General features: G+C 30.1%; 7 protein-coding genes across 13 annotated transcripts in view; 5 read left to right on the forward strand and 2 right to left on the reverse strand.

Annotated features, from left to right (window-relative positions):
* The window catches only part of LOC114178455 (methyl-CpG-binding domain-containing protein 11-like), a 4,865-nt gene extending 3,601 nt beyond the window's left edge, over positions 1–1,264 (forward strand). The window contains exon 3 of the mRNA XM_028064373.1: positions 82–1,264. Within this exon, the coding sequence (XP_027920174.1) occupies positions 82–951 (870 nt within the window). The 3' untranslated portion in view covers positions 952–1,264. The remainder of the gene's footprint in view (positions 1–81) is intronic.
* A 317-nt stretch (positions 1,265–1,581) lies between these two features.
* Positions 1,582–3,737, reverse strand: LOC114178456 (thylakoid lumenal 16.5 kDa protein, chloroplastic). Its single transcript, XM_028064375.1, has 4 exons — positions 3,281–3,737; positions 2,595–2,734; positions 2,167–2,239; positions 1,582–2,027 (listed from the first exon to the last, which is right to left on the reverse strand). Exons 1-4 carry the CDS (start codon positions 3,627–3,629, stop codon positions 1,918–1,920), a joined length of 672 nt encoding a protein of 223 aa, XP_027920176.1. The 5' UTR covers positions 3,630–3,737; the 3' UTR covers positions 1,582–1,917.
* A 13,312-nt stretch (positions 3,738–17,049) lies between these two features.
* On the forward strand, positions 17,050–20,438 carry LOC114178079 (glucan endo-1,3-beta-glucosidase 14-like). Of its 2 annotated transcripts, none has more exons than XM_028063776.1 (3): positions 17,050–17,519; positions 18,132–19,159; positions 20,064–20,438. In XM_028063776.1, the coding sequence occupies exons 1-3, from the start codon at positions 17,465–17,467 to the stop codon at positions 20,145–20,147; spliced, it is 1,167 nt and encodes a 388-aa protein (XP_027919577.1). In that variant the 5' UTR covers positions 17,050–17,464; the 3' UTR covers positions 20,148–20,438. The 2 variants fall into 2 exon arrangements, with proteins under 2 accessions (XP_027919577.1, XP_027919578.1); XM_028063777.1 differs by lacking the exon at positions 20,064–20,438 and adding an exon at positions 19,504–20,050.
* Positions 20,439–24,343: 3,905 nt separating this feature from the next.
* Positions 24,344–25,322, forward strand: LOC114177307 (mavicyanin-like). Of its 5 annotated transcripts, none has more exons than XM_028062593.1 (3): positions 24,344–24,696; positions 24,830–25,149; positions 25,226–25,322. In XM_028062593.1, the coding sequence occupies exons 1-3, from the start codon at positions 24,516–24,518 to the stop codon at positions 25,232–25,234; spliced, it is 510 nt and encodes a 169-aa protein (XP_027918394.1). In that variant the 5' UTR covers positions 24,344–24,515; the 3' UTR covers positions 25,235–25,322. The 5 variants fall into 5 exon arrangements, with proteins under 5 accessions (XP_027918394.1, XP_027918391.1, XP_027918395.1 ...); XM_028062592.1 differs by having other exon boundaries at positions 24,355–24,696; positions 24,783–25,149; XM_028062590.1 differs by having other exon boundaries at positions 24,346–24,696; positions 24,830–25,322.
* A 3,591-nt stretch (positions 25,323–28,913) lies between these two features.
* LOC114179391 (stellacyanin-like) lies at positions 28,914–30,015 on the forward strand. Its single transcript, XM_028065717.1, has 2 exons — positions 28,914–29,252; positions 29,339–30,015. Exons 1-2 carry the CDS (start codon positions 29,066–29,068, stop codon positions 29,782–29,784), a joined length of 633 nt encoding a protein of 210 aa, XP_027921518.1. The 5' UTR covers positions 28,914–29,065; the 3' UTR covers positions 29,785–30,015.
* Positions 30,016–36,923: 6,908 nt separating this feature from the next.
* LOC114179685 (blue copper protein-like) lies at positions 36,924–38,488 on the forward strand. The gene is made up of 3 exons (XM_028066097.1): positions 36,924–37,192; positions 37,290–37,760; positions 37,860–38,488. Exons 1-3 carry the CDS (start codon positions 37,018–37,020, stop codon positions 38,252–38,254), a joined length of 1,041 nt encoding a protein of 346 aa, XP_027921898.1. The 5' UTR covers positions 36,924–37,017; the 3' UTR covers positions 38,255–38,488.
* A 10,164-nt stretch (positions 38,489–48,652) lies between these two features.
* LOC114174987 lies at positions 48,653–52,678 on the reverse strand. 2 transcript variants are annotated; one of them, XM_028059729.1, is made up of 5 exons: positions 52,155–52,678; positions 51,930–52,044; positions 51,714–51,828; positions 50,687–51,559; positions 48,653–48,812 (listed from the first exon to the last, which is right to left on the reverse strand). In XM_028059729.1, the coding sequence occupies exons 1-5, from the start codon at positions 52,253–52,255 to the stop codon at positions 48,781–48,783; spliced, it is 1,236 nt and encodes a 411-aa protein (XP_027915530.1). In that variant the 5' UTR covers positions 52,256–52,678; the 3' UTR covers positions 48,653–48,780. The 2 variants fall into 2 exon arrangements, with proteins under 2 accessions (XP_027915530.1, XP_027915531.1); XM_028059730.1 differs by having other exon boundaries at positions 48,657–48,809.
* Positions 52,679–65,595: the final 12,917 nt, after the last annotated feature.

Here is a 65,595-nt window from a genome sequence, read left to right on the forward strand (position 1 = left end):
AAAGTTGCTATGTATTACTGCTGTTAATTTGTTGTGTGTTTAAGCATATAAGATTATTCATAAATCATATTTCCTTTGCAGTTCTTTCCGAAAAAGTATGGAACCCCAAAGAAAAATGAGATTGTATTCACTGCTCCAACTGGAGAGGAGATCCACAATCGGAAGCAACTGGAGCAGTATTTGAAAGCACACCCTGGTGGCCCAGCTGTATCTGAATTTGATTGGGGAACTGGTGAAACCCCAAGAAGATCAGCAAGAATCAGTGAGAAGGCGAAGACTACTCCTCCCCCAGAATATGAGCCCCCAAAGAAACGTGGCAAGAAATCGCCAGCTTTGAAAAAAGAAGCTTCTCAGGAAGATGAAAAAGATGAAACAAAAGAAGTGCAAATGGAAGAAGCTGATGAAACTAAGGATCATAAAGATTTAGAGCAGGAAAAAAATGTTGTGGAGGAAAACCAAGATGAGAAGAGAGTAGAGGATACAGATGGCAACGAATCCACTCATCATGGAGAAAATACTGATAAACCTAAGGATGATGAAAATTTCAAGATTGCTGAGGCAGAGGTACATACCTCAAAAGAGAAACTCGAGGACAAAGTAGTTGAGGGCTCTGAAGTTGTTCAGAGTAAAGATGAAGAAAAGATTGAACAGCCACTGGAGGAGACAAAGAAAGATGATGGAACTGATGAGAAAAAGGTTGAACTGGAAGGAGAGAATAAGGAGGAACATAGTAAAGGTACTCAAGTATCTCAAGTGAATGATGAAGAAAAGGTTGGACAGCCACTCGAGGAGTCAAAGAAAGATGATGGAACTAATGAGAAGAAGGTTGAACTGGAAGGGGAGAATAAGGTGGAACATAACAAAGGCACTCAAGTGAATGATGAAGCACATTTTAAGGTTCATGATATAAATAAGAAGGCTGAATCAGAGTTGACCGAGAATGGAAGCTGAACTGGTTAGGTGAAACACCCAAATAAGGAATAATAAACTTGGGTTCTCTTTCTCTTTCTGACCCCATTAGATCGGGTATGACCGTAGTTTTGTTGTGATGTTATTTATCTGATTGTTTATTGAAACTATAGACAATTATAGAGTAGTTCTATAATGTACCATCCTTCTATGTGTTGTAGAGACGTGTAGCTTCTAGTTCCCTTCGTAAAGTTATGTTGTAAGATACCTGTATGTGATGTGGACCTGTAATCGTGTACGATCGTGAACCCAAATATTTCATTTCTAAATTGTTATCTCAGGATTTATAACGTAATTTGCTGTTTACTGCCATTTGTGCGGGCTGAAAGATCGGTCCAATTTACGCTGCAGGTATTATATTTGCATTATATTACTAAACCAACACATCATGAGAGTGTATTTATATAATCACAAGAGTTGTGTAAATTATTTAAAGGAAAAGGCTCTGCTTGTTCGTGTAAGAGTACGTATGGTTTCAAAAAAAGAGCAATAGTTGTAACAATTAGCCGCGAATATGTGTAGTGTTGCTCATGACCCTCGGCGTATTTTTCTGCTCTTTTAGTGACCAGAGAAGGGGTGGTAAAAGTAAAGATGGTGCAGTGAATAACAAAATAATCAAAGAATGATTTTTTATTTGACCCAAACCACAATTTAATTTTGGTCTTCCTACATCAACTTGAAAGCCTTTTATTTGTGCCGTCTGTTGAACAAGAAAAAAACATTTAAGTTAAATTCTCGTCAACATCAAAATTGCAATTTTGCGCAAGACTATTCACACTCAAGCCCAGAGATTTTGAGCAACGAATGATGAGTACGTTGGAATTTTGTAGTGGTGATGGATAAAGCTGAAATGAGACTGCACCAAGACACCAATTAGGTGACCCAGACGAGAAGTTAATGTATTTAACAAATTTTGAGATGAGATAAACTGTGTTGTAGTAGCTTCCATCAAAGCCCTTTAAGCTGAACAATCAGCCCTGTCAAGGAGGTCCACTTCTCAAAAGCACTGGCCGAAGACACAAAGGCAATTTTGGACGACTCAACATCATTCTTAGCAACTGCCACAAAATAAAAAATACAAATAAGAGTTAGCTTAAGGCAAAGGATCTCGTACCCACCATTTTTAGTGCGCCCTGACTCTTAATTACATAAACCTGAATAAAAAAAATTACTTGTGTTGTGTATGAAAGTTGATACCTGATGAAATCAATGAAGCTATGGAGGAATTGAATGTGTCAACCTCAGTCTTTTCTTCAGGACTGGCACTCAACTGTTAAAAAGATTACCCAGAAACTGTAAGATATCCACTTAACAATATTTGAATAAATAAGTACAAAAGTTCAAACTTTTAAATGGAGATTAAAGAGTATATTCCAATATTCAACTTCATTGTACCTCACACACAAGGAGGAAAAACTACTGCAGATTAAGTGATTGACAAAGAAAATAGATGATTGATGTTATCATAGCAAAGTACACCATCTACGAACTTCTGATAGGATCACACTAGTATGGTGATAATAGTGGTATAACTGCAACTGATTAGTAACTGACACGTTTTGCAAAGGAAAATTTCATACAAAAGTGTTCATAAGGACTTCAACTACTTGAAAAATCAAACTAACCTTATTCAAAGCTATATTAGCTTTCTGGACCCAATCAGTATCAGTGCCACTCCCAAAGACAGAAGCGGCTTTAGGTAGATCATTGTTTTCAATTGCTTTACCAACTTCACTCAGTTTATATACCAGATCCTGAAGATACCCTGCAAACATTTTTCAATTTTTGAGTTGCTAAGTCACTGAGGGAAATTGAGCTGGCTGAATTTAACAGTTTAGTGAAAAAGAAGGCAGCCTAAACATTTTCTTTTAGTACTACCCCTAAAAGACTGCTGTTTTTGGTACCATGAATGGAACTTGAGCACATAAGTACAAGAACAAATCAATAGAAGTTCATCATGTAAGAGAAATAAGAGTTCTATCTCACACTCTTACGTGGTCTCTTCAATGTGTGCACTTTTGAGAGATTTTTGTTCGTTCACACCCTCAAGAATTAGGCTCAAGTACTTCACTGCTATAGTTTGCAAACTCTAAACTTAACAATATAACATTTATTTGCATTCCAGAGAGAACAGAGTCAATCAATGAAAGGAAAGAGCCATGAAAATGAATTTCAGGTTCAGGAAACACATAATAGGGCAAACCAATAATGTAAATTAGTGGTCATCTTTAGGTAAATTTGAAAGTACATCCACATTCACCCGATAATGTGATCTAGGGAGAAGTAAGATGTGAATTTTGCAGGATCAGACCTGTTTCTTTGGTGGAGGATTTGATCACACCTTGTCTTTCAAGTCTCTTTTTCCTGTCCCTCTTCACTTTTTCCAAGAGCTCCTCATCATCATCTGCTTCAAGTATAGCTGCATGAGAACCCTCACCAGCAAATGAAAGCACAAAAGTGGTGAGAAAACTGATGGATAAGCCTCTTTTGGTCAGAATTGGGGGATGCACTGATGGCTGATTAACTGCTCTGCAAAGTGTTAATTGCCTTTTCACACTACAATTGATGGAGCGGTAAACTTGTGATTGTGTTGCCAATGACAAAGAAGGTGATGATGGTAGACAGAAGGGGTGTGCAGTTGGGAGAAAATGTAATGCCATTTTTCCCTTTCTTTTTTTGCCTCTCTACCCTTTTTTCTTTTCCTTATTTTTCTGTATTTTTTGGCCTGAAAATGCAGAAGGCATTGCAAGTTGGAACCTTTGAGGATAAGGTTGTTGGATTCTGTAATCAGATCCAGTCATTTTTTAGATTCCGAAGGGTACTATGGTAATTGAAAAGTATCCACATAATCGACTACCATTCATGATGGCATGGTATCTTCCAAATTTCAAGTGGGTGAAATTTCAAGGTTGGAACTTTGACTGTGAAAAGTTGGCTAGTATGCATCTTGTTCCATCAATTATTAATTCATTACCTTAACCATATGAAAAAAAAAAAGGATTTAGCTTAAAGCTTCATCAAAATCAAGTATAAACAGTAATGAACCGTACGAGAATGGGGCATGTTCTAGAAAGTTCTTTATCCATGCTGGTTTCTCAAGCATGTATTGTAGTTAGTAACTTCCATGGTAATTTGGTTTTTGAATATTTTTTACAGGGTCTGAAGATAAAGCACTGCCCCACAGAAAAGTGTGCTTCGCTAATCGTTAGCACCTTTTGAAATGAATAATATTGAGAGAATACGTAAAAAGCAGATTCTCCCTTACGTGGGATGAGAACAATCGTAGAGCCTAAAAGCTACTTTGGTTGCATTTTTGCGTTATTAAACGAAACAATGGAGTTCCTAGACAGCTCTAAAGGAAGTCATTGTGAATGTTATCTTCATCACATCACTTTTTCACACTGTCCTTACTCATTAAGTGAAAGGGGAGCCATAACACTGTTAAACCTCTTTCTCTACTTCGTTTTAAACACCACTTTTATGCTCATCATTCCTCGCATTCTAATATTTTAAACTCACTCCACCTTCTTAAATACTCTTAGTTTTTTCTTCATCTTTTCTGTTGATCATTTGTAATTATAGTATATGCATAATTATAGTGTGCATGTCAATATATATGTATAATGTTTTAGCTTTGTACATCGTTCTTTTTAGCTTTAATCTAAAGTGCTAAAATGTATCCCCAATCAAATTGTTTCAATAAATTGTACGGAGAAAAGAAGTAGGTACAGGTGGGATCACACATTGGATAGAAATTTAAGGCTTTTAAGTCTTGACTTTCCAGAAAAGCTAAAATAGCTAACATTAATTTCACACCATTAGACGTTCTTAACACTTTCAAGTTCTTAACCTAACAGGTTTATGAGTTTTATTTATTTATATATTGATATTTTATTTATTTTTAATATAAGAATTTTAGCTCATCTTAAATTTTTAATTGTTTTTTTTCAAGAATAAGTCTCTTTATATTATATAATATCTCCTTTGAAGCATGATAAACTATATCTCCCTTATAAGATTGGGTTTTTTAGAGAAAAAAAAAATATTCAAATAGAGCGTGAGTAAGTCTATATAAAAAGTCAAATAAACATTTTCAGTTCAAAATTTTAAAATAATAACTTTATGATTTTTTTTGTTATATATTAATTATCTTACTTATTTTTATCTTATATAAATTTACAACTCAATCTTAATTTTGTAACGCTGTGTTCGGTCATAAGCGAGTACAGTCCATTGGAAAAAGTTGCACTTTCACTGATTTCTTTAGTATTAAATGTTGTTTTATGTGTACAATCTGACTCGAGTAAAGAAAATAAGACACGTAATAATCAATAAAGATGCGATCAACAAGTATTGCTGATCCATGACACCAATAAGAACGTACGTGGTGTTAATGTTGTTATCTTTTTCTTTTCTTTTCTCTTTTAATCGTTGCCCCAGAAACTTAGAAGAAAAAAATGTCAAGAATGCTTTTAGGCAGTGACAACACTTTGGTTCTTTAGAGTAACTGTTCACTAAAAAGGTTGATGAACACAAATGACAAATGATTTTCATGTTATTATTATAATAATTACATGAAAAATGAGCACTCAAGTCATGTACCTTCCTTTCTCCCAAGTTGGCTTGCTGGCTAAGTTCTTGACAATTTATTTATCAAATGCCAAAAATTGATCTTCACATATGACCTCCTTTCATGAAATTAAATAAATAATAATATCTTCAAATTTTATATCCTAAAAGTGTAGAACTAAAATAATAAGAAAACTAAATTAAAATATTTAACTAAAAATCATAGTAGATTTAACTATAAGTTTTGAAGAGTTGCACACAGACATATATTATTGCTATTTAATTACAATGAAACAAATTCTTTTACTGCATCAATAATACTTTGTTGCATAAGCCTTAAATTTTATGATCTCTTACGTTTTGTGTGATTGCCGATTTTAAACATTCTCTGAAACATTTTTGGAAAAAACAAACATCCACTAAATAATTTATTCTAATAATATAATATTATATATTAATAGTGTAAATAAAAATGTTAAATTTTAAATTATCAAAACATATTTTTATTAAATGTCAAATATCCTAAATAAATCTTATTTCAAGCAAAAAATCACACCAAGAAGAGTATCAAAGAAGTACTTTTTGATTTGATGCCAGGAGTTGGGACGTCCTAGTCTGGAAACAATAATATAATAGTATACAAATAGCTCTAAATAGTTATATTTTACTGTCACAAACTTTTATTAAACATCATAAAAGAAATTCTATCATCTTTTTATTTATGTTTTTACTAAAGAATATTTTTCTTTTCATACAAAATAACAATAATAATTTATAATTATATATAAAAAAATTTACTCTTTTATATTTATAACTATTTATTTTTAAATTATTTTGTGTAATATAATTATTTTTTTTAAAGACTAATAATTACTTTTACATCTTTTTCATAAAATTACTTTAACAGTTATTTTTTCTTTTCATTATTTTTATTTTTCTATTTATTTATTTTAAATGTAATTTATTTTATATATTAATTTAATAATATTATAATATTATTATCTACTTATATTATATAATATAATATAATATATTTAAAAATCCGGGCACACAAATACAATAACACTGTGTTAAGCTGGTGTTAATAATAGCTTTTCAAAATTTTCTTTTAAGGAATACACATAATAGAAACTAGAATTTAAAATAAGAACAAAAAAAACTGATGAAGATGGAGTGGAGTATCGGGCATCAGAGTGTGTTTTATTTTCTTAACATCTGGCATCATATTCATTGATTCAGAGTTGGATTGTCACGTGATTTTACAATGTTAACTGGGAGAGGTCACGTGATTTTGTTTCTGACAGAAAATGGAGTTTACCAAGTTACCCACAGAGCGAGTGACAGTAGCCAAGGCTAATAATAGGCTATATAACGCGTTTGCATCACTATCACACCGTCACCAGTCCACACCGTTGATCAACTTTCACTCGCGCTCTCTTATTGAGTTAACACGCGCTCAAATGAAATAAATAAACTTATTTTTATTTTTTTCATACGAAGGAGAAAGGAACAAATAAAATTATATTATATTAATTAAAAGATTGTATTGTGTGAAGCATTATTTTGTGAAAAGGATTAACATTGATACAAATAATGACCATTTTTCTTATATCCTAATATTTAGATTGAATTGGAGTTTTTTTTATTTTATATTTTCTAATTTAATCTGATTTAAATTTATGATTCATTTCCATACATCTTAAGTAATTAAATAAAATACTATTTTTTTTTTTAATTTTTAACTAAACAAGCCTCAAAACTAATATTTTTATTATTACTTTTGAGTTAGGAATAGTAATTAAAATATAAATATCAATAAGATGAGATAAAAAATGAGAAATCCATCTAATATGAAATATTTCCTTGTAATATTCATATCACAACATTCATAGGTTTAATTACGATATTTTATTTTATTATCTTAAACTATTAAATAAATAATAATTTTATTATTTATTTATTATATAAGAGGATTATATTCGATTAAAATTATTTATTTAAAATTTGAAAATTTATTATTGACTTAATTTTATTAATTCAAACCTTTAAGGTTGGTCAGAATAAGTTTACGATTCTATCAAAAAAATATATAATTATTTATGAATTTGAATCTTCAAAAGACACAAACAAAAATAAATTAATGAAGAATGCATAAATAAAACAAAGATAGACACACCACAATTTAGCATATTAATTAAGCATTGAAGATTCGGTACAAAGATCGTAATATTTTATAAGAACCAGAGTTCTATAACAAGAGCCAAGAAAATCATCTCTTAAATGAAAACTAATTCATATAATGACTAATCAAAGGTGTCTACATATGGATGTATTTGGTGTCACACAAATGTTTAAGCAACCTAAGAAACAATAAAAGGAAAATCCAAAGACATCGGGTTCAAAAATAACTTAAAAAATTCATCTACAATACTTGTGCTAACCATTAACCTTGGTTGGCATTGGTTCTTGTTTTCACAGCTCCCATTGCAACTATGCTCTCAGCTTTACTGACTTATGCTAATGTAATGGTGGCAAGAATCATTGAGTGGAATGACATAAATTCTAAACTCAGAAGGCCACACAAGCATGACGTACAATTATTATCCATGGACAAATCCAATACTCTTAGATGCTCCACATGTGAAGGTTATGGACTTAGAGCTTATCAATGTCCTAATGGGAATGCAAGTCCCATGACTTGGGAAGATCTCCTAAATTACATTAACTACTTGCAGGAGGTAGAAGGGAAATCAAAATAAGAATTCCAAATGTTAAAAGAAGTAAGCCAAGTGAAAAAATTGAAGAGAGAACAATAGAAGAAAGAGTTCAAAGAAAGAAAAGAGAAAGAGCTATGAGAGAGAGAGAAGAGAAAGAGCAATGAGAGAAAAAAAGAACAACAAAGAGTAAAACAAGAGAATGAGTCTCTTCTAACACCCCTTACACGCATGGTTGAGACGAAATACTTAAAGGAGAATTACAATACTTTGGACTATTATTCTTATTTACATAATCATTATGCATTGTCATAGGAAAAACTTACTAATTTGTCTCTTTTTGTCTTGATACCTAAGGAAACATATACATTAAGGAGCAATGACATAAGCAATGACATAAGCAATTATGTGAAGAAAAGATGGTAGAAAAAGAAGAAACACGATTGAAAAAATATGAACATATTTTTGATACTATGCTTGTTTGTTTGTCATGCAGTGAACATATTTAGAGACTTTTTTTTCCTCTATGGGTTATTTGAGTGTCCTTCTTTGTTGTTCCATTGTGCATAGAATAATTGTGTTGAAACTCATTGATGTGTTTTTCAGATTGGGTTTTGACCTTAGAGGACGATCTCAAAGCACCTTGATAATAAGAGATTGACCTTTCTCAAGATCCCAATATCAACTTAGATAGCGTTTTTGTGTTAAATTAGTATGGTTTAAATTTGTGTGCTTTCAACACTTATGTTTGTGTGTTTGTTTATAAGTAACAAAGCACTAAAATTTGAGGTCAAATTTTCTCCAACCCGGAGGAAATCATGGAAACATGACTAGGATCGTAACATGGATCTCAGAGAAGTTGATGGAAGCATGTCCAGGACCTCCACAAGAATCTCGAATTAGCTTCAGATTATAGAATATGATCTTTTTATAATTTTATAACTTTTTTATTTGGGTTTTATTGGACCTTTTAGTCATGTTCGGCCTTTTGTGTTTAGGCCCATAATATATATTGAGTAAATGAAAATTTAAATTTTTCTCTCAAGTCTCAAGTTTCCTCTTCGAACCACTGATCCTTATCTTTGAATCTCTAATTCAAAGTGGTGGATCTTCCTCATTTATCTGGAATTTCCTTGGCGTGACTTTCTCTCATTCCACAAATTCCCCAAATCAATGTCCCCCACCTTCCCCTTGTTTGATTTTCGTTATAGGTTTTTCACCCCCTTTTTATCCAAGACATTTTTGTCCAATACAAATTTCCCACCCCAAAATTTGAAATGAGGAGTCCATCATTTTTCTTGTTGGTTGTAGTATATTAACTAAGAAAAGTTGTCAAAATATTTGTGTTGTGTGAGTTCCTTTGACTTCACCTTTGCGAAAGTTGTTGGAGAATTCGGGAGCTGAACAGAAAGATGAAATTACAACTTACAAATCACTTAGAAATGTGAGAAACAAAATGACTTCAGAACAATTATATTTGACTTTTCAATGAAGTTTTAACTTTTATTTTAATATACATAATATTAAATATATATATATATATATATATATATATATAATTTATATTTTTTAAAGAGAGAGATCATACCTACGTTTGTCCCATCTAGATCTGTCTTTGTTCATAGATATTATCATGTTCACAAACAAAAAGTGAACATTTTTGTCAATATGTCTACAATTACTTACATTGCATCATGTTCTCTCACAAATTATGATAAATGAGTAATCAAGTCACTATCAATGTTATTTCGTTTTGAATCAAGTACTTCTAATAATTGCAACAAAATCATCTAGTATTGAAACTAACATAAATTAATCAAGGTTTCCTAACTTTTCATATACTAAGTCACCTTATTTTTTTCTCTTATTTATTAGTCTCCTCTCCATTTAAGAGGTAATCATATTTTTTTTATCTATTATAATTATTTAATGTATTTTATGAAGCCTACATAAAGATATTTTCATAAATTTTCTAAAATGACAAATGATGAGTTATTGAATAATGTTTTAGAAGTTCTCATCTTTGTTTCATACTTTTGTGAGCATTAATTTTATTGAAGTATTATCATGTCCTACTGATGTAATCATGGTCCTTTAAAAATTCATTCATCTTTTAAAATAAGTACTTAAACTTTTATAATAGTTGAATACATCAAAACTTTGCATCAACACACATTGATGTGATATGACACAGAAAATCTAAAAAATGTTTCATGTAATCTAAAATATCCAATACTAGTATACTCATCAAGCTGTGTTTAAACTCTAAAATGTTCTACTCGCATTTATTTATTTAAGAAAAAGGTTATCTTTCCTAGTTAGTTATAAAAAACTGACAATATATCACAAAATCCTTCAATAAGCCTCTATATTATGTTGTCTAAACAAAGCTGTTTATATCTCTATCCTAGTCAAGACTTCCCTAATTGTAAGTTCACCTATACGTTTAAGTCTTATGATTAATCACTATTAAAAAAATAAAACGGGTTTTCTCTTTACTCATTAAACTTATATAAGACATTGTCTTTAATTTTACTCTTTTATCCATAAATCTAATACTTTTTTTTCTCATTAAACTAAGTTTATAAGAATTTAATACTATTCTACCCATTTATTATGGAGTTTGGATTCTCTACTGACTTTTCTCTATTGTTAATCTGTTGTGCCTTCAAACTACATTGATGACCATTAATTTTAAAATTTTAAAATATATTAAAATTATCTTTAAATATCAAAACATTATGTTTTTAATGTTCAGCAGAAGACAACACAACAACATAGAAAAATTGAAATTTATTTATTTAAAAATAAAATTATATAACGTTTTACAAGTGAAAATAATTTTTAAATATATGATAAAGAAAGTGTTAATGTCACAGTAAAATTTTAAATTGTTAAATATTCTCCTTAAATTTATACCTACCAAACTTATTGTAACTCATTCATGTTTTCTTATATTATATATGTGAGTAACTAGTAAATATTATAATGATTTTTGGGTTATTAAAGAATATATTTTTTTCAAAGAATGAAAAATTCAAAGATTTTGGACTTTTTCTTCTAAAAAGATAAGAGAACACTTCAAAAGAAATATCCTTATCTCCTCCTTCACAAGTATTTACTTCTCTCTTCTCTACTCCTTCTAAAAAGTTGTCCTTTCATCATCTCCTGAAGATTGAAGCAATAGAAGCTAGTTCCTGCAACAATCTATTTTCATTTTGTGTTTAGGTGATTGTAATTTATCCATTTTCGGTAGTCACCCTAATTTTTCGATGCATGCAAAATTTTTGGGTTGCATGTGATTTTTTTATTGTTTTAAGTGAACCCTCACCTCATGATGGTCATGACATCGTAATCTGATTGTTATCAGGGTCTTGTTTTGTATGTAGTTCAAGCTTGACTGGTGTGGTGGTGGTGCTCAAGGAAGAATGTTGGTGAGATCCTCCTTTAAAGTGAGGGGAGTTAATCATTTGAATTAATTATTGTTTTTTAATTTTAAATGTAGAGAAATCTGAATTTTTTGGGAGTTAGGATTGAATTTAAAAGGTTGAAATTTTATGTTCTATGTATCTTGAGTGTGAAATGCTCATAGTATTTGCAGAACTGTAGGATGGTTAAGATGTGAATTGTAGAAATTGTAGTAAAATGAATAAAAATTGTGCATTAGTATTTTAAAGAGCATGAGTGTGGGATTTTAGGGTTAAAGCCGAAAGATGAATAGATTGAAAATTTGTAATTTCTAATAAGAGGTTTGGACTATGAAGATTGAAATGATGAAGAAAAATATTTGGTGTGTTATCTTACTATGTATCTTTATGCGTTTCTCTTAATGTATTATAATGTAGAAGTGATTCATGTTTGGTGAAAGGAATTGATCATTTATATGTTGTTAATTTTCTTCAAATGTTGAGTATTTGTTTTGAGATTACAATTGGAATTTCGTATTTTGGAGTGTGTTTGGATGCTGGTGTGGATGGATGATTGTGGTGTTAATTTGTTATGTGTTTAGTCTGTTAGTGAATGGGAGAAATGAGAATTAAACATAGTAAAGACATGAAAAAGTTGTGAAGGAGTTGTATATTGACTTATAATTCTTTTAATTGTGAACCAGCATAATTGGTGTATTGTTATTATGTGTGTTGTGGTGTTCTATTGTTAACTTAAGTTGACAAAACTTAGAAATAAGGGCATAAAATTATTAAGTTAGAGTTTTACATGAGGTAGAGATGTGTGGTTGAGTTCTAATAGCTATTTTCATGGAAAAATACTACTCGGGTGTCAAAGTGTATTGAAAGGGAATTCTGAGAATGAGACTATCCTGACTCTACTAGTATCTAACTCACATAGGAATATCTAACTGGTGAGAGTTGAAGGAGACTTCACATAACAGACGGTATGATATGAAAGAGGATCATATTTAGGGAACTAGTGGAGTTTACCCTATCATGACTTGTTAAGTTAGATTTTGTTTTATCTTAATCCCTCTCTAATGATGGTCTTAGAGATAGTAAGTAAGTATGACAGGTGTAGACGAGTCTGTTCAATACACTAATTTTCAAAAGTAACATGTGTGAGTATAATTTTGATAGGAGTTGGATGTGCTAATGCTTTATAATGATGAGTGAAACTTTAGTAGTTATTTCTGTAAAAACCTAATAGTAAAGTATTGAGTTTGTTTTTTGGGTTGTCACTATAAAATATTTATTTAATATTCTTGTATGTCCTTTTATTATATACAACTTTTATTTTAAATGCATTTGCTTACCTTTTTTTTCTTTTTTTTCCTTATTGATAAGTTCAAAAGATGAAGTCTTTGTCTTTTTTGGAAAACTGTATTATTGAACATGAATCTCATATTTTGGAATATTTTAGGATGTTTAGAAAAAATATTTTGAGATACAATTTTAAGAGACATTTTAAGTATTAATATTATTAAATAATGACTTAAAAAAAATTTAAGTTCAAATTTTGGAGGTGTTACAACATCAATGTAATAAAAGTTATAATCAATCATTCTTATATTTGGATGCGCTTTAAAAACATAAGAATTAGGTTAAAAAATCATTATATATATATATATATATATATTATTGTTATCTGATAGACATATAAAATACAGTGATATTTTTGGATGGGTAAAATAAATTGTACAAAAGTGTACAAGTAGTGTGTTGGTTTGGTTCAAGGAAGATGTGAAAAAAAAAAAAGTGAAAAAGAATGACTTGGAGGTGGTAAAATGGATGTTGGGGTATATAGATGGGAAGACTGAAACCCATGTACAGTACTTTTCATGTGTGATTGTTAAAAGAAAAAAAAAAACATATTGCATCCGAAATTGAAAATGACACTTCTACCCTCAGCACAAAATTTCACTCACCCAGCTGACTTTAACCAAGTTTCCACCGACTCCCGAGTCCAATGTAAAACGAGTTTTATTGTTCCTATGACCACATGACCAACTACATTAATTAAAATGTAAAAATAGAATAAAATCACAAGGAATATAAGCTGTATGTAAAAAACAAATATCTTTAGGAAGATAGTATTCGAATTTCACTTTTATAAAGTTAATGATAATATAAAGTCAAGTACAAGAATATCAATATAAAGTTAATGATAAGAGTTTTGATCAAAGAAGTGTAAGAATTTAATTGAATAAGTGTAATAAAAGAACTACATTTGAAACGATAAGAGGCGGAAACTTTGCCCATTTATTGGAACATATACGAGTTTGGTAAAATGGTTATCTAATTTGATTCGGAAATAATTTTATCTATATAAAAGTAAGTAGTTCTTTTCAGTAAATAGTACTTATCAGTAGTGATATTCACTATTGAATTACGATTTAACAGATAATTATATTTTAAATGCGGCACGTGTTACCATAGTATTAAGTTTGTTATTTATAAAATAAAAAAATGTATCATTTATTGTATTTTTATTATTTATAAAATATATATTGGTAGATATATGTATATCAATTATTGTGAAAATACATAAAAATTATTAATAATATTTATATACATTTAACTTATTTATATTTTTAATATATTATATAATTTTTAAAATTTATATACAAATGAGTGTTAAAAATTAGATTTGAATCTTCTACAAAAATAATTAGAACATCCCATTTAATAATATAAACTATTAAGTAAAATGGTATCAATTGATAAAACAACAAATGTAGGTAATACAAAAACTATAATAAAGTAATTATAGTTATCCAAAATAGTATACTTATAATAATCAAAAGATATGTCTACATTAAGAGGGATCTGAAAACAAAAGTTACAAAGTCAAGGGTTTTTCTATATTATGTAAAGGAACTTAGTTTAATTATATAAATTTATTTTTATTTGGTGAGTGAATCGTGGTGATAAATTAATATTGTTGGTAATTTCTGATGTGTATAATGTTATGTTAAATTAAATTGATTATGTGAATGAACAAAAATTGGTATTTGCGGAGTTGATTAGTTATAACATGATTTTCCATTTTGCTTATTTCAAGGTTTACTTTTCAATTAAAACATGGTATTTTGAACTAAGGAAGTGATAAAATCGTCTAGATAAGCAAATTGATATATCTGTTGTAGTTAATCAGGATCTGAATACTGATATGGCAGATGTATATTTATGTATGAAAGTGTTAGGTTTAAAGAGGGGATTTCACTTGGGAGACACAACACCAATGAGACCTGAACCTAACCACATAAGGTATTCACATAACTCTCAACCCAAAACCTTAAGGCGATGAGGTTTATGTGTCTTCATCTTTATATAACGTTCTACTTTCTCATTTTTAGACAATGTGAGACATATACTCACACTTGAATTCCTCAAAGAAAGAGAGTCATGAGGGCCTTTGTATACATAGTATTCTTGATACTATTAATGATTGAGTATGATGTGTGAAATTGAAAGGATGAATAGTTTGTATGAATTAATGTTAAATTTTATAAGTAATATGATTTAAATTTACACTAGCTTGTACTGTTTTCTTGTTTGTTTATGGTTTATCTGTGTATGATAGTCGTATGTTGTATATGAGGTGGGAGGATTGAGAAGCGGTGGAAAGATTGATGGTTAGTTATAATATATATATATATATATATATATATATATATATATATATATATATATAATTTTGTATTGTATAGATTTTGTAATTGTTAAAAAAATTATATATTTTGATTAATTTATCACGAGTTTCATATAAGAGTGTAAATACATATTTTATGTGGTTGTTTATTGCTTAATATCTAATTTGTAATAATTCAGTTAGTAGTGTAGGTATGCTAAATTTTGATATTACATAATATTTTAAAAAACAAATTTTAAAATTTTTAGAGAATAAAATTTTGAAAAAAAAATGGAAATTAAAATTTATACATATAGTTTATTTCATTTTTAAAAATGTATTATTTTCCAAAAGATTAAAACCAGAGAAGCCCTAGTAGAATGCGAAAAACATATTAAATTCTAGAGATCGAATTATTTTATTCGAATAAAGTTTTTAATTTCCTTAAATTTTTGGATGTTTGGTTTCATGCTCTTTTCCTGTACTTCATATGTGCTGAAAGATATTTTGTTCTTTTCTCTTTTCGTAAAATTAATACTTTTTCATTCTATGTCTATGTTGTCAACGTGTCCACATTATTCCAAGAGAACGTTTCTGTCATACTCAAAGTGCTATATGGTATAAATTAGAAAGGGACATTAAAACCTAAGAATATCGGATCCAATTATTCCTAAAACTATTTCTAAATTAATTTAATATTTGAAATATAAAAGAGTTTGTTTGATATAAAAATATTATTAGACAAGACACGAGTCATTTAAAAAAATGGTTCTTTCTTACCATAGTTAAAATGATTAAAATAACATTTTATAATTTTTAAAATTAAGTTAATTGATACTAATATTATAGCAACTACGAAATTTCAGAACTACAGCACATTTATTTGATAAACCGAGGGGGTTGAATGAACGGATAATTTAAAACTATATAGAAATAGACAAATTTTCAATTTATTACAATAATGGATGAATACGTAAATACGTTCTAAAATAGGACTTCATATTAAAAGATTAATTTAAAACACAAATTTCCTTTTTTATATATTTTTTATTAAAATTTGTAAGTTGTCCTAAGATATTCTATTTAAATTTTTTAAAAGAAAAACTTTTTAAAGATGTTTCATCTTATAATGAACTTTAGTAACTATAATGTCCCCAAATCACAACTTCATAATATTTTCTTTTAAAAAAAGTTAAAACTGTGTACAGAATCATACGTTTGTAATTTAAAAAATGAAAATAGAAAAGAACTTAAAATTAAATTTTTTTACATATTAAAACATAATCATATTTTGAAAGACGGGTTTTTTAATTCTTTAAAAAGTAGTAAAATTTAAAATGTATCGTTTCTGTTACTTATAAAAAGAATAGGAAAAATAAAGTATTCTTCTGTTTGATTATTTTAAACTTCGGTAGTAATATTTTTTAATCTAGTGTACTTCAACAGCTATCAAGTAGTTAAGGATGAGATTAAAATAATAATATAAAAATATTTTCGTTCATATTTTAATTCATTCTAGAAATAATTAAGATGTGAGTTGGTGAGTATTTTGTCATAGATATATAATTATATTTTAATAGTAATTAGCAATGATAGTCACATATTATTATGCAAGTGTAAAGGTTTGATGTGTGTTAATCGGTGATAGGAGGAGCGCGTGGGAAAGAAGAAGAAAACAATACCTTAACGCAGACCGCATAACAAAAATCGCAATATGAGGAACAAGTGCAATGCATTGACCAATGAAGACGAGGTTTAGTACAAACCCACACCGCACTGTGTTCTTCCCTTCTTCTGCCTCTGCCTTTTCTTACTCACTCACTTCAACTCAATTATAAAAACCCCATTATCGCTCTCACTTTCTTCCCTTTTCTTTTCACCTCTCTTCAACCTCCACAACCCATTCCAACCCTCATCTTCTTCCTTCCCATGCCCTTTGGGATTTTACAGAGAACAAGTAATGATATCAAGGCATGGTTCAACGCGGCATAACTAAAAAGCGTTTCTTTCGTCTTATGGCATGTCTCAAGATGAAGAAGCACTGCGTGCAACCCCAACAACGCCTTTCTCTTTCAATTCCCAAATTTATCGCCAGATAAACCCCACATCGCTCATTTCTTTCCCACCCCATGACAATCTTTCCCTTCTTCTGCCCCTTCTTTATACTCTTCTTCACACAAACAGGTACCTTGATGCTTTCTTTATCTATTCTTTTGTAACCTCCGATTGATTTATTTACTTTATTGACTTTAATTGATCTTTATGATCTTGCATGATCATGGGTCGGTGCTTTCAGCATCTTATTTTGAATCAAGTTCTTAAGTTCTTGGTACTGTTATTATTCTTGTTTGTATTTTGTATTTTTTTGTGTTCTTGGCCTGATTGCTTTCTTTTTATTCTGATGATATCAAGTTTTTTCTTTTTTCTTTCATTCTCCCCCTCCCTTTTTGGGTGAGATTTTAATTTTAGTTTCCTATTTTAAATATATACATATTGCTTTCCTTTCAAGTTATCACTATGATTGCATTGATCAGTGCCTTTCCTTCATGATTTCACATGGGACCACTATTCCTTGGACATATCATGATTGTTCGAATTGTGTCAATTCGTGGTTCTGATCATGGATGGTCTTTCTAATTGGGGTTTCTAGAGTTTCAACTTTTTGGTCTTTCATCTCATTACCAATTTTGTTCATGAATGGCCTAATAATTTTAGGATTGTAGAAGTTCTTGGTATGTTCTTTTATGTTGGAAACATCAGGTTAATGGAGCTCTGCCCTCCCTGTTCGGTTTCCAGGTTACGTGCAAGCGTTCACCGGAACCTATGGTATAAATTACGGGAGGATTGCAAATAATATTCCCTCACCTGATGAAGTTGTTACTCTTCTCAGAGCAGCAAAAATAAGGAACGTTAGAATCTATGATGCTGATCACAGTGTTCTCCAAGCATTTAGTGGAACTGGGCTTGAAATTGTAGTGGGACTTCCCAATGGGCAGCTGCAAAACATGAGTTCGAGTGCAGACCATGCTTTGAGCTGGGTAAAAGAAAATGTACAGACATTTCTTCCAAACACAAGAATTCGTGGAATTGCAGTAGGCAATGAGGTTTTGGGTGGGAACGACTTTTCGCTGTGGGGAGTTCTTTTGGGTGCTGTTAAAAATATTTACAATGCTACTAAGAAGCTTCATTTGGAACAAGTGGTTCAGATTTCCACTGCAAATTCATTTGCGGTTTTTGCGACTTCCTACCCTCCCTCCTCATGTAAATTTAATGATAATGTTAGTCAGTATATGAAGCCTCTATTGGAGTTTTTCCAACAGATCGGCTCTCCTTTCTGTTTGAACGCTTACCCTTTCTTAGCCTACGCAAGTGACCCTGAACATATTGATATAAATTATGCACTTTTTGAACCAACAGAGGGAATTTATGATCCAATATATCGTCTGCATTATGATAACATGCTCGATGCTCAGATTGATGCAGCCTATGCAGCTTTGGAGAATGCTGGATTTCACAAAATGGAAGTTATAGTTACTGAGACTGGCTGGGCCTCAAATGGAGATCAAAGTGAAGCTGGAGCAAATGCAACTAATGCAAGGACATACAATTATAATCTGCGGAAAAGGCTTGCTAAGAGGAAAGGAACCCCACACAGGCCTAAAAATATTGTGAAGGCATACATTTTTGCATTGTTCAATGAGAATGAGAAGGACGGGCATTTATCTGAGAAGAACTATGGACTCTTCAAGGCTGATGGGAGTATATCATATAACATTGGTTTTCATGGACTTAGTGCTGGACATTCATCTCTTTTGTCTCTTAAGGTACTTTAAATTCCATTTCATGCTACTTGTTTGTTTAAGCCCATTTAGAAGTTTTCTCACACCAAACAAAGAAGAAAGATAAAATGAAACCAGGATCTCCCCCTATTTATTTGCAGTCTGTTCTCATTATATCTTTTGTAGTTTTTGCAAGTGGGCTGGTTTATTGGAAGAGAGGGGGAGGGGAGAGTTATTTCTTAACAAAATGTAACAAATCTACTAGATGATGATGATGATGCAATGCCATTCAATATACACTAGCATAGACAATATCAACTTTTTCACCACACCATTTATATGAGACTAACTTATTGGAAACTGATGCATCTTGGTAACCTACATGATAGGACTATATGGATTTGGAAGTATGTAATTCTGAAAAGTGTATTTGAAGCATGCTATATAAAGAAGTAACAAAGAAAGTATTGAGAAATTTGCGCCACAAGTTGACAAAGGATGCCGGGCCATGTCAAGAAATTGCACTTCATTCAATATGCAGTTATCTAATTTGAATTACTCTAAGAAAATAGAGATTGTGAAATGTGTTTTTCCTTGGTACTACTTTCCCTACTATCTAGTTATAGACTAGTAGCAGAACTTCTGGCACCAGTACTTCAATTTGTTTTCCGTATCTGTATTCTTACCAATATTATAGAATACTTCATTGATAGTAGTATCAAGGAAGTATCCAAACCTATGAAATTCAAACACGGTGTGAAGCTTATTGAGTGAGGGAAAAAGTCTATGGCTGGTCTGAATTGATAGGTGGTTTAATCAATGAATATTGAATTCAGTACTTGCACTAACAGTTGGAATTTTAATTTTGCTGATAAAGAAGTTAGATTATGCAATGTTTCATATTCTGTGCTTTTGGTGTTCACTGTTTGGTTTTAATTTGACTTGGCAGAGTATCTATAGTGAAGGTTTGTCCTGGTCCTACACGATGGTATTCTGTTTACCTTGTTTGATACTGCTGAATTGGTGGAGTTAGTGATCTTATGTTACCAACCTGCTCAGCATACCAGTTCCTGCCAATGAAATGGGTTTGACTTGGCTACTATTTCATGTCTCACCATAGATCAAAATTATACCATTGATTGTCATATTTCATAAAGCAATATCCAGAAATTCTCATGTTCCCCCATATTCAGCAAATGTGTAATTATTTCACTTGAGAAAGCATTTCCTTCCTTTGATGAGAACTAGATTTTTCAGTTTTTACTAATATATTTGAAATTTTGGACACATTCTAATTTTATAGAATACACTGTAAATTTTGGTATTCTGTTTGTTTATCAAAGCATTTAAAAATATAGAGAGCCAAATTGGTCGTAAGGGGGAAAAGTATATGTTGGAATAGAAATCATGAACTGCTATTAATAATAATAAATAAATTGTTATTACTTATTATTATTATTATTAGGAGTATAGCATAGCATGTCACTGTGGCACCCTGAAATGACAATGACCTCTCTGCCTAACACTGTTATTTTCCTAGTTTAAATTTTAACTTTTTTTTAATTTACTTTTTTATGTTTAGTTCCTGTAGCTGTCTTTATCAATTAAATTTAATGGAGACTATGTCATCATGATGTCACAATCACGTCATTATATTACATTACAAATTAATAAAATTATCAATTCAACAGTGTATCATGATTAAAAATATCATGTCTTTTGTGGCTAAAATTAAAACAAATTATATCAACTAAATAAAAATAAAATAACATATTGACAAAGACTATTAGCAAAAATAAAAGTGGCATAATTAACCCTTTAGTCCATATACTACGAGTATTTTGATTATGATCTCTTTTTCTTTTCTTATTTGATTTTTGTTTCTTTCTATAATTTTCTGTAGTCCCCTTATCATTAACTTTTTTTTTATTTCCGTAATAATTACGTAATTACATCGCACATCTATAAAATTGTCAACTCAATATGCATGTTGTCAAAAGTGTAATGTTAACTCAAGATGTTACAGAGACTAAAATCAACAGTGATATATTTATACACATTAAAACAAAAAGAAAAATATTTACAGGAATTCAGCGACTAATAACAAAAAAAATGATAAAGTCTATAAATAAATAAAAATAACGTATTCTATAGTGGATGAGATAAAAAAGTGACACATTTACAAAATCATATTTAATTAGGTTAAAGTTGATTAACAGTTGTTAGACATCTTAAATTGACTTAAATAATCTATTTAATTTTTTTTTAAATTAGTCATTTCTACTATTAACATAATTTATCAATTTTTTTCATCGTGGTTCTGTTTATTATTATAAAAAATTTGCAATAATTAACTAAATATATTTTTATTTTATTTATTTTTTATTTTTAATTTCCAAATTCTATTTGTTTCAATTTTTAGTTGTTGGTAATAAAAGTACTAAAATAGGTCAATTAAGTGGCTTGAAAAGTTAGTGAAATAGATCAAATTAGAAAGAAAAAAAGTTACAACATAAATTGGACTGTTCATTCTTTTGATGAAAGAAAACTTGTTCAGCAGGGGAAAACATGGTGACGAACCTGATCTTGAAAGATTGATCAACAATTTCAATTCCAACATCCAACTTGACAATGAAAGAATGATGTCAAAGCATTTAGTCCATAAATTTTACAGTTTTTGAATAAAATAGAAGATATTTTGTTAATCCGGAAATTCAATAAGTTTAGAAAAACAAATATAAAACAAAAACAAAAAAACACAAAAAAGTTTAGACCTTTTAAGGGTAGATATTGGGATTGATCATATGACAGAAAATAGAGAGCTAGAAGGAAAAAAAAATAGAGAAAAAGTAAAGATAAAGCATAAAAAGGAGGATTTGTATGAAATTTGGATTCAAACGGATTTTAGCATTATTTATTTATTTCTTTTCTACTTTTACTTTATTTATTCCTTCCTGATGTTAAATTTTACTTACGTTTTTATTTATCGATTCTGCATTTTCTTCTGGAATTGAGAGTTATGGTAATGGTTTTAAAATTAAAGTATTTATTAAAGAATAGTTTTTAGTTTAATTCATTTTCATAAAATCATTACATAAAGTGAGAATGATCTTTACTTGATGTAAAAATTTTAATCTATTATTTTTACATTGATGTAAATACATTTATTCTTTTTAAAATGAAGATCCCCTTCTTATATTTTATAAATTATCTCATCTATAGTGTAATCGAACCATTTCTTGTAATAAACTCCTTCAAGTGTGGTAGTATATGATAAATTCCATGGTGACTTTAGGTTGTTAACTTTAAGAAGTCATGGATGGATTTAGTAACCTTCCAAATTGGGCTTCATTCAACATATTGGGTCCGGTTCTGATGACTTAAATAAAATTATTACATACTGCACTCTATCAAATTTCTCGCTGCCCCCTTAAAAACTTCCAAAAAAAATTATTTCCGGAATAGAAATGGAGTGATTATCTTTCAAAAAGAATTTTAAGGTGTTCCGGCAAATAAAATCCGGAATGTAAGGGTGCCGTGTTATGGTGCAGGAAGCAATAGCCCTTAAATAATAGCAAGCTTAAAAAACAACTATGTTAATGTGGTTGGATTTTGTTTCTTATGAACAATTATGGTGATTCAATTAGATTCACTTTATATAAGTTACTCTTTCTCTTCCCATTTTACAATTATCTTTTATATATATATATATATATATATATATTATAAAAGTCCCACTACTTTCTTCTTACTTTACCATTTACAAATATATTTATTGGGATGTAAAAATGACGATAAAAATGGTAAACTAATGTCTTATTAAATATATAATGTAAATAATATATAAATAATTATAACAAATAATAATATCAATCCATATCAAATATTCACTTTTACACGTAAACATACATTCATACAAATTTTAAAGAAATATACACTACTATAGCATAGATTATTCTAATAATTTTAGTTGTTTTTTTATTAATTATTAATTACTTCTACTCATAGTATGGAACTTTTATAGATTCTTTATTTTATGATATATTGTCTATTTAATTGAATACAATGATTCTATTTAAAGAGATCATATCTCACATTATCAATCAAAAAAAAACATTTTTAAACCTTTCCATATATTATTCACACATTTACATGTCAATTGCGCCATATAAAAGTCTATTTAGTGACACAGTTTCAATTAAACGAAATTCAACAATAGAAAAGAAAAGTTGGTTTTAATTGAACCTTTTAGCTTGACTGAGAAACCTTCCGTTTAAGAAAAAATCTCCTAATTTCATTTTTTTTCTTGAAGAAGCAAATATTTCACTTAAGCTAAAATATGCATTAACTCGTCATAATTATTCCATATCAATTTAGGATCAATTTCACACAAAAATCCAAAATGAAGTAAAATAAAATTATTAGTTATTGACACTTGTTTCCAAGCTACAACAAATATTCTTGTAAGAGTTCCAAACATCTAAGAAACACCTAAAACAGTTAAAACATCAAAATTAAAAAGATAATTTTCATAAAACATCGTCTCTATCTCACTAAACTCGTAAGAATCCAAAGCTCAACCTAAACTCATAAAATACTATAAAAGAGTTATAAAAAAAATTACCTTATTTTATTTGAAATTCTGATTGATCAAACATTATCATTATTACTATTTATATTTACGAATATTATTTGATAAAAAAAATTAATTCTATAAATATTTAAAATAAATAATTAAAAAATTAAAATTAAAATTTATATAATCAGCATAAAATAAAATATTAACAGTATTTTTTAAATTGTTAATAAACTAAACTCAAGCCTCACCATCCTAAATCATGTCTTAACTTTAAATTCACAAAAACACTTCACTCTCTATTATTTATCTATTTAAATTGTACTTCTAATATTTTCTTTAAAAATTACCATCAAAACGCTTGCTTGAACTTTATATGATGATGATGAAGATGATGAATAATATATTACAAATCAGTTTTAGCATACTTAATTTTCAAAAGCATTCTACATTATGTTGCTTTTCATCCAGAAAAAACATTTTAAAAATAATATGTAAAAATTAATTCACATTAAAAAATCACTTTTTATATTGCAGTATTATTATTCTCTTGAATAAAATACGAACCTAATTTAATCCCATAAAATTAGATATCAACAGGAATAATAATAAAATAAAAAAAATCTCCGTGCATCGGAGGAGTTAAGTTCAGTTGTTGGTTCATAGAAGCAGTAATCTCATAAGTCCCCTGAAACAGTATAAAAGGTAGGAGAAGGTTGAGTTAGCGTCTTCCTCAGCATCTCAAGGAAAAACATTATCCTCGCTTGGAAAAGAGGCATAAACGGAACAGGGGCAACCTGAGACAGACACACACACACACTGGTCATGGCCAACGTCGAAATCCTCTTCCTTCTTCTCACACTCAAATTAATGTCATTGCCGTACATCACAGAAGGTGAAGAGCATGTAGTTGGTGGTAATTCCGGTTGGATTATTCCTGTCAACAATCCTTCCCTCTATTCCTCCTTCGCAGCAAGCACAACCTTCAGAGTAAACGACACTCTTGGTCATCGTCATCATCATCTCTCAAACCTTACATTACCAACTTCATTTTTTTTCTTTCACCCTTAATCTAACTATGTCCTCTTTCAGTGTTCAACTTCAGAACAGGAGCTCACAACGTTGTCACCCTGTCGCAGAAACACTACGAAAGTTGCAACGTCACCGACATAATGGAATTATTCGACATGTCGCCAGCCAAAATCACTCTCAACCGCGCCGGCGACTTCTATTTCGCGTGCGCCTTCCCGAGTCACTGCAGCCTCGGCCAAAAGCTCAGCATTCATGTCACCGCAGGAGGCTCTTCTTCCCTCACGCCATCGGAAGCTCCACTCCCACCCCCACCTCACTCGCGTGCACCCACGCTCCTCGCCGTCACTGTCCCCGTTCTTGTCATGGCAGTTGCCACAAATCTCTTGTTTCATTGTTATTAAAATCTTGTAAAAGCGGTTATTTTTACGTATGTGGTCTGTCTTTCTGGTTGTTTGTATTTGTTTTTGTGTTGTGGTAATAAATTGATGTTTTTCATTTTCCAGCTGCATTGACGGGGACATTGACCGGATTTGTGTTGTAGTGTGAGGATTGTTGATGAATAAAAGAAAATGTTGAATTATTGTGGATTGTTGCACGACAGGCTAAGGAGTAAGAACCGTTCGCTTTAAATTCCCTATCTCTATTCATTTTCTGTTATCCACAAGTTATTGAACCGATTAAATGCATGTAATTTGGTATTTCTTGAAGTGCACAAAAACAAAAATGTGTTTCTATCATCATCTTTGCGCATGTGTCCTACCATAGCCTTCCCCTGTTAATGAGGAGTAAAATACAATTTTGTCTCTAAAGATTTAGCAGTGGCATAAAATTTGGAAAGCCAAAACTTCCTTCGAGAATATCAATGTTTATTAGTATTAACACCTATGCTTTAAATTTAACTCAAGAAGACATCATATTCTGTAATTTAGTTTTACCCCTTGTAGATAGAGGGTTTTTAATCATTACTCCTTAGAAAGCCCAAAGTATATCACCTTTAAACCTCCCACACACTATTCTTAAATAAAGATGTCATAAATGAATTTTAATTTATAAATATAGGTTGAATCCAAACTACTTAATCTCCGAGTTATTTGAATTCGAATTGAACGTGGATCGACATATAATACATTAACAAGAATTTTTTATTAATTTGTTTTTATAAGTTTTTAAATATAATTGTTTATCATTTTTAATTACCCTTTAGTTAGTTGAATGATTGACAATGTATTAATTTAATATTCATTTTTAAAAATATTTTAATTCCATCCCAACTCTAACAAAATGTGTCAATTATAATCCTTTAACAAAATTTTTTCTAATAACGTTAATGATGTGTCACGTGTCAATTCTTTTTTTAATTTAAAAATTTCTCATGAGTCAGGTTCTCCTGGTATGATATGGGGCACTGTAAGTATCACCTGACAAGACATGTCACGTGTTAATGTCATTGTGAGGTGTCATTATCTAAATTTCAATTTAATTTTCATATATGTCTTTTTGTTTTAATTTAGTCCCTAATAATTCAACAATTAATATTACATGGTGAATTAAATTTTATGAACTAATATATTATAACACTACTAAAAAAATCATATTTCCTGCCAATTTTGTTTTGAAATTTGTTTTACAGGAAATACTTACAAATTTTGTTATGAAAAACAAATTGTAGGAAATTGCTGCCAACTTTTGCAAAATATTTTGTATAAAACACTATTCGCAATAAATTTTGTAGGAAATACTTACGAATTTTATAATTTTGTAGAAAATAATTACCCACGAATTACCTGCCAATTAAAATTATTAGAAAAATACATGAAAAAAAGTCTTTTCTTCCAAACTTTTTTAATAAATTTACAAGAAAATTCTCATGTAATAATAGAATTTTTAGCAATGTATGTTAAAAAGTTAATTAATGTTTGACTTTTGAAAAATTTAATTAAATTTAATTAATTCAAGAAAAAATAAATCACAAAATTTAATTTGTATAACTACAAATATGTATGATATTAATAATTGATGTATTAATAATTAGTAATTCAACAATTAGTATTAAATGCTGAATTAAATTTTATCAACAAATATATTATTTTAAAAAAGTAATTAATGTTTGGCTTTAAAAAAATTAATTTAATTAAATAAAGAATTAAGCAAAGAGACATGTCTCGAAACTAAATCGAATCAAATAGAGATATATTTGGAAAGTAGATTGAACCAAAGACATAAGAGTGGAGACTAAATTGAAAACAAAATAATGACCCCTTGACAGTGATATTTGACATTGTTTTGCCACGTGACACTACCACTGCCACAAGATATTAATACTATCACGTGTCACACCAAGAACCTAACACATGACAAAAAAAATTAAAAAAATATAAAAAACCACAAATGTAATGCCGTTAGACTTTTTTCTTTTTGAAAGGGACCTAACTAAAAGTTTTTAAAAGTTGAGATGCAATTGAAATGTTTTTAAAAACGGAACCAAATTGATACATCCTTACCAAAGTGGGTACCAAAATTGACACGTCTTCATGAAAATATGTATCATCTCACTAATTAAACCTTTAATTACATAGGTTGATATTTTGATTTTTTAAATACCAGAATATTGTTCATTACATTAAATAGTTTAGAGTTAATTTATTTGTTTGTAAATAAATTGATAATTGAATTTTTAACTACAATCTTTATAACATGTGAACATTTTGATTGTACGTCAATACCAAAAATGAGGTTGAGTTACTCACTTTAATTTTACTATAATAAATATATAAAATAATTTGGAAGCATAAAACATTCTTAAATAAATCAATCCACTAACTTGTCAATTTGTGGTAAGTCGAGCCGGGTTACAAAATTTTCAAATCACCAAAAAAATGAATCATGTTTTGTCACTCAATTTTAGCTAAACTTGAACTAGGTTGAACACTATTGTTTTAAAATATAATATAGAGAAAGAATGCAAAACACTTCTTGTATGAGATGTAATGTTTGTTGTGTCTTTTCCTCGTACAAATAAGTGGTATTTTTAAGGAGAAGAGAGACTTAAGAGTTGATCATAATAAATTTGATTTAAAATAAAATAAATGTAATAAAATTAAAAGTTGTTTACATATAAATAATATTTATCCATAAAATCAATAATCCATAAAAACGTAATAGTAAGATTTTATTTTAATTAATTAATTTTTAAATTATATTAAATATATATTTTCTTTTTAGAATTGATTACATAATTGATTATGGTAGGTGATGTGGGATAAGAATATTATGGTAAAACATCAACTTATCTCTATAAATCTCTTCATTTTAGTGAGATGGTGATTCCGTAAATCATCTCCGTCACTCGCTCACAAATAATTAGAAGTGAACAAACTTCATCTTTGCATCAGCTAACTTAAATCTATTTGCACACTAAATCCGCGCAAGCGAACTTACCCTAATTAATTCAAACTACATTTTAGTAAAAAATGAATCCAACAAAATATTGACCTAACCTAATTATTCAATTAGTTTCCAATTTAATATAATTAATTGGGTTAAATTTAAAATTTAAAAAAATATAACTTTGTAAATAAGTCGACGTGATTCATATGGATATAATTATGAATTGAATTTACATATGTGTTTTTAATCCCCCATTAAATGTCATAACAACCTCCTATTCTTTTGGACTTTTTTTTCACTCTCAGCATCTGTGTGTGTGTGAGAGACACACATGGGATAAAAATAGAAAAAAAAAAAAACCAGAAGTTGATAGGTAATATAGGATAAGAAAAATAGAAAAAAAATATGTAAGATAAAATATAAAATTTGCTGCATAAGAAAACTAAGGTTTTAACAAAGGTTCGATGAGACTGATATTTAGTTGACATAGGACCCAGTCTATAGCTCCGTCGTATCTGCTAAGAAGAGTGATCTGGTGAGGGCACCGACTCGGCCCCACTTTCACAACATCAATGTTCTCTCCCACTCAAAATAAAATTAGATTAAAAATTACAGATTGATTACACAATAATAATGCAATTTTCCAATGAAGTGGTTTTCTGAATTATTTACAAGAAGGGGTGTATGGTATATGGATACAACACAAGTGTCATTTAGAGACATGTTGTTGCTGGACCATTTCCATTGACAGGTATATATAGTTATTTATGATCCAACAACCTGGTATAGAAATATAAAAAAAACATTCAGTCAAACGGTGACCAAGTGTGATATGCAACTACGAGAACGTTTCTTCCATAACCAATGTTTATCATGGATTAGCCTTCTTCTATATATTCAATAATCAACAAGGATTGAGGCACCGAAACATCCATCAAACACAAAACAAACGACATATGATGATGGCTCGATCAAGGAATGTGGGAATTCTTGTAGTAATAACTGTAATGTTACTAAAGACCACAGAAGCTGAAGATTACGAGGTGGGTGGTAGCACAGGTTGGACAAGCTTTCCTCCAGGAGGTGCTTCTTTCTATTCCAAATGGGCTTCAAATTTTACATTCCAAGTAAATGACACTCTAGGTAAGTAAGTATCTATTAATTAAGAAAGTCATCAAATCCAAAAAGTTCTGTTCTGTAACATAATCATGAAGCATTGATGTTTGCAGTGTTCAACTTCGAGTCTGGAAGCCACAGTGTGGTGGAACTTACGAAACCTAACTATGAAAACTGTGCATTCGACAACAATATCAAAACCTTTAATATAGGACCAGCTAGAGTCACTCTCACAGCTCCAGGGGAATTCTACTTTTCCTGCCCCTTCTCCGGCCATTGCAGCAGTGGCCAAAAGCTAAGCGTAACAGTAATCACTGACTCTTCTTCACCACCACCAAACAAAACTCCAACTCAAGCTCCTGCACCACGCACTGCTACAGTTGAAGGTCCTTCACCTTCTCCTTCTGCATCTGCTTCAGTTCCCACTACAAGAGCCCCATCACCCCAAACTCATTCAACTGATATAGCCCCTCCACCACACGGCTCAGCCACCCCTCTGACTTCTACCTTCTCTCTATTCATCATCACCATTCTCATCAATTTTCTCTCTCAATTTTAGGACACTTGTTACTATATGTTATCTGTTGAAGACAGTGTTTCAGAAAGAGGATATTGGAGAATTCATTCATCGTGTACTAGTTTGTAGTGTACATCAATTTCATGAAGCGTGTTGGGTTTCCAAAATTTTGGCTTGTGATATATTGTTTCATTGATTTTCCAGCTACGTGGACTCGATTGAGATGATTGTGATTGAATAAACAAATCTTCTATTGTGGGTTTTACCGATTCAGTTGCTTCTGTTTATGTGTAAAATGTTGTTCCACCAATGTCTTACTTTTCTGCTAATGAAAATTTGAGTTGAGGTTGCGTTTTAACTATTGGGTTTACTGTATAAAATGGAACGTGTGAACGTGTCGTGTTCAAAAAGTATACGCTCCGAGGTGGCCAGCTTTGTCAACTAGTATATAAAATAAAGTAAATATATTTTGACTTTTGAGTTTGTTACAACTTATAAACAGAAAATTAAGGTGTAGAGAATGACAGCACAAATGTTTTAATGTAATTTGTTGTGGTATGATGTGAGTGGTCCCAATAATTTAAACTTGTACTATCTCCCTTCCCAAATCATCTCAAGAAAATTTCCAACTATCTCAATAAAGTATTCATTTTTCTTTTCAATATGATCTCCAAATTAATTATTTTTAAGAAATAATATATTTATGAAAAAATCAGGATATTTCAGTAAAATTGTTTTAAAAAGTTATTGATTTTTTACTAGTTGAACTGAAATGCTTTCTGTGATGTGTTGGATGAAAAGTTTTTTCATCCGTTTTGTTTCTAATATAATCAAGAAAGAGGTCAATAAACACAATTATTATGTTCTAAACTCTATTTAGAATTAAAAGTAGTGTCAAAATTAATTAGACTTTATTTGGAGTGGTTTTATGCTTTTAAGAAATCAATAACAAAATCTTCTTATAGTTTTCATGTTTAGCTTTTTTGTTTTTCACAATTTTAATTGTGGATTGAATATGAATAAGTGAGTAAACATAAAGAAAACACAATTATAAAAAAAAAATCTATTATAAACATATTAAAACATAAAAAATATTTATAAATTGCATAGAATAGTTTAACCAGATAAAATATAAAAAATGTCAAACCAATAAAAATGTTTATAAGCCCCTCTAAAGGTCTTGTTATATTAATCTTTCATTGATAAATAGTTTTAACACGTATAAGTTTTGCTCAAATTATTTGTTTTCTTTTACAAGATTCACACTTTTATAATTTTTATTTACACTTTAATTTATTGCAATTTAAATAATTAATTTGATTATTAGGCCATGATTAAAAAATATTTTTTTATTCTTACAACTATAATTTTGTTTCAGATTTATTTCGTATTAATATAAATTTCTCCAAATTTTTAATATAAAATCTTGACCATAACTCATAGATGGTCTAAAAATAATTGTGTTAATAATAATAATAAGATATTATTATTATTATTATTGTCGGTTAGTAATAATAATGTTGTTTGTTAATAATAATATTATTATGGGAATGGTGATTATCAAATATTCTAACATTAGTATCTTTTTTAAGAATTAAAAGCTAAATTTTCAATTTCATGAAGCTAAAATGGGTATTTTTTTTATTTATTTTCACTTAAAAGCTAAAACCTGTGAACATATTTAAACCGGTGAGTGTTATTCATATCAAACTCAACTTTTTCGTCCTTTTCCTTACTTTTATTGTCATACACTTTACCCTATTTTATGAAATCAGGATTTGGGCCATTGGCCCAACAGATTATTTTGTGTTCATTTTCACGGATATTCTTTTTTGTTGCTCATTTTACCTATTTCAGCTTTTATTGTTACAAGACATTTGTGAATGAAAAACAAAATAATAAGTTATAAATAAATATATAAGCCATTTTTGTTAGGGGTGGCAATGCTGGCCGGCCGGTCCATTTAGGCCCGCACAACACGGGCTGGCCCGCCCCGCCCCGCATACTTTTTGGCCCGCGGGCCGGTCGGCTTTTTTTTTTCTTTAAATTTTTATGATAAAACTTTCAATGTTTAAAAATTGGGAAACTTTAAGAAGTTCACAAAACTAAGTAGACTTTGGGAAATTAGATGATAAATTGATAATTCAACATTTTCATCATATTCATACTATGACATACACAGTATTCTTTAAATTTTAGCACATTAAATATAAGTTTCAAATTCTTGTCTTTTCCAATTATACAAGAATTTGAAACGTTAATGCAAGAGTCCATAAAAAAAGTAATTAATATACACAAGTGTAAGTTTTTATTTTTTTATGCGGGCTTGCGAGCCGGACCTATGCGGGCTTGCGGGCTTACTACCCTGGCCCGCCCCGCGTTTTTTCTGCGGACCCGCGGATCAGGTCCTAATTGTCATTCCTAATTTTTATCTTTCAAGCACATCTTTGTGTAGTGCTTGGAAAAGAGAAAATAAATAAACAATAGTAAGTAAAGATAAAAAAAAGTATTGTCAAAATAAAAGTTTGAAAACAAAGTAATAATTTTAGTTTGGTATTCTTTTATTTATAATTATTAATTATTACTATTATATTTATCATAAAAAAATACAGAAATTTGTATAACTAAAAGTAATATTATGTTTAACTTAATTGTAAAATATAATCTATGTAATTTTTTACTTTTGTTTTGAGAATAGATAGTATATTATGCACTATTTATTTATTTTTATTTTTTTTCACATTTATATTTTATCAAAATATTTTTTTCTTCCTTTCTCTCCTTATTTTTCTTCACTTCTACCGAAAGGAAGCTACTAGGTGACAAAATTTTGGTAACGAGTTACATTATCATGATAATACTCTTTTTAAATAATTTTTTTTTTAAAAGTGGTTCATTTTAAAGTTTTACATGAATGAAAAATAACGAAATTTTATTGAACATTTTTTACGGCTAAAATCTTGAATTCCCAACCCTTATTAACGTCCGAATGGGTTGGTTTGATCTTACGTGAGATGATCTAAGATTTCTTTTTCATGATTACAAAACAAATTCTATTTTCTAATATTAACGCATCAAACTTCCGTGTACACGTGGCAGTTAAACATCGAGAAGCTCGCCAAACTCTTTTAAAATCTTAATAAAGGTGTAATTTCAATTTTTCTAAACACTTTTATCACTTAAAATATCGGAGAATTATCTAGTTATAAGTTTTATTTTGTTTTTTCAATAACTTTATCACTTAAGATTTGAGGAGATCAACTAATATATTGTGTCTCAATTTATTTGGTCAACTAACTCATTCACCTAGCCTAAAAAAATATAAACTTATTTTCAAAAGATAACCAAATAAATCAAATTCCAAGTAATATATTAAAATAAAATTATTTTTCTATTAAGATTTAAACTCAGTAAATAATAATTAAATTAAAGTAATAATTCATAGAGATCAACGAAATAGTTAATAAACAAAATCAGAAATCATGGGTTCATACTAAAAAAATATTATCTATAATGAAAAATTAGAAATAAAACCTTTATAACCAACAGAGAACAAGACGTAAATATTAATGACTTTTATTTAAGAGATTTTGTATTTTTTGTTAAAATATTTAACTCACTTTAATAATATTACATTAACAAATTTGGTATTAAACCATTAATATCTTCTGACTGAAATTATTAACTTTTAGAAAATAACAAAACCCATTGTACATTATAGATTCGCTTTAAGTTTATATATTAATATGGGGGGATTTGATGCGGGATTTAACTATAATGCGAATTTACCAAATTTTAAGAGTTTATATAATTACAGTAGAGAATATAAAAGATCACATAATAAAAGTATAAAATAGTGTGGATTTTATAAATTTTTAGGAATTATAAAAATGTGAAAGATCGAGTATATTAGTAAAAAAAATTATTATATATATATATATATATATATAAATGTAATAAAATATCAAATATAAAATATTTACAATACTTCAATCTTAATTTTGTAATTATGAAATAATAAATAATTTTTAAAATTGAAAGATATTTTAAAAAAAATATTAAGTAAATATTCTCACCAATAAATTATATAAAAAACTTTAGAAGATATTCAACAAATAATAAATAAGATTATATTACATATAGTCAATTGACAATAACACTTGAATAATAACACTTGAATGAATAAAAAATAATCTTCAAGTAACTTTAAATAATTTTTTCTAAAGATAAAATCACAAAAAAATTTATTCATTTTTATTTTCAAATACAAATTTATACGAAATGTAAATTTAGACAAGTACTTAAATAAATGTCTAATATACATGAGAATTAATTTACTCTTAAAATGTTTGCAAAATATAAACGATTTAAATAGAAAGTAAATGAAACTGGAAGTTTCATCTTGATCGAAAAACGACTCCTTATTAATATTCATCCTACAGGTAGTAAAACAAAATAAGAATTTAGAATTATAACTTTTTCAGAAATCTACAATTCCCCGCATTATTAGTTTGTAAGAAACGTAAAAATATTATATATCACCATGTATTATTGAAGTAAACACACTTTACTGTGCAATTTTTTTTTTTTTAAATTTCAGCGAAGGGTAAGTGTATCAAGATGGTGCGATTTCAATATAAAGAAGTCGTGTCAAAATTAGATAATTTTAATTAAAATAAGCTGAAGTCGTATCAACATAGAGAGATTTTTGTATTATACAGAAGTCGTGCCATATTCAGACGACTTTAATTAACATTTTAAGCAAAGTCGTGCCATTATGGAAAGATTTCAGTATTAAATTGTTAATGAATAAGTTGTCCCATATTGGAGAGACTTCACTGTTGTACTGATAATGAAGAAGTCGTACCATATTGGGACAACTTTAGTTCGAATAAAAATTAAATATTTTTTAGTCATATTAATTAGTTAAATAATAATGCATATAAGTAATTAAAAATTTCATGAAGATTGGTTTCTTATAATATAATAGGGCATGAAAGTTATCTGAGTGGTGGTGTGACTGCGGAGAGTTTCAAGCTCTTCACCTACTTTGTACTCATGTAATGGCTATTTGCTCATCCTTCCATTTACAGCCTTTGACATTCGTGGACCCTGTTTATAGTCTCCAAAATATTTTCAAGGCCTATGAGGTGCAATTTCAGGCTGTTCAAAATGAAGATTATTGGTCTACTTATACTGGTCCAAATTTAATGCCTGACCCTCACATGCAAAAGTATTGATCATAATAGAAGCAACTGCCCAAATAAATAGTGAAATTTTATTTTATGTAACTCTCGTATCTTTGGTTTATCGACTTTGTTGTTCACTTTTATTTTAATATATATCAACTAAAAAATTATTGGATCTTATATATTTGTTATTAAAAAACTCTTTTTTTCTTTTCTTTACTTTTGTATATCTTGTATACAATAAAAATTTTAACTTCTTTATTCAATTTAATATTATCATAATTCAATAATTTTTTCTCTTTTTTATTTTACTTTTTTTTTCTTTATTCACGTATAACTATGAAGTCGTGCCATTATGGCAAGACTTCCTTTATACCCAAAACACTAAAGTCGTGCCATAATGGCAAGACTTTCTTAAAAATCTAATACTGAAGTCGTGCTATTATAGCAAAACTTTCTTAATAACCCAATATTGAAGTCGTGCCAATATGGCAAGACTTTCTTAAAACCATAATACTGAAGTGGTGTCATTATGGTAAGACTTTCTTAATAACCCAATACTGAAGTCGTGCCAATATGGCAAGACTTTCCTTGTTATGAAGTCGTCCCATTATAGGACGACTTTGATTATTCTCGTAATTAATTTAAGTAAAGTCGTCTCTGTTTGGTACGACTTTATGAAAAATATTGAAGTCTCTTCTGGGGCGACTTCAGCTCGAATTAATCAAAGTCGTCTTAATTTGGCATGACTTCTTCAAAATGAAATCGTGCCATTTTTTCACGACTTACCTCTGACAGAAATTAAAAAAAAAAACTGCACTAATTTAAGAAATTGGAAAAAAAATTGCACTTTGGAGAAAAAAACCCTCCACTGCTACTGTTTAACTTCAATGACTGGAACTGTAAAAGGACAGAAGTTCAACAACTAACATTAACCATGTCATACAAATCAGAGAGAAATTAAAACGATGGACGAAGTAATTCTTAAAATTTTTTGGTAGTGTATAAGTGAGTATTCATTAAAAAAAAAAAGTGAAACAGTATTTTGATGGAGGAAAATAGGTGCAATTACATTGTACACCCTCGTACAAAACAAAAACAAGAACAAGAACAGGCACGGCATTTTGGTATGTTTGAAAGTGTGTGCAGTGTGGTGTCCTTCCGAGATAGTCAAACTTTCGAAATCATGAAGCTTGAACCACGAACGTTGACCAATTCTCATTCTCATCCTCACAAAACAAAAAAACCATTACTTCTCCATGGAAAGTGGAATTTTCCATCCAACTTCTCCGCCACCCTTCTTTGTCCTGTTCCCACACAAGTGGGCCATAAACTTGTGCTTTTTTCACTGTGCCCTTTCTTGCTATCACTTTATAAACCAAAAAAAAATCAACTTTACAACCTCATCGCAACGAAGAAGCATATAAAACAATGTTGAGGATAATAAGATATTGAACCCACGTCCATGGCTCGTGTGCAAACAAAGAACCGGAGACTAGTCAAATCGATTTGGTGAGATCTGCTTCGCTTCACGCGGCTATCGCTCATAATTTTCTCCAAGTCTCAAATCTCGGCACCAGGCTCCAACTTTGCCACATCACACCAATTTTGTTCACCTAACTAACTCTATCAATTTATTAACCCTAATTATTACTTTACCACTCTTCCCCAATCATTTATCTTAATGCTTTAATTAACTGTTTCCGTTAAAAACTTATCAAAATTAAGTTCTTATCTTTTGTGAAAACTTAAACATTATCTTTTCAAAAATAAATAATCTACATCTAATACGTATAATCTCTCATCTAAAATGGTATTTTTGAATAATATTTTTACTAAACTATAGATCATCTTATATAATTATTATCTGAAAAAGTATTATATATCATTTTATATAATCTAATTATATCTTAAATAATCTTAAAATAATTCTACGCGTCATCTCACTAACGACCAATTTTCCCTTACTCTATAAATACCAACGTAGTGCATTGGTATTCGACATCCAAAATTTATTTTCACCGGAAAAGAAAGAGAAAAGAGCAACACACAGAACCAGGGGCGACTTACCTCCAAGAACACATCCATGGCCAGAAGCTTCTTTCTTGTGCTATTTGCAGTAGCCACCCTGCTTCATGGCTCCGCCGCACAGACCAGACACGTCGTGGGTGATTCCATCGGCTGGACCATCCCTTCCGGTGGTGCTGCAACCTACACCGCCTGGGCTTCCGGCAAAACCTTCGTCGTTGGTGACACTCTTGGTACGTTAATCTCCCGAATCCTTCAATTAATTGGTTTATTATGTATGCATCGGTGTGGGCTACAACTTAGAATTTTTCATATTGATGAACTTTGCAGTGTTTAACTTTACCAATGGCCAACACGACGTGGCTAAGGTGACGAAATCAGCTTACGACGCATGCAACGGTGCGAGCACCATCTTCACCCTTACCTCCGGTCCAGCGACGGTGACGCTGAACGAGACAGGGGAACAGCATTACATTTGCACCTTTGGATCACACTGTTCCCTCGGTCAGAAATTGTCAATTAACGTTGTTAACAGAGCTTCTGCCACTCCTTCCCCTGCCCCTCAACCCAGTAGGAGTGGTTCTCCACCCACGGCTAGCCCTGTCCCCGCACCGACCACGGTGCCAGCACCGGCACCGGCACCGGCATCAAGCACTGTCCCAGCCCCTGCTCCAGGCCCATCCACCGGACCAGTCACTTTCACTGTTGGAGACAGCTTAGGCTGGACCATTCCTACTAACGGTGCTGCAGCTTACACATCATGGGCCTCTGGCAAGACCTTCAGGGTCGGAGACATACTAGGTAACTCAACATCCATCATTAATTTTAAGGAGATTTATAGTTGATCAAAGCTTGAAGCAAACAACTAACGACAAAACATTTATTGTTTGTGTTTTGCAGTGTTCAACTACCAATCTAACGCACACAACGTAGAGGAATTGACAAAGGAAAATTACGATTCTTGCAACTCAACCTCTCCTCTTGCCGTTTACACCACTCCACCTGCGAGAGTTACCCTCAACAAAACCGGTCCTCACTACTTCATATGTGGAGTTACAGGGCACTGTCAAGGAGGTCAGAAACTCGCCATCAACGTCACGGGCACCGGCAGCAGCGGCACCTCGCCTTCCCCCGTCGCCACCCCTCCTTCCGGCACCACCTCTCCTTCCACCAACCCTTCCACCCCTTCTCCCTCAGGCTCTCTCGCCCCTCCCCCACAGAACTCTGGAGCTGCATCTCTCGGACTTGTTGGAGTTTCTGCCACCCTTCTTTCAATTGCCGCGGCTTTCTTCTAGAGACATGAGATTATAGTTAGAGTGTTTGGAACTCGCGATTATTACGGTTCTGTGTTTCATGAATTCACTTTTTTTATATATTTTTTTAGGATTACAATAAAGTTAGCTCTCCCTTCATCCGCTACAGTTTTGTTTTTTTCTTTCTTGTTTCTTGTACTATTGGTTGCTACTGCATATATCTGGAAATTGAAATCGGAGATTCATAAATATATTTCTTTGAATGTTTACCACGTATGTCTGCGACGCCTCTCGCTGTCAATCTTTTGTTTGGTACCAAAATTGGTTTTGATTATTGACTTAGGGACATGGTTGATGACTTACCCTCTCTGAAAATTTAATTTAAGTTGAAAACGGAAGTGGTGGCAAAAGAAAGCGTGACATCTAGAAGTCATAAACGATGTCATCTTTTTCTAGGGAACTGTGAAGTCCTATTTGTAACGTGTTTTTCTAACCTCCCAACTCAAAATCATCAAATTGAATGAATTAAATTTAATCCACGTAAAAAGTAAATATTATTTTTAACTTAAAATAAATATTTACATTTTTTTTGTATATCATATTTGAATCCAGTAACACAGTGATAGATCTGTCACTTGCACTTAACCATTAGATTATATTAAGCTTTGAAAGATGGGTTTTCAGTTATCTTCTTTTGATGTATTTAATAGAAGGATTAGGTATCTGGGACTGCGTCTTCATTTTGGCATCCTATGCAGAACCCCTTTTAAATAAAAAAGCTAATAAGCTATGCAACATGCACACAACATAGTGCTCTGAATCTATAAATTAAAGTAACCATTTAGTTTCTCACGTTTCTTTTCCATCACATTCTCTCTCACTAAAATCCCTTTTATATAAATATTCTTCTTTCTCAATGATTTTTCTCATTATTTTTAATTTCTTCATGTCTTACCAATTATTTCGTTTCCTCTCTTTGTCTTTTATTTTCATCTTTTACTTCTTATTTCTGTTCCAGCATCACTTACCTGATTTAAATTTCTTTGTTTTTACTTAACAATTTGACTGCATAAAGTCAGAATTTTATCTCCTTATAGTTTAGAACTGAGCAGAAATTTAGACTTTATCCATAGTCAACGAGTGGTAATTTCTAGTTTATTCTCTGAAAACGTTAACAATTTAACAAATCTTGTGATTGTGCATCAATAATGCAAAATAGTTATATACATTAAATTAAATCATGGTAATTTTTTATATGATTATGAAAAAAATTGACAAATATACTAAAGATTGTTATTATCCTACTATAATATTTCATGTTTTAAATCTTGATATCAATCAACCTTTTATTATATGTTTTTTTCCTTTCCACTAGAGATATAAATGAAAATAAGTCAAATTTGGGTGGATCTAAGTTAGCCATCATTTTAAAAGACAGTTTGAATCAAACATATTTGTCAATGATAGGCTTTTTCTCGAAAACTTATATACATTACCTGATTATATTTAAAAGTCTATGTTGTAAAACTTATAAAAGAACTGGTTTATTGGGCAGGCCTATGACAAATAGTAGAATTTCATACCATTATATATATAATATATGCATATTATATGTAAATAAATAAAAAATCTCTAAGGCTTTTAGCAAAGTTTATAGTTTAATTGGCAGGCCTATAAATAATTGTACATTTTTATGCCATTATCTCAGGATAACTATTAGTTATATTATACATTTAAACTATCAATTTTTCTATTAAGATAAATGCATTTTTACTACTATTCATTCGTAAACATAATATGAAAAATTTCATCTTCCTATCGGCTTAAGGTGTATTTTATTAGTGCAATTAGGGATTGTTTTAGTTTGGTTTCATGTGTTATTTTTAAAGGAAGTCGATCGAAGTAAATATGTGAGTAGTTTTTTAGTTTTTTTAGAGATATAGACCTCTATTTATGCCGAATTTATAGAGATCATTTTTGTATTAGAGCATGTTTGGAGGAAGAGCTTTTAAAGACTTTAGTTGGATAGTAATGTGTCATGATTTATTAAATCAATGAGTGAGTAGTTTCTTAGAGTCTTAAAAGAAGATGACATCGATGTTTATATTTTTGTAAATACATGCACTTCACAGTTTTTCAGATTATTAGGCTAATAAGTTAATTAATTTATCTTTGATTCATAGAAATAAATATAAGTGGTTTAATGTTTTATCCCCGTATATTTATTTAGATTTTTTTCATAATAATTATAGTTTGTCCCACATAAATTTTATCATGATCACTTTATATTCTTTAATTTTGTTTTATTTTTTTAAATAAATTTTAATGTGATGGAAAATGAATGATGATGACTTTTGGAGTGTCGTCATAGTGGTGATATTAAAGTTAACAGTATGTCTAATAATGTAATAATATCAAATAAAAATAAATAAAAAAATATACACCGTGATAGTTTTAAACCACTAATATTTTTGCATTTCTTTTATAGTAAATTTACCGGCATTTATATGTGTGACATACTATTTCTATCACAAATAAATCTCACACGTTTATCTTAATTATCAAAAGTGTAATTTATAAAAAATTAATTATTAAAATTTACAATTTTACTCATCACAAGTATCACAATTTATTGTAGTAATATAAATAGAACTGTCTTTTTGGGTTGACCGGTATTTATTTGAAGTCTAAAGTCTTGCATTTTTTATTTAAATAAAAACTTGAATAAAATTACTTTTAGCATTGATTTAACGAGGTAAGTGGAACAGTTTTTTTTTTTTAAGCATTCACTTATAATTATATATCATATTTTAACACCGTAGTAATATTAATAATTATAATTAAACTTAGGTTCATTACTATTTTTAATATTACATTCTAAATGAGATCAACATACTCAGAACTACAAAAAATGTGAACTAAGATTTTAATACAATTTTTTAAAAGGTTATAAAAATACAACATATTTTTAGATTGCTCTTTTCGTATTTTGTTTCCGCTCTAGTGCTACTATCATCGTCAACTTTTATATTTACTCCCTATTTAATATATAATTATCGCAAACGGAAAGAAATGAACGACACACACAAAATTGTAAGGGTAAATTAATTACCACATAAATAAAATCCAATTTGAAAATTCTATAATTTTCATAAAAAATTGTCAAAATAAATTCTTGAGATGTATAAAATAAAAAATCAGTGAAACATCAAATTAAAGAATAATATCTAGATTCAATATTCTGGAAGACTAGTGTATTGATTAGACTAGGGATGACAACGGGTCAGGTCGGACACGGATAGTGCCTACCCACAACCTGACCCGCAAAAAACAAATTCGCCCGCTACCCGTCCGTTTACCCGTCAGGTATCCGTTTAAAAAATACCCGCGGATATTTTTAAAACCCGCGGGTATCCGTGGATATCCGAAACCCGCAAATATTTTAAAATTTTATATTTTATAAATTGTTTAATATAAAATTATAAAAATAAAATATTAAATTAAATTAAATTAAATTATAATTATAATTAAATTTGACATAATAAAATATACTGCAAATTTTAATTTTAATTAAATTTAACTTAATAAAATATAAATTAAATTTTAATTTTAATTTTTTTTGTGGGTAATGGGTACCCGCGGGTACAGATAGTATGATACCCGTACCCGACCCGTTTATAAGCGGGTATTAAAATACCCGCTATCCGCTACCGCGAGTAATAAATACCCGCGAGTATTAACTATCCGTCGCGGATATCCGCGGGCACGGGTATTTTTGTCATCCCTAGATTAGACTCATTAGACGTTGCACCTGTCATACCGTCCCTCTCTCTTCTTTCTTTACAACTTTTTTATCACAGGTAACTCATACATTTTGTCCAGTATTGATAGGGTTAACTTCATTAGTTCCATAAATCCTCTTTCATATCATATCGTCTCCCAAGTGAAGCCTCCTTCGACTCTCACCACCTAGTTGTCTTCCTTTGTGTGAGTTAGACACTAAGACACTAGTAGAGTTAGGATAGTTCCACATAGCAAATCCCTTTCAATAGACTTAGACTCATCCTAGATTAGCATTTCCTCTTGTAAATAACTAATTTGACAACCCAAAGACACTAAATCTTCACAATTACTCATGAAGCATAACTCAACATAATTGATGGCATATAAAGAAACAATTAAGTAACATATAAACCATTTCAAATAAAAAAAAATTAACGACATTATAACAATCACATAAACCTACTACTTTTTTAAAAAATATACACACCATGTCACATTCAATACTACATTATTCAACGCATTCTTTCATTTTTACTCTTTACACAATTATCAGTTTAAGCATGTCTCTAATTAATTCATCAATTCTATAAGAATCACTATATCATATCAAATACATTCCGTCTTTCAAATGCCAGTAATAACTCCACTATAGCATCATCAAGGTCACACTCGTTCCTCACTTTTCTTATAATTCAATTCTTCTTTACCCCTTTTATACAATGTCATATTATCAATATTTCGTTCATAACTAATTTATGTATTTAACACCATCATATATTTATATTTTCAGAGTTTAAATCTAACACATTTACTTAAATTTTCATTACCTTCTCTATTCATAAAACACATACTACTAACATGGAAACTCACTCTTCTTACAAATATTCCCAACTTTATGCAAATACACCATTTTTACCACAATTTTGAATTTACATATAATAAATTAAAATTTAAAAAAATATTAGCTTCCTTTACCTTAAGAAATATGTCTAACATTGTTCTTCCCTTACACAGTTCCCCACTTACAATTATTCTAGCTAAAGATGAGATTGATCGAAATATGTTGCGGGTTGCACAATTGTCTCGTGGTGGAGGCTGTGTAGGCCAAGTCACAATCCAATAGTGGGATTCTTAGTAAGACAATTATTGTAGGTGGCCTGAGTTGCGCCCTAACTAATGACTATAGTTTTTTTTATAGTGGTAAGCCTTCGATCCTAACAAGATATTAGGTAGAAATCTTCACAAACCTCCATTTTATGGCCTTAGATTTTCTAGAAGATAAGGTATCAGGTTTAATTTTCAGAAGGAGAAGGAAAGGAAAAGAGAGAATCTAAATTTTCTTGTAAAGATGGAGAAGTTTTCTCTGTTATAAATACTAAACTCAACTTTTTTTAAGAAATAAAAAAAAAATCCTTTCTATTATAAAAAAAAAATGGATTCTCATCCTAAGCATAACATTATGTAATTTTCTATTTTATTAGTTTACTAATTTTTACCCTTAATTCAAATCATTCCCCCCATTTCCTTCCATTTTAAAAATTTACTTATTTACTTCTCGCAATAGCTTGGTTTATGGGCTTCATAAGAAATTAAATACATGATCATGCATATATTCATCAACATATGCACAAAACTAGTAATGCAAACTTGAACTTGTGACTTGTTCTCTATATACATGTGTTGTGTTTTTGTTTATGTTTATGTTAAAACTTATATTCTTAATACACAAATGAGTTTTGTGATGATAAAGAATTAGGAAATAAAATGATAAACAAAATGTGTGTAAGTACAAAAATTGCTTGGTATAGATAATGTGTTGTGGAGGTGATAAAAAATTTGTATAATTGGAAAAGTGTAAAAGGAGAAGTTAATTGGCGTAAATTGCAGAACTCTGAGACTACACCAAAAATATTAGACGTGAAACGTGATATAATGATGTATACTTAAATATCCAAGGAATTTCTCGATGCTCAAGTCATAAAATTTTAAAATAATAATAATAATAATAAATCATAAAAAAATATGAAAAAGCACTCTTAAATATATAAATATAAAAGTGCCAAAAAAAATAAAATGTTAATGATTTAAAGGGCCCGGTGACAGTTCATACAGACCAAAAAATGTCTTAATAAATAATAGAGAATTACTTCTAGAAAGAAACGAATATTACTTTTTTGTCAACGAGTTTTTACTTTCCACTTGTTCAAAGTCAAAATGAAGCAGCTATGCGTAGAATTTGAATATTTTGTTTTGTATGTCAGAAACTGAAAATATTCAGCAAAACACGCTTATTTATTAATTCTGTGTTGGAATTTTGATGCACACGAAAAAAACCATCAATATTATTTTATTTTATTACAAAATAAAATTTGTGAACATGTAAAGCACCTTTACATATAATTTTAAACAAAAAATAATAATTTTGCAAGTAGACATCATCCTAAGGCCAAAATCAAGTAACTAACAATCTATTTTAGAAAAAATAAAATTAATTAAAATTTAGTCATTTACGTGACTACTACTACTAATACTCTTCAAATGTTGGGCTAACAAAAATATAAAAATAAACAGTAGTCTCTCGCATGGGCCTTTCGTGCCCACCAAAAAGCCTTAAAATTTGGCTCACCATTATGAATTTGAAAGTGCATTTAATGGAAGAATGAGACACGTTTTGGGTCTTTTAAATTTATTATATTAACTTTGTGGAGACCTAATTCAATTTATTATATTAATTAACTTTTGGGAGTGTCATATATTAATATTGTTTGTAGACATACATAGACAAACAAAAAAGTTGATCACTAACAATAAATTGTGGAAGCACATGGCTTGCTTTTGTGCATATTCCACTGTTATAATTCTTTGGCTTCATTTTATACAACTTGATTATTATTAGAGAGCATTGAGAGAGGCTATAAAAATAAATTATTCAATGTCATTTAATTGTTGGATGAGTGTGCACAAAAGCATGAAGGATATTTGAAAAAAACAAATATTTTTAAACAAGTTTAAATGCATAAAATAGCACCAAATTTTTAATTAACTAATTATTTTTAATTTAAGTAAAAGGTAGGCAACTACTTGAAAGAGAAAGTTATCATGAACAATATTACCTGTGTGATATATATAAAAAAAATACTTTAAATGCTTATTTTATACTTTAAACAAAGAACTGAAAAAGTAAAAGTCTAGGATGCTTCCGTGACCTCTCCATGAAATAATCTTCCAAAAGTTGTCCCTTTTCCACTTGGTAAACACTTTGGGAGACTTTAAACAATTATTTATTATTTTGGGGAGACTTTAACTAAAATTATTAAGAGACTTGTAGAAAAATCTTAAAACACTTATTTTTAAATAATAATATATAAATAAACATGTTTTTGAAATATTAAATAAAGTATCGTCTACATTAAACAATATATTAAGCTATATGATTTCATAGTTTTACTAAAATTAATTGATTTTACCATATAAACATTATTTAATTTTACTATATTTGAAGTTTCACATGTTGTGTTTTTAATATTTAGGATAGTTAAGACAAATCAATATTAAATTGTGGTTTTTTTTTTCTTGTAAGTGTCCCTCATCGACTAAAATAGAATAAAATTAAAATCATTTATCTTTCAATAGTTTTGGTCTTTGTATAGGGAGGTCAAGAAGGTCGAGAACATGTATACAGGGGACTAAGTATATTTTGGCCCATTCGTGAGGAACATGAGTGGTTGGTATGAGAGAAGTTGGACATCTGGACCCATGATTGTATGGGAGGCCCAAGATGGTTACAAGGGTAATGTATATCTCAGTTAGGCAAGGTCAGAAGACCGAGTATATTTCAGTCCATGTGAGGGGTATGGGTGTCTCAGCCCAATACGGGCAACGTACAGGCATACGAGTATTTACATCCCAAGCAGCGTGAGAAAATATAACGAAGCGCTCGACAGTCGTGGCAGTTGCAATGCAATATTAATGAGATTTATTAATGTTTATGAAAGAATAAAAACCGAACTAAAGGTAATGAAGTCAGGGTTTAATAACCAGGTAATATAAAGTAAGATTCAATGTCTAGAGAAGATATGTTTTTCTAAGTTTAATCATCCCTTAGATGTCATATTGAAACATTCCTAACTTAAATGTCGGAGTGCCTACAAGTGATTAGAATGTGAGAAAGAAAAAGTTAATATAAGACTGAAAGAACATTCAGTTTGAAAGAAGAGGAACACTAAAGATCGAAAAAACCCTTCATGGAAGTGTCCCTTATTGACTAAAATAGAATAAAATTAAAATCACTAATCTTTTAATAGTTTTGGTCTTTGTACAAGGAGGTCGAGAAGGCTAGGAACATGGTCCACAGGGGGCAAGTATATCTCAACCCATTTGTGAGAAAGATGAGTGGTTGGTATGGGAGAAGCTGGACATCTAGACCCATGATTGTATGGGAGGGTCGAGATGGTTACGTGGAAGGGTCGTGTATATCTCGGCCTAGTTAGGCAGGGTGAGAAAGCCGAGTATATCCCAACCCATGTAAGGGGTATGGGTGTCTCGGCCCAATACGGGCAACATACAGGCATGATACAATATTGATGAGAGATTTATTAATGTTTATGAAAGAATAAAAGCTTAAGGTAATGAAGCCATAATTAATAATTAAGTAATATAGAGTAAGGTTCAATGTCTACAGAAGATATGCTTTTCTGAGTTCAATCATCCCTTAAATATCGTATCGAAACATTCCTAACTTGAACGTTGGAGTGTTTTCAGGTATCCACCATCCAGGAGTGTCACCAAAGAAGCAGTCTAGAAACAAGTCTCTAGGAGAACAAGCAGTCCAAAAGCAAGTCTAGAGAAAAACAAGTCAATGAATGAAAATTCTTGAGATCGTTTGGTTTCATACAAAAACAATCCTCCTCTTCCAAAAGCATTTTGTTTGTTCACTCATTATTAGTACAGAACATAGAAACATTTATCAATAAATTTCAAACATTAACCCTCTTTGTTCTTCTTGATCTTATATTACTTTCAATAACTTATAATTTTTGTTCCCATGAACAGTTTTTTTCTGAAATTACATGCATGAGAACATCTGATCACGGTAACTTTATTCATGGGAAATTATAAATGAAAGTTGACATCCAGTAGGTCTATTTAAAGCAAAATTTAAAAAAATTTGTCCCATTTTGATTGCAGGAATAAATGTAGCACAGTTGCTCATCTCAGTCTTCTGTGAAGGTGCAGGGTTACATCAATTCTGAAACATCAGGATCCATGAATATTGTCTGCCATGGTGTGTTTTGAGTGTGACTTATGATAATAACTTCATTAAGTAACATATATCAATCAATGCCAGCTTCAGGCTTAGTAATATCAGTTTGCTAACAACCGTAACGCTTAATCCTGCATGATGTTGACAAAACTCAAGATAATACTAAATGTGATGGAGAGGGGAGAGATCTGAAGTTCCTCGTTTATTTATGTTGAGAGACGAAGTATACAAGAAGGAAAGATCAAGAGAGATGTGTGAGAGGTAGATAGAAGGCAGAGGTAGATAGAAGGCAGAGGTAGAGAGAGAGTGAGTAGAGTTCTTGCCCAGCATAAAGGACTTAAAGACTCTTTTATAGAAAAAGTTTGAAACCTGTAACTTGTTGAACCGGTTTTTAAATGACCGGTTACCTAGAGTCTGGGTCACCTGGTGTCAACTCCAAAATGATTGAGTAAGAAAATACACAGAAAGTAAAAAGTAAATGAGATAAGATATAACTGAATGTGTATGGTTAAACTAGGGATAGTGTTTGATTGTTGAATCATGTGCCATAAAATTATCTAATATTTGAAGAAGACAAATTTGTAGAAAGTAGTTTATCTTTTTATGAGCTTTTATCTTTAAGGGTCTTAGAGCAATAAATTTGAAGATTCAAAATAATATATTAAAATTAAATGTATGTTTTTAATGCTTAATTTTTATGTAAAATTATTAAAATTTATTTTCAACCAGTTTTTTTTATTAGATGACTTTTACTTTATAGATGAACAAATAATATAAAATAAAATTCTTTTTAATCATCGATAACACTATTCAAACTCAGTTTTAAAAAAGAAATCCATGAATGATAAATCTAAGTACCAATTAGATAATAAAGTTACCTCCACTCCTTATAAACTACACCATTACCTTCTACCAACAATTAATTTGTGTTTAGATACATTACTTCAAAGAAAGTCGTGTTCTACTTATTATCTTCTTTAATTACTTCCATTCATTCATAATTATACATTCTTTTTTAAAGAAAATATTTATAATTATAAGGTGTAATTAATAAACTCTAGAAAAAAAAACATACTTAATATTGAATAACTGTTTTTTGAATTCACAATTTTAAGAGCAAATGAATATTAATATTAGAAAAACATAATTAATGATAATTTAATTTTGTATGAATATTTTTATTTATTTTTAAATAATTGGTTGAATTGATGTTTATACTTTCTTGATTATTATAGTTATTAATTAAAACAATAATTATTAACATTTATAACTTAATATTTTTATTTTTAAATAATCAAATTCATTTATCTAATATTTTTCAAATAATTAAATAAAAATTAAACTATAATTTTATTAATCAAAATAACATCTACCATTAAACAAAAATTAAATAACATGTAATAAATCTTACCCGAATGTATATCACAAAAAAAAAAGTGAAATATCTTTAACAAATTCTTGCACTAAACTGCATTCAGAATTTTTTATAACATTTAACTCTTCATGTTCTCTGTCTTTGCTGTCAAGTGATGATGATTTTTTCTGTCATTCCTGCTGCAACGTGAACCAATAAAATAATTACACTTTTCCATGTTACATCTTCTTTCATGTCCATGCAAGATTGCTACATCTATTAAATTATTATATTAATAAAAGAGTTACTGCAAATTCAGCGCCAAATGAAATGTTGGGATTAAAAAAGGAAATCATTACATTTAAAAAAAATTCTTCTCAAGCAGCTAAAATAGTTACTATATATACTCAAATCATTAAATAAATATCAGAAGTCTAATTAAGCTATCAAAATTTCAAATATAGGAGGGGATTAATATTCCAAACTCTTTATACCTTGCCTTGACAAAAATTACTTTTCATACTGTTTTTTGTAAAAATTACATTTTGAAAAAAAAAAAAACACAAGAAGAATTGTGTTTCAGTTTGGCTACTTAGTCTTTGACACAAACGAAAGACACCCCAGTCAGGTTCAGCCGAAATCGAAATTCTACTAATGAACCCATAAGACATCTCAGTTTATTATCCTTTATGATGTCTGGAAACTCGCTCCCTAATACATTTGAACAGATAGACTTCAAATGGATTCCTTGTCCATATCCAAGGAATGCATGGAGATGGCTAATGTGGTCCCTATATCCGACAAGTACACAGGATCTCGAGAAAATCTTTAGGCGAGCAGTTCAATAGTTGACAGGTGTAAAGGCATTCTTAACAAATAATTGTATTTCTCATCCAAACACCAGAACGTAAATGTGGGTGTGGATCTAGTTTATGGTAGACAACAATGGCTCTCATTCCATCATCTCATCCATTCATCTCAGCTTTGTACACAAAATTGGAGATAAGTTTCCTTCCACCTCTGTTCACTGACCTCAATCTTCCATATACATTATTTGTTCATGTCAATTATATTATAGATTTCTCCTTTTTCCCCTGTAGTTCACTTTCCCTCACCCAAAAAGAACTATGTACATTGAATATATTCCAAATAAGAGAAACCCACCCTCACTAGTCTTGAGACGCTATTGACAGAAAAATCATAAATTTTACCATTTCACAGTATTACAGTGCCTTTTATTATTTCTCTAGTTAGCAACTTCCTGTCCAAGATTTTAAAACCAGGATTCTGGTATTGCTTAAGGGGGCAACATGCTGTTAAAGAAGGTTGTCTAAAATGCACCTTCCAATTCCACTACAAGATTAGGATGATATTTAAATTATCAAACATGAAAACTGTAAAGTCAGCGGCGGTAGAAACAAGTGCATTGACAGTATTTTGGTAGAAACAAGTGCATTGACAGTATTTTACTATTGTAGAACCACTTCTCAGTGGGTGTGGTGTCACAAGCTAGATCACAGTTTTACATGTGACTAGATAATAAACAACACACCTTCGGGCATGTAGTAGATTGATAGTTGGCATAAATAGACACCGGTGAATGTCAGAAGGCTATTTGAGGAAACAGAAATCCAAATTAGAAGGATAGGAGTCTGAGCCATCATGAACCTGCCTCGGTCCAGGTAGCAGGCTTACCATTACAGACCAGTCATATTATAGATATGCATCAAAGTTAAATTAGTCTTGTTTAATCTTTACAAGGAAATATATCTGATTCCTTTTATACAGCCCCCATCACTTAAGCCAAGGAAATATATCTGATTCCTTTTATACAGCCCCCATCACTTAAGCTCACATTTTATTTCCCCTTGTTAATTATTTCAGATCCTGGCGGAAATTAAACAAAGCAAGCAAAGATTTATATACAGTTCAATCAGTAACTCAACGCCAGATTCTAAAATTTTTCACAAGCAGAGCTGCACATAGAGTCTACATAGGAGGATTACACAACATTAAGGATCATCTAAAATTGCAAACGCATATATGATACAACAAAGAAAGGCTGCCTACGAACCTGGCCTACCAGTAAACCGATGGGATGGGACCCCTAGATGCCGACAAAATTGCCCATCCTCCATGTTGTTACCTAAAGGTGCTTTGCGCTTCCCAAGAGTTGCCTCTAATCTCCGATCGTCGCCCTCTACATAACATTTAGAACTAGATTCAATGTTGCCATAGCCCGTTTCTCTAGGATAAAAACAGAATTCTTTATTTCTTTGCAAAGATAGATGGCTAAACTTGCTGCCCTCGGGTGAAGCTACTAAACCAACATCATCTATTTCATATGCTGAACTACTCTTGCTGCTTGAACATGGATGTAGGCATTGACCCAACCTCAAAGATAAATCACATTCCCTTCCAGGTGCCTCCCCCTGAGTGACCAAAGCATTTTCTTCTGCCAGTCTGCTTGCAGCGTGACGGAACTTACCATCGGAATAGCTTTGCCACATGACAATTCCAGAAGGCTCCGGGACTTGAACGACTGGTCTTCCAACAAAGATTGTGTCAGAGCACGGTGTATCTCGAGGGGTAGTCCTTGGTTGAGGTTCTCTGGCTTCATAACCGTAGTACAAGGGATATACTGAACCCATGTTCAACGAGGGTCTAGTTTCCATTGTCAATGGCTGGTGATGAGCAGAAGGGAGACCTTCGGAGAAGTGGTAGCTAGGGGAACCCATCAGCTTGCTACTTGGGTGGGTAGAATCTGGCACGGGAATTGGTGACACCGCAGAAGCTGTGACTTTGCCATAGTTCAAGGGATTTCCAACAACAGGTTTGAGAGGCACAGAAGGGGGTGGTTGATATTTAGGAGAGAGGTAAGTTCTGGGGTTATTGTGCCGATCGCTTCTGGAAGTTCTCACAGGCTTGCAACCCAGGTTAAGTGCAGCTGTCTCACCACAAAAAAACCAACCCAGAAATCCAAAAAAAAATAACATCACTAGCAGTTCAAAGTCACTAATTTCGACTCTACACAATGGCTTGTCTAAAATTATGAAACATTCAAAAGTGCAGAATCTACAGAAGATAAAAAATCGAAGTACCTTCAACACATGGGGGCAAGAGGTCTCCGGTCTCGGATGTCTCATCCCTCCGTATGATTGTGTTAATAGCATCATTGAGGCGGTCCCAGAGAGTATCAGGATTCAAGTACTCTGCCTAAAGCAACAAAATCACAACAGGTTAAGAAAAGGGTTTTACCCAACACAGTGAAGATCTAAGAATCCACATTCCGCGAGCATTTGAGAAACTAGAAAAACCTCGGAATTGGCTTTGGAGTACATGATTTCTTCGGCCCTGAGAACAACTGCGGGGAGTTTCTCCTGGCATTCCTTGTTTTTCATGGTCGCGGGACTGTGGGCGTCAACGACGACCCTAATCAAACACATGGAGTGCAAAAGCGTAAGAGGAATGCAGAGTAGCGAGAAAAGGGGCGAGAGAAAAAAAAGGGGGGGAAAAGGAAAAAAAAAAAAAAAACCCGAAACCTGAAAATCTGCTGAATGATGGAACCTCTCAGTGGTTGGTGGCGGTCGCTGTGCCATGCCCTCCTGACGCACTCGTAAGGCCTAGGCCCTGGGCGTGGCATCTCCGAAATGGAAGTGATGAACCAGGCGAAACCACCCAACACACCCTTTCTTTCTTTCTTTTTCTTTCTCTCTCTCTCTCTCACTCACACACACTCACACACACACCAATAACACTGACACACAACACACGAGAACAATATGGGAAGTAGAAATGGACAGAAATAATTGAGAGGCGTGTCTGTCTGTTGGGGGGAGTTTACATACTCCTATATACACAGTGACAGTGCTCACTTACTCTACAAATACAATTACATTACATGGGGTTATGTTTGTTGTTTGTTGTTCGATGGGTCAATTACTTCTCACTTGTCTCGCTGTTGTTGCCATTGCACAATTTGTAATGGGACGGTTTTGTTTGGGGGTGAGGGTAGCGCAAGAAGGGCACCCCTTGTTTCTCATTCTTTTGTCTTCCCCCAATAATTTAGAGGCTATACCATTACCACGGTCACTCTTTTTCTTTGATGTATCTTTGTGTTCAATCTTTTCTTTTGTGTAGTAGGGGTGGGGTCTGGTCACACACCTCTTGGGAAAAGGAGAGTGGGAGAGTTAGGTTACTATCAAAAAGTACCTCTATAATAAAGTCCATTAAAATTCTCCCCTTCCCAATGCTATTCCCTCACCCATATTTAATATTTGGGTTGGTTGTTACATTCCATGCATCATATCACATCTTTCCCCTCTCTATTTCACATTATTGCACATCCATCATCCCCTTCAACCGCACCATCACGGCAAGGAAAATGACAAAACATAACCAATATCAACTTCGATACAATTACATCACTTCCGCCCTTATTCTTCCTAAATAAAGCCACTAAGATTCTTTCCTCTCTTTTTTAATTTTAAAAACAAACCCCTTTTTCCTTGTTTTACCTCGGGTTAATCCTCGTTTCACAGTCGTGCTTTTATTCCGGGGACAAACATCGTTATTTCGGTTGTGGTAAGCTCTCGTGTGTGCCACCAACAACGTGCACATGGTGCTCTTTCAATTGTTGTTGGTAGGTCAGGCTTGAAGAAATTAATGTGTATGACTACGTTACGTCAGTGAGTGACCTTGGACCGTGTCGTGTCTATCGAGTACAGTAAATAAAATAAATAAAATAAAAGTAGTGTTGTTGTTGCATTTGCATTGAATGTGCAGTGAAGACATTGATGGGTAAAGAGGTACATTCTGCAGCCTGGGCGCTGTAAATAATTCCCTTTATGTGATGAAAACAGCCTTTGGCATAAGACTGACGCCGCATGGGCCTTCCCCACTCTCTCATGTCACGTCCACTCTTGACAACGGCTGCACAAAGCCAAACTCCTTTTTCAGATTTTATGTAAGCCTCGAGCATCCCACTTCCAACTTCAATCTTTTTTTCTTTCGGTACAGTACTTCTCAAAACCCCCCCTTCATCTTCGTCTCCACAAACTTCTAACATCAAATAAATCAACACCATTCCCACCTTCACAAGGGACACATTTTTCTGCCATTTATTTTCCACCCTCTCTCTCATTCTTCCAGTAGGACCACTTCTACCCATAGGATCGGATCGGATCCGATCCGACCCGATCCGATCCAAGTACTGCTATATTTTGGAAATGAGTAAATAAATAATTGTGTTGATGAGTAGGAATTGAAAGGGATACGTGCCCAGTCTGTGGCAGGAAATGAAATCAGTATCCACACGCTCAAAGACAGAGAGGGAAGGGAAAGAGTTGAGAAAAAAAAAAGTGTATTTATTGATTTTTGTTAATTTACTTGGGCAGGATGAGAGCAGATGTAACAGATGCATCATGCATGTCATATCAGTGATGGTGTGGGTAGTAGTAGGGATTGTACCAACTTTTGTTGCCTTTCAATTCATTTTTATGCATTTATGGCGGGGGTATAAGCAAAATAGTACCGTGGCTAAAGACAAATTGTGGCCAAGAAAGCTACTTCCCTCACCCAAGATTCTCCACCCAAACCTCCTTTTCCATTTTTTCATCCATTTTTTTTTTATCACTTCAATAATTACTAGATTCTATTCTCTCATTTCCGATTATTCATAATAACCCTCTCTACATTTCCAATTAAACATAATTTCAATTCATTTACGAATATACCCGTCTTACCGTCTTTAATCTTCTCCGCTTCCTTTTGCTCGCATTTGCCACAAAATGGTTTTTTTTTACCCAAACGCTGATGTGATGCGATGATTTTCGAACGAGAAACCTAAGAAACGTTTTCTTGATGTTTGTAATTTTGTGTGTGACTTTCAATAATTTCGTTCATGTCTTATTCTTCAAGTATTCCCTTTTATTTCTCAATTGATTAAGCATCACTAGCTTCATTCTTCTTCTGAGTCCCACTATTAAGGCTTTTCTTTTTCTCCTGTCCCACTATCACCGCTTTCCTTTTCATACATTTCGTTCAAACCATACCACAAAATCCATTCCAGTTATCTTCTTCACCTCAACTCAAATACATATCATTATCTCTGTAATTTCAGCTTCCATTTTCTTCTGGAAATCTACTTTTGTCTCTTGTTCCATTTTTAAGAAAATCTCCTCTTACTTACAAATTCAAATAAAGAGTAATTTATAAACATTATTCATTTTTTAGCCCACCAAAATATATGCCAACTCTAATAATAGAGTTGACTTAACTTCACTGCATATAATCTCAACTCAAACATGGCCATTTATGTAAAAGTTAGCAACTTTAATATCATGTAAAATATGAAACTCTCTTGAGTAAGATGGAACGAAATCATAGTTCTTCTCACCAAACAATTTGAAATAAATTTATCCTTTTTCTTTGCCTTGCACAATTTACCATGTCAATCATCTCGATCAAATTTTACCTAACTGACATATAGAACATGGAATTGAATTGACTTATTAACATTAACTGTGAAATAGTACACATAGGTAACTAAATTCAGAAATTTAAGAAGTTTATCAATACAGTTAAAATATATATTATACTAGTCGTAAATGAAGAGAAGGAATAATATCAATAAAAATTGTTGATGTTAATCAACTCATACTCACTTATACTCAAAACAAGAACCACATAATCCATTCTATATCAGTTACTCTTTTGTCTGAATGGTGTTGATGGTCGATATAATGACTTATCCTTTTCATATGAACGAACGCTCCTACAATCTTGGTCTTGTAGTCTCATTTGCAACTAGAAAAAAACCATCCAAGTATAAAGAATCGATGTGTACAATTTATTTTATATGCAGTGATTCACGTGCTGCACTCTGCACTGCTTCTACAGCATTTACCATAAGCAATGAGTGCATGAACATTCTACCTTCAAGAATCATTATTTATCCACATGGTTCTTTGCATCAACCTCCACCTCAAGTGGATTCTACTTCTACATAGCACAGTAGCCATTGGCAACGCATCATGACTCATCACTATATCCTATAATCACCTACCACCTTTATACGTCTTCACCCTTTTTCCAATCAATCATTTTTCTTCCACTCATACATATACTATCTCTGCAAGACATGCTCATAATCAATGAATCGCAAGTTTATATAAGTGTGCGTAATATCTCATCAACAAAATCATAGCATTCAAAATACTACGCCTCTAACACAAATATATCTTTTCTAATACAAGTATCTGAACTGCTATTTCTTTTAGCAGAATAGTCCATAATTTTGTCCAGACTATTGTGAAATCAGAGATAAAACTTGTGTGTTATGATTTCATTAAATGTTGAATCACTTGTTTGTTCCAATTATTTTTGTGTTGATGAATGTTTGAAGCTTTTTTTTAAGTATATATTGAAGCTACCCTATTCACTGTATCATTTCAGTGTAATTTTGGATCTACTGAAGTGACATTGCTGATACAATAATGAAATGGCAGGGCACATGGTACAGATAAAGCATAAATCTCAAACCCCACATTTGGTCCGTACCATCACCAAAATGCAAAACCCAAACAGCGTTACTCAAAGAACGGACAAGATCATTGTTAACAAATATGGGTTGTTTGACTAATTTTTACTTACCGAATAAGCTTATTTTTGACTAGTACAATCATTTTAATGAAGAAATGTACTATTTGTCAGTGTTTTCAAATTATTGTTTTTTAATATTTTATATTTAATTTATTACTTATTTTTTTAAATAAATAAATGATGTAAAAAACCTTTTATAAATTAGTTTATGTAAAAGTTTATTCAATTTGTATTATCTTATTTCTCTTAATAATGCTTAGGAGAAAATTGATCTAGAAGTAACCCATATTAATATCTATCATAATAACGAAAGATACAAATATAGAACAGATGTAAGAGAGGTATTTATATATATATATATATATATATATATATATATATATATATTTGATTCTAAGACTAACTTTTAAAAGTAGTTTATTATTTATCTAATCGTTTATTTTCTTTTATATTATAATAATGTTATAATTTAATGGGACAAGTGTTTTTGCAGGTTGTGGTCTTCTTTATTGGTGGTTGTTCAGACGGTCAGATTGCATCATACGATCAGTTGAAATTTAGAGAATATTTGTTCATACTCCTCTTGTTATCATTATCATTGAAAAATCATACATTTATATTTATTAAATTATAGTAATTTTAATAATTTTATCACTAAATAAATGATAACAAATTTTAAAATAAGAGAAAAGATATCATAATGTCCCATCTGAAAAACTTGAAAAGTAATAATTAATTTTGTAAGAAAAATAATTCAATTAATTTACGCTTTTTCCGTAAGTTTCTTGTTTTTACTGTTGGCGTTGTCCTGTTAAACTTTTTTCTTTATAATTTTGCAGGGTTAATACTTTCTTTAAATTAACACAAGTTTCCGTGCTGTAATATCTAAAAAGTTTCTAATGGAATTATTTTTAAGGGAAATTATTTTTTTGATAAATTTTCCTTTTGATAAAGTTTTTATAGATAGAATTAAATAAATTACATTTTTATTTTTTAATTAAAATGAAGTAATTAAATAGTATTTTATTTTTACCTAATTAGGAAATTCGACAAAAATTTGTCAATTTTTTTTGTCAACATAACATTTGCCTATTTTTAAATATAATTGTTACTTCTAATTTGTCGAAAATACTTAATTTCCTAGTTATAGTTGACTATCTCTTTTAGGCTAATTGGATTCAAGTTATTTTGAATATTATTAACTATGGATGGAGGATGGATTATTCGAATTTAATATTATAAATTTCAAGATGTCTTTCATATAAAAATAAGTAAAAAAATGAATTAAAAATATAGGTGAATGTTATTTAAATGAATATGATAATAACAATATAGATATAGATGAAATCAACAATAGAGAAAGATAAGTAGTTACTGACGAGGATAATTGTAATTCTTAAACCCACAATAATTGTTAGAAATCCAAGTATGAGTCTAAGTCTCACATTAGCTAGAAATGAGAAAGTAGAACACTATATAAAGATAAAGACCCATAAACCCATTGCCTTAAAGTTTTGGGTTGAGAGTGGTGTCAGTGCCTGATGTGGTTAGGCTCAGGTCTCATTGGTGTTGTATCTCCCTAGTGATACCCCATCTTTATAAATCTAACAAGTGGTATCAGAGCCGATGTTTAAAATCGACTCAGATGAGTGCAGTATGGTCCTAGTATCGAAAGTCTTCCTAGCAAGGGTTCTAGTTAAGCATGTCCCGTTAAGAAATGAACGGCAGTACAGAAAAGGGCAGAAATACTCGTGATTGGGAATGCTTCCGCTGGAGGGAGAGTGTACCAATGTGGTTGAAGGGACTCACCCTTGAAGGGGAGATTGTTAGGAATCCAAGTGTGAGTCTAAATCTCACATTGACTAGAAATGAGAAAGTAGAGCATTATATAAAGATAAAGATCCATAAACTCATTGTCTTAAGGTTTTGGGTTGAGAGTGATGTTAATGTCTTATGTGGTCAGGTTCAGGTCTCATTGGTGCTGTATATCCTCAGTGATACCCCTCTTTATAAACTTAACAATAATAAGGATGAGATTGAGATACTATATGATAATTATACTTTTGATAAATCTAATGAAAATTTTTAAGTGTAATTGAAATGATTGCATAATTTGATGCAATCATGCAAAAACATATTTGTCGAATTAAAGATGATGAAATTCACAACCATTACCTTGTGCATAATATAAAAAATGAGTTGATAAACTTGTTAGCAAGTGAAATCAAAAAAAAAATTGAAAAAAAATAAGGGAGGCAAAATATTATTCAATCATACTTGACTCTTCTCCAAATATAAGTCATCAAAACTAAATGTTTTTTTGTATTACGATGTGTAGATATTTCATCAACTCCAATACAAGTTAATGAGTATTTTTTAGAATTTTTAAAAGTAGATGATACAAATGAAAAAGGTCTTTTTGATGTTATTGTAAATGGATTAAAATATCTTCAACATGATATTAACGACCTTAGAGGACAAAGATATATGAAAGGAAAACATTAAGGTGTGTAGAAAAAAAAAATTATTGATATTAATCCTATATCATTTTATACTTTGTGTGGTTATCATAGTTTAAACTTGATATTTTGTGATATGACTAACTTTTTTCCAAAAGCTACATCTTTTTTTTGTGTGTTACAATGTGTGTGTGTGTGTATATATATATATATATATATATATATATATATATATATATATATATATATATATATATATATATATATATATATATATATATATATATATATATATATATTACAATACCGTATACACATCTTAGCTATTAAATCATCCTCACAAACACATTGGAAAAGCCATATTGAAAGTACGAAAGTTGTAAGATTTCAAACTTTATAAATAAGAGATGTTTTATTTGAAGTAGTTAAAGCTAGTGATAATCCTAAAATAAAAAGTGAAGATGATTGTTTAACAACTTATGAGGTATAAAACTTTGATTTTTGTTAAGCACGAAATGTTTTGTACGACATTTTATTTGCAATTAGTTCCGGTTAGTAAGAATTTACAATCAAAATATATCTGCATCGATGAAGTTATTGAATAATTAAAATATTTTGTTTTCTTTTTTTAAATACATAGAAAATATATTTGAAAAATGCATTTTTTTCTGCCAATAAATTTGTTTTTAAATGAATATAAAATATAAGTTTTGTGAAAAACCTATTAGTCGCAGAAATAAACAATTTGTTGAATATGTTGAGAATGAAAAAATAAAATCTCTTCAATAATCGTTTTGTATTGATTACTTTTTGTATATTGTAGATAAGGCAATTACCACACTTCAAAGTAGATTTGAACAATTTAAAATATATGAAGATATTTTTGGTTTTTTATTTAGTGTTAAAAAATTAAAGTCACTAGATTTTACACTTTTTAGAGAAAAATGTTTAAACCTTGAAATATCTTTAAAACATGATAATTTGTTGGATATTGATGAATTTGATTTATTTTCAAAGTTAAATATCTTAAGGGAAACCATAGGTTTGGAAAATGTTAAACAAACTAACATTTTTAATTATATAAAAATAATATATTCATTTCCAAATGCATGTATAGCTTATAGAATAATGTCAACAATTTCAATATCAGTTGCTTCAATCAAAAAGAGTTTCTCAAGTTTCTCAAAACTCAAGATAATAATAACTTATTTAAGATTAACAACGTCTCAAGAAAGATTAAAATGAATTATCCTTATCATCTATTAAAAAAAATATTAAATGAAATTAATTATGATAATTAAATAAAAAAATTTACATTAAAAAAAGTTAAAAAGGATCTTACTTTTTAAATATACTTTAGGTCTTTCAAACTCTTAAATCGCTCCTGTATCGGACAATCTTATTTAACCAAGTTTAGTAAAGAAATACATCAGACAAAACGTTTCCTTCGTTTATGCTTTAACATTATATCTGTTCTCATTTCCTTTCAAATTTATTGTCTTTTCCTCTTAATAAAAACGATCAGGATCTCCACATATACACTCACATGAATTTCTCAGAACAATTTTATGTTATAGTTCACACCACATTTCCTAACCTCCAGTGGAATGTGAATACTAAAAAAATAATATAGTGACATTTAGGAGACAAGGATGATCACTATTAGTGTTTTCAAACGGAGTCACTACAATTTTATAACGAGTCTTGTTACATTTACGAAACATGTTAACCCATTTATACCATACATTGGATTAATTCATTTAGGAGATATGGAATCAAGTTGTGATATAAACAACATAGAAACACAAACAGGAGTTGATGTTGGTTATGATAGGGGAACCATGAATCCCCACACCAGGAAGTTTTCTCATCTTATCTTTTTATATATATTTATAGATTTTTTAAAATTATATTTATATATTATTAACATTATTTATATCAAGTTTAGAAAAGTTTGTCTCATGTTGTTGTATGATTCTCCTACAAGTTTTCTCAAAACCCACGACTATACCGAGTCTTTTTCTCACATCTTTTTTTTTTACTTTACAAGTTGAAGAGTAAAAATGATAGAAAATTGAAGGTTATACGGTTGCTTCGTTGTCTCGAAAATTTGTGATCATATTTTCATCTTTGAAATTTATTGAATGTGACTTGCATTGCATGTAGCTTAGTTGTTCCCACTGTTCTTGGTAAGGTGTTAAAAATCGTTGTTTTCTCCTCATGGTATATATCAAGGTGGTGTAAAGTGTTCTCCTTAAGTGAAATGAAACCGTTAGTGGTTTAATGTTTTATTTGGCACGTGAATTGGTGCTTGCTTGCATAACCAAGGTTGTAGATTTGATGTCATTAAGGATATTCTCTCGTTGAATTAAAATGATTTTATTATTATGTTGTTGTGTTTGTGATGTTTAATGATAGCTAATCAATATACTTGATCTAATAATCTTTGACATTTATTGATAACTTACGATAGATAGTTATTTTATGATATAATACTGAATGATAATTAATTTTTTTTAAGATTATACTATCAGTTGTACATGTTTTGAGCAAATAAAACAAATGGAAAACATAAAGAGTTTTTTTTTTTTAATTAAAAACTAATAATTTATATATAAAAAATAAGGTTAAATATGTTTTTGGTCCTTCAAGTTTCAGTGAAATTTGAAATTAGTTCCTCTTCGAAACTCTTACCAATTTAGTTATTCATCTTTAAAAATGCATGAATTTAGTCCTTTTAACTAAATTTTGTTAAGTTTATCTCACATTTCAAGCACATTTCATGATAGTATTTGAATTGTTTACACTATTTAACACATTTTCACTTCAATGTTAACTCAAATATTATCATAAAACGTGTTTGAAACCTCAAATAAAGTTAACAAAATTTGGTTAAAAAGACTAAATTCACACATTTTTAAAGATGAAAGACTAAATTAGTTTAAAGTTTTGAAGAAAAACTAATTTCAAATTTTACTAAAACTTAAGGGATCAAAAACATATTTAACCCTAAAAAATATAATTTATATATATAAAGACACACAGATTTGATTTGTGCATGTAAAATTGCATTTACACCTACATTTGTGCATATAGAGTTGCATTTGATGGAGACTATACAAATTTAATTCTAACCGTTTAAATAAAATCTTATCCAAAAAAATTTTAAATAAAAGCATTTATACCTGACTCATCAAAGCACATACACACATGCACACCTGATCATAACCACACATTTTTGTAAAATTAATTTAGTATAACTATTGTTTAACTATGTAAAATCTTATAAAAAGATAAAATAAACAAGAAATTTGCATCTAACCCATCAATCAAATAAAATTAATATATAACTTATTAATATATAACTTGCCTTAATATGTTAAATTCAAAGGACATATACATATGACGAAACCTAATATTTATAACAATCATGTATCATGATGTGCATTTTATTGGATGTGGATCCAACGTATTTATAATATTTCGTATTCTACAAATTAAATATTAAATTAGTAAATATGATACAGTAAAAAGATGAGTTAAATCTATCACGTTGATTAACACTTGTATTCTCTCTAAAAAGTAAAAAAAAAAATAAAAATTGTGTTATCTATTTAACATAATAGTTTATAACAAAATATGTCGGTAAATGTCTCAGGATCCGGATAAATTTTAAAGTTCGATAGGAAGACTAAAAACAGAAAAAGTATTACCGAGAAAATGAAAAAAAAAAAAAAAAAAAAACTCATGTTTCAATCCTACTCCTCCAATGTTGACGTTTTATTTAACAATTAAGTTATCCTTTACAAATGTCAATCAACAATAGCATAGAAGTAGTTTTTTTTTTTTTTATCAAAGTACCGAACAGAAAAAAAAAATCCAAGTCATATACAAAAGTCACGAGGAACCAACAAATATTTGAAGCTTAAATATTAGATTTTACTTGAAAAAATTGCTTTCGAAAAACAAAAGAAATAAAATACAATGTATCTTTTTATATTTATTTTGATTTGTCTTCACCATAATTTATTTCAATTGTTTTTTTATAAATTTAGAATCCATTTTAATATTTCTAGAATCAAAGTTCAACGATGATATTATATGACTTTAAAGTGAAATAAGTGTTTAGAACATTGTAAAAAGAGGATGACTTTTTGGTCTAAGTCTATGATCAAACTAATACACTTGTTCCTACCTTCCTTCCTTATGCTTTTAAATTATATTTTTTATTTTTTATTTTTTTCATTTGGACTTAGATTCATTCTTTGATTATAGTAAATTGTGTTCATAAAATTTAAATGAAGAATGTGAGAACAACAAATCATATCTCATTCTTTTTCAAAAAGCTTCTTTTTCTCTATAGTCTTATTTTCTCTATGACAATCCTCTTTTCTTACCATAAATTTATGATTTAATTATAATCCTTTTACAGATTCACTATCGCTAGAGTAATCTATACAAAGAGTTTTACCAAAACTCCCATTCAATTTATCTTAATTGTGAGTTTGAAATTTTACTCATTCTTTATATGTAACAATTTGTTTTCTTCTACATGCAATCCTTTCTACTTTGCATGTTACTTCCATTCGTCCTTAATAAAATTTTCTGTGTTTGAGACCCTAATGTTATGTCTTGATAATCATTTGGCACATTGTTGTGTAGATAGAGTGTTTTAATTTGTGAAACTATTTAAGGAAAACAAAACAATGTTAGGTAAGACTGTAAGGTAAGGAAAACTATTTTCTTTGCAAATTTAGTGCTTTACTGTTAAAGTATAAAATAGGGGTTTGATTTTTGTGTGTGAAAATGTTGATAAAGCTTGAAAAAGTCTCCAAAAGAAATGAAACTATAACGAATGAAGTCTACAGTGGTGATGATTTTATTTTGTGTAGAGAAAGTTAAGGCTATTGTAAGAGGAAGAAATTTGATTTGTGATTTGTAATTGTTAAGGGTGGGTGAAACTACAGGGCTAGATAAATTAATTTGTGGTTGTTATTGTTAGTGTTATGAAATTTGTAAAAACAAATGTTGGAAAGTTTTTATAGTAGAAATTTTGGGAAATGAGTATGATTTTTGTGAAATGTGTGATTCGATGGTTTCTATGGGTTTGGTTGCTTGAATGACTTTGATGTAGTAAAATGATTTTACTTATGACCTCTATCATGTGTAAAAGAAGGAGTTATAACTTTCTAAATGGCTTTTCTTGTGTGTTTCCTATGTGATTATGAATGTATTACCATATGTTTGACAATGCATGTATATATGCAAAGATTCTTAGTGTTGGGTTGTCAAATTAGCTATTTACAGGAAAAATGCTAATATAGGATGAGTCTAAGTATATCGGAGGGGACTTGTGATACGAGATTATCCTGACTTTATTAGTATCTGACTCATATGGAGATGATAACTAGGTGGTGAGAATTGAAAGAGCTTCACATAGCAGTCAATATGATATAAACAGGATCATATTCACAGATCTAGGGAAATTAACCATGACAGTATTGGATGACTTTTAGGATTGTTCCACTTGAGGCAATATGACAGGTGCAATGTCTCATATGTCAATCTAATACACTAGTCTAAATTTATTATGGTAGTTATATGTTTCTTTGATTTCCTATTTGATATTTATATATTTCAAATATTTAATTATATAGTCTTTGTAAAAGGATATAATATTTAGATTGAGATTTATTCTTGTAATAATTAGCTTATTCTTGCATTTTGTGTGTTCTCTTTTTTCCTTGACTTTTGTGATGATCGTATATTCTCTATATACATGTGAGTAGATATAGGAGCTGATGGTGATAAGTGACACGGGAGATGTGATGAAAAAATAAAAAATTAGGATAAAAATATTACAGGAATTATAAATTGTAGTTTTGAAAATAAAAACTATATTAAGTTCTTATATTTATATTTTAATGTAATTATGAATTTTTTAAATTTTTTTAAGTATTTCAATATTTATGAAGATGATAAGTATGAATTTATTTTGAAATACCTTATTAATATTATGGAGACATGTGATACTTAATAATTACTAAATGTTGTTTTTAATTTTTGGATTGTTACAAAGAAATCCAACTTGGAATAAATTTTAATAAAATTTTAATTTATGTTTTATTTTTTAAAATAACGATAACATGTATATAATATTTTTAAACATAAAATGATTAAAAACAAGGAATAAATAACATTAATACATATATAAAATTTATCTATGCTATTAATTAAAATTATCGATGTAATTTACTAAAATCTATTTATTTAATTATTGGGTTAAAATTAATAGAAACATGTATGCATGTACTGATTTGTCATATAAATTGAGAATAGGAAGCAAAACTAAAGAAATTATGTTGCCGTCTAAATTAATTTAACACAGAAGAAAAGTAAAACGTTACACTATACAAGACTTTCATTACCTATATGTATAAACATTTTTACATTTTTAGAATCAACCCAAACCAAAATTAAAAACAATATTCAAGATTTATTATCTAAAAAATAATTGAGCATATCTTAAAAATAATTAATAATCCAAATATTATTTCTGAAAATAACATTATCATAATTTAAAATATATATCATAAAATTTTCTAATAATTTTTTTTAGGAATGAAGTCATTGATACTTTAACGAATTCTTTAAATCCTAATTTTTTAAATTTATCCAAAAACTAGAGACAAAATTATTCTATTGTGATAAGCCTCATTATCTGGTCAAACTATTTTTTCATCTACTTCTCAGAACATACATTTTTGTTTATCAAAACAAATTAAAACCACGATTCATGTTTTGACTTAGCAAAAATATGTTAAATTAGAGAAGCGTTTGACTATAAAATTCTTATACGTACCAAATTTGTGTACTTTTATTTACTTTAAAAGTCATACTAATAATCACGTAATTTTAATTG

This window comes from Vigna unguiculata, chromosome 3, assembly GCF_004118075.2.
Source record: "Vigna unguiculata cultivar IT97K-499-35 chromosome 3, ASM411807v1, whole genome shotgun sequence".
NCBI lineage: Eukaryota > Viridiplantae > Streptophyta > Magnoliopsida > Fabales > Fabaceae > Vigna > Vigna unguiculata.

Excerpts from the sequence above, each read along its gene's own strand:
- LOC114174987 (XM_028059729.1), bottom strand. The coding sequence starts at position 52,255 with ATGCCACGCCCAGGGCCTAGGCCTTACGAGTGCGTCAGGAGGGCATGG. Across the intron at positions 51,829-51,929 it reads ACTCCAAAGCCAATTCCGAG|GCAGAGTACTTGAATCCTGA; the intron begins GTTTTTCTAGTT and ends TTGTTGCTTTAG. Across the intron at positions 51,560-51,713 it reads CTTGCCCCCATGTGTTGAAG|CTGCACTTAACCTGGGTTGC; the intron begins GTACTTCGATTT and ends GTGGTGAGACAG.
- LOC114179685 (XM_028066097.1), top strand. The coding sequence starts at position 37,018 with ATGGCCAGAAGCTTCTTTCTTGTGCTATTTGCAGTAGCCACCCTGCTT. Across the intron at positions 37,193-37,289 it reads CGTCGTTGGTGACACTCTTG|TGTTTAACTTTACCAATGGC; the intron begins GTACGTTAATCT and ends TGAACTTTGCAG. Across the intron at positions 37,761-37,859 it reads CAGGGTCGGAGACATACTAG|TGTTCAACTACCAATCTAAC; the intron begins GTAACTCAACAT and ends TGTGTTTTGCAG.
- LOC114178456 (XM_028064375.1), bottom strand. The coding sequence starts at position 3,629 with ATGGCATTACATTTTCTCCCAACTGCACACCCCTTCTGTCTACCATCA. Across the intron at positions 2,735-3,280 it reads ATCCTCCACCAAAGAAACAG|GGTATCTTCAGGATCTGGTA; the intron begins GTCTGATCCTGC and ends AAATGTTTGCAG. Across the intron at positions 2,240-2,594 it reads CTAATATAGCTTTGAATAAG|TTGAGTGCCAGTCCTGAAGA; the intron begins GTTAGTTTGATT and ends TCTTTTTAACAG.
- LOC114177307 (XM_028062590.1), top strand. The coding sequence starts at position 24,516 with ATGGCCAACGTCGAAATCCTCTTCCTTCTTCTCACACTCAAATTAATG. Across the intron at positions 24,697-24,829 it reads CAGAGTAAACGACACTCTTG|AAACACTACGAAAGTTGCAA; the intron begins GTCATCGTCATC and ends ACCCTGTCGCAG.
- LOC114178079 (XM_028063776.1), top strand. The coding sequence starts at position 17,465 with ATGACAATCTTTCCCTTCTTCTGCCCCTTCTTTATACTCTTCTTCACA. Across the intron at positions 17,520-18,131 it reads ACTCTTCTTCACACAAACAG|GTTACGTGCAAGCGTTCACC; the intron begins GTACCTTGATGC and ends TTCGGTTTCCAG. Across the intron at positions 19,160-20,063 it reads CATCTCTTTTGTCTCTTAAG|AGTATCTATAGTGAAGGTTT; the intron begins GTACTTTAAATT and ends TTGACTTGGCAG.
- LOC114179391 (XM_028065717.1), top strand. The coding sequence starts at position 29,066 with ATGATGATGGCTCGATCAAGGAATGTGGGAATTCTTGTAGTAATAACT. Across the intron at positions 29,253-29,338 it reads CCAAGTAAATGACACTCTAG|TGTTCAACTTCGAGTCTGGA; the intron begins GTAAGTAAGTAT and ends TGATGTTTGCAG.